Source organism: Gossypium hirsutum, chromosome A11, assembly GCF_007990345.1.
Source record: "Gossypium hirsutum isolate 1008001.06 chromosome A11, Gossypium_hirsutum_v2.1, whole genome shotgun sequence".
Classification (NCBI taxonomy): Eukaryota; Viridiplantae; Streptophyta; class Magnoliopsida; order Malvales; family Malvaceae; genus Gossypium; species Gossypium hirsutum.
In genome coordinates this window covers 55,330,819-55,402,907 of record NC_053434.1, presented here as the reverse complement: position 1 = coordinate 55,402,907, position 72,089 = coordinate 55,330,819, and the positions used below count along the sequence as shown (strand labels likewise).

Sequence of the window (72,089 nt, the reverse complement as noted above, 5' to 3'; positions counted from 1 at the left end):
CATCCATCACTTTCCAATGAATAATTCAATTTTACGCCATACTATCATTTCATATTAGAATACTCATAAGCTTACAATATCACTATTTAGAATTCAAGTATGGGTTTAATCACTAGCTTATGAGCAACTAAAACAAGTTTTATCCATGTTTACAACAAAATCACATATTCACTACGAGCTGTTTTCCTGAGCAATGGTCACTAAATTATTTATAACCGGAGATACAAAACTCCAAATCACTTGCCGTTAATTTTTCCTGAATATAGACTCGTATATCTTCCATCAATAAAATTTCCAGAATTTTAGGTTTGGCGAATCAATACCAGATTTTTCTTAAAGTTTCCCCTGTTTCACTGTTTGACTAATCTGACCACTCTTCACTACGAATCAAATTTATCATTTTACAGAATTAAAAATGTGTTGTATTTGATTTCATTTGAAACTAGACTCATTAAGGAGTCTAAGCATATAAATTTTATCTTATAACCATTTTTGTACAATTTATAATGATTTTCTAAAAACAGAATAGGGGATTTTGGAGTCATTCTGACACAGTCCCGCACAACTTTAAATATATCTTTATAGGAAATTTCTTTGCTTACACGGTCTCTTTTATAAGAAACTAGACTAACTAAGCTTTGATTACATATTTTATTCAGCCTATAATTCCACACCAACAATTTATAGTGATTTTCTAAAATCACGTTACTGCTGCTGTCCAAAGCAAATTATTACAATTTGCTCTTAAATTTCCAAGTCCAAACACTTATGAACTTACCATTTGAGTTTAAGACATATCATGGCCACATCATATTTTATTAAATCAACTCATTATGTCCTATTATGATTGAATTTACTCAATGTTTAATCACTTAAAACTTACCTCGGAAGTTGCCGAACGATTACGACGGCTCTTCGATCACTTTTTTCCTTTCCCTTATCCAACTTTGATCCTCTAGGCTCTTGAGTTAAATCAAACAAATTTACTTCTCAATCAAACACATACATACGGCAACCATATACATTTCAAAAACCAATTCATTCGTATCATTTGTCATATATTAGCTTTTAGCATATTTGGTCATTAGAGCGACCTATTTAACTTTCAAGCATTCATTTCTAATTTTAATTAAACAATGCCGAATGCCATTAGCTACTAATGCCACACACACACATGTGCATAAAATTCATCCATACATAACCTCTAGCTCATTCGGTCATTCATCTCTCAAACCTATCAAAGTTTCATGTCAAACTTCCCTGGCCGAATACACATATAAGCACATAATGCACATTTAGAATTTTTTTATTTACTTCATGATACATTCAGCCTTGGCCACAATTTCATTAGAAATCCCTATTAGCCACTTCATCAATCAATTATATCATCTACTTAATATTTCATAACTTATCATGCTAGCTGAATATTATTTATTCAAGTTCATCATCTTCATATTCGGCATTAGCATCAAATATAATAGCCCATTTCTTCCCACTTTGAATCTATGCATCCATTTAATCATAGTTTGTTCAAGCACTCATACAACAAGATTCATCCAATTTAACAAGAAACAAAAACTTTATTCCTCCATAGCTACAATGGCCGAAAGATCTAGACATCTCAATACCGAAATTTCTAACATGGGTTGCCTAAAGAATTTGGTAGGGAGTTCAAATTTATCTAGCATTTCAAGTAACTTAACACATCCATATAGCTAACATGCTAGTAGTATCAAGGCATCAACTAAAATTTTGAAGCCTCTTAGTCGAATCCTAACTCTCCAACAACTCTAATTTCATCCATGAGATAAATAGAAGTAGGCTAACCCTCCAAAGGATGTGTAAACCTCCAAAAGCAACATTGAACATACCTTAATCTCAAGAACCACCTTGGCCGAACTTCCCCTCTTCTTCTTCCTTCCATTCACGGCAATGGAGGAGCAACTTAGCTCATTTTTTTGTTTCTCCCCTACTAACCACTATTATTTTATTACCCATGTTCTTTATTTTATTAATTCTAACATAAAACACTAACATAAAATGTTTATAATACATTTTAACCCATAGCATGGCTGGCCACTAGTCAAATTTTGGGTACTTTGACATGCAAACCCACAACTTTAATAGTTTAACATTTTAATCACTTGGACATTTGCCTATCATATTTTTAAAGTTTCTCAAATATGCCCTTTTTAGCTAAATTTCACATCCAAATGACAAAATTAAAGCATGAAATTTTCACACATACTTATTTACAAATAATAAGCATAGAATATAACAATTAATTATTTTTGTAACTCGGTTTTGTGGTCCCGAAACCACTTTCCGACTAGGGTCAAATTAGGGGTGTCACATATTATATGGCTCTCCAGAGCTTCCTGATATGGCTCACTTGAACTTCCTGTTATATGGCTATCTGGAGCTCCCTGATATTAGCTCTTCGAAGTTACCTGATAAGCTCACATGAGCTTCCTGTTTTAAACTCTTATGGGTTTCCTGTTATAGCCCGAATAAGCTTCCTGATAGGCTCTTTGTGAGCTTCCTGATTAATGGCTCTTTGTGAGTCTCTTGTTCTATGGCTCGAGAGAGTGCTTCCTGATTATGTACTCTAATGAGTACCCCTGAATATGAATTAACGGATTACAGTTTTGTACACTTCAAGTGTTCTATATGTATATCCATCAATATTTCAAATAAATTCAACGGGCAAAATCCTGACATGAGAAAATATGAACACGAAATGAATTATTACATATATCTACCTGAAATACATGAAAATGATGATACATGATATATGGAAGTATAAGATGGTGATATATGAACATGGAACTTGTTTGATGAATATGTTCGTTCATCTATGATTATAGATTTATATACTTTGAGTGTATTTTTCGGGTTTTCATTGATATTTTAATTGACTTAATGAGAAAAATCCTGATATAAAATAATCTGAACTTGAGACGAAATATTATGAAAATATACTTGAAATACACGGTATGATTTGTATATGTATATGTATATGTATAGGTATATGTATATGGGAATTTGAAATACATGGGTATGAATTCATGATGTGGAAAGTATATGTATATAGGAATTTCGTTATTATTGAGCCCATACATGTTTCTTGATGTTTATATGAGATAATGTGACTTAGAAATGAACTATCACCCATATGTACATGAAGTACATGGAAATGATAGTACCTGATATAATGATGCATGAATTTGGTTGTTATTGAAATGTGGAACTTGCTTGATGACTTTGTTCATCCATGATTAAGGACTATTATATGTAATTAATTGGCTAACATGATGAGGATATGTGTTTAGGGCTTGTGATCAAAATTAATAGATATTGCCTAGCACGTTTATTTTGAACATAAATATATGGTAAGTTATTTACCATGTTATACGAAATTACTAAGCATTTCATGCTTACTCTATTTTATTTTCTCTTGTTATATAGTAATTCAAAACTTGTTAGATTGGAAGCATCGGTGGAGATCACTCACACTATCCATCGGTCCATCCTGATATATATGTTAAATTAATTATGGTTATAATGGCATGTATAGGTTAATTAGCCAATGTTGGCATGTAAATGTTTGGGTTATAACTAGCCATTGGAATGGCTTGTGATGAACATGTTTTGATATGTATAAATGAGGCTATAACATGTTTGGTGTGTGCCTAAATGATTGAATGATAGAAATCATGTTGGCATATTGAAAATTTATTTTAGCATATTTGGTAAAATATGCATATAAGTGAACTTGATAAGTTAAGTAAGTTTGTATATTTAATTACATGATGGTAAAGTGTCATTTGAGGTGTTTAAGAGCACATTAGTTGTATGTGATGTTATGTCATGCCTGAGACTTGGTTTTCACTTGAATTAATTATTTTAAAAATGGCTTGTGAATATGTTAAAGTGTTGGTTTAAAAGGAAGACAAATTGGGTGAGAAATGTGGCTTGGAAAATAGTCTATTTTGTCTACACGGGCAGAGAAACAGGAGTGTGTCTCAGCCATGCGTGACACACGGCCTAGCACATAGGCATGCGATCTGGCCGTGTGTCCCCTACATCTTAAAAATGTCAAAATAGAATGCTCAAAATTGATCACACGGCTTGGCACACGGGCGCGTGGCTCAGCCGTGTGACCCCTGCACCTACACACGGTCTAGCACACGGGTGTTGACCTAACCGTGTAACCTAAGTCAGAGAGTTACACGGCCTGAGACATGGGTGTTCACACGGCCTAACCACAGAGGCTTGTGTCCCCTGTACCTTGGAAAAATTTTGAGATTTCGCGAAAAATTCTCTAAGTACCCGGTTTAGTCCCGACTTGTTTCTAATGCATGTTTTGGACCTTGAGGGTTTATATAAGGGACTTTATGTTTAATTTCTGACTTGATTACTGTATATCTGTTTACTTGATCTATATATTCTAGTAATACTTTGTAATCCTGTTTCGGCAATGGATAAAGGATAGGGGTGTTACATCAAGGGCAAGAGGTTGGTGGCAGTGGTCGTATAAGGCAACGAATGGAGGAGAAATCTGTAAGCACAGAAGATAGTAGCAATACGAATCTAGTTCGCCGCAAGAATGGGAAGGAACCTGTAGTGCCTACAGGAGATGTTGTTGTATGCTCTACTCCTACGACCCCATGACCTCAATGGCCTCGATATGTAGCTCACACCTCGTAGGGTCTAACTTTGGAACAATTCGTAATGTGTCACGTGCTTCCCCTCTAGGTTCGTTCCCATTGACCTCCCCAGATGGTGAGGTAAATGTTTTCTTCCCCTAGAGGGATCATCTTAGTATAGAGAGGTACCCCTTTTGTCCCTATACGATTAGGAAAAGATAGGGGAAACATCTACCCTACGAGGTGAAAGAATGCATATATCCCTTCTCTTCCTCAACTCGTGCTAGAAATCCCTCAATGATGGAATTGTTGGGTTCATTTCAGATGATGATAGCTGAACGTGAACTTATTGGTTGGGGCCTCAAGGAAGCTTGCAATGAAGAAGAGGCCAAGCAGGTATAGTTTAATAAAGCGATAAACCTAAGCGAGCAAGCCATTAGTAGACTCCACAAACTGTACAAAGAGACTAAGTACCAAAAGAAAGAGCTCGCAAAGATTATTGCCCCTTGGGAGGCTAGAGGGAAAAAAATGGAGGCTAGAGAAAAAGAAATGAATAAGAATGTTAATCGATTGGAGACTGAGAAGGCAGTGTGGGAGAAACAAATGAAGGAAAAAGAAGAAAGGCATCATGTTGAAATAGAGAATTTAAGGAAAGAGAGCCATGAAGCTTTGGGGAGGTATCAAGTGCAAACCAAGAAAAATCTTGAGAACTATCTGCCCAAGCTAAAAGCAAACATTTTGTTGCATTTTCAAGTTGTTGTCGGTCCTCTTGATGTTCGGTGTGTAGACTTTGACTCTTGGTGCAAGCTCACCAACGTTGACCTTAGGTTTGATGTGTTTTCTCCATCCGACAAGAAATAGGAAAAGATTCTAAAAGAATGAAAATAATCTGGGAAACTCTTCTTTTTCAACGAGATTGTTGTAACACCCCTAACCCGTATCCGTCGCCGGACTAGGGTCGCAAGGCATTACTGAACATGCACATAGTTCCGAACATTCACATATTATCACAGGCCTTATCTTATATATATAAGAAGATAAAACTAGTTAAATATAAACATGTTACATTTACAAATCACAGATTAATCACCTTAATGATAATCGAATGCTATAATAAAAATTATAGCTTTTATTTAATAATTCTATACAGGTGCATGTTTAACCACTTAAGTCATATTACAAGATATTATGCCTCTTAAGCATAATTAATTTCACAAATAATCAATAATAACACACTAAACATTTAAATAATAACAATTCTATTATTTTAACTTAAGTTAAAAACTTAGTAAATGCATATCTGCATACAAATATTATATATATAGGTTATTTATAAAATAACCATTTTAATATCAATACATACTGCACATGTACTCCCTATTTATTTTAATCAACTAAACCGATTTTACAAATTATATATGCATGACACATGCGTATGTACTCTCAAAACAAACTGAAAAATAATAATACATATTATTATACTTTATTCATATAACAACCACAACGTAAGTGCATTCATACTTTTACATATAAAAGCTCAACTAACAAGGCATATCTAATTAAATTAACACTTGTCTTTTACTATGACAAACAAATTATAATAAGTACATATCATTGTTCCAAGCCGTAAGGAATTACCGAATACACCTTATACATATATCTTACTTGTCATTTAACTAGTAGGTTATGAACTTGGTTCATTTTACGACCTTTATACTTTGTATAGTCGAGACACATAACAACTTATTAAACATTCTATAACATGAATATAATCTTAACATGAGTTTAATCCAAGACCACATAACAACTCGTCCTTTTACATCATGAGCTGCCACACTTAACATGAAAATATATATATATGTCGAAATAATATTCATTCATAAACAACATTTCTAGTTACCATTTAACTGAATAAACTTGCCAACCAAAGAAGTTATTACTTCCAGTACAAGTTAATACCGTAGTATTTCAACCAAGGTAGCATATCAAATATATTTTATACTTACCAATTTGTCAAGGCCAAATCATTCAAAATACATCCTGCCCACAAATGGGTGCATTACCATTTTACCTCGACATTTATAATTTTTACAATTTAGTCCCTATTGCACAAAACACAAAATATACAAAATTTCACAATACCCAAGTTAGGCCGAATAGCACCCATGCTCATACAAGTCCACATATTTTATCAATTTCAAATTTTAGTCCCTCAAATTATTATTTTTGCAATTAAGTCCTATTTACTCAAAATCATCAAAAACTCCAATACAAAATATGTTAATCTAAAACATATCTTTCATTTTTCATCATCAAACAACAAAAATCACAAGCTATCAACAATGGCACAACTCAAAATATTCATCAAAATAAAAAATTAAAGCTTGGGTTATGTAGTACTCGAAACAACGATCTCAAAAACGTAGAAATTATCAAAAACCAACAAGAAAACGAACCTTGATTGAGCTCCAAATAGGCCGAACCCTAATTTACTTTCTTTTATTTTTGTTTTAGTTTATACTCGGCTATGAAGAACAATAAAAACAAGTATGTAAACTTTATTTTATGTTTTATATTATATATGTTATAATATATTAGTTGACAAAAATAACCTTAGTTAATGAATTATAAAATCATTTATATCACACCCATTACCGTCCCGCACCATATAAATTGGGCTAATTTCATCATAACCGCTCCCATTTAGAAAGCCACCAACAATTAAGCCCTTTACAAAATAAACTACCCACTTTTCAATTTACGCGATTAAGTCCTTTTATTTAATCGGACACCTAAACGACAAAATTAAATTACGAAAATTTCACAGATATAAATTCACACAAAATAAACACAGAAAATAAATTTTAAATATTTTTCTGACTTAGATTCGTGGTCCAGAAACCACCGTTTCGATTAGGGTCTAAATTGGGCTGTTACACTTGTGGAGCTCCTACTGAAGGGACTGGCAAAGAGGGAACACTGCCACTACCATTGAACCTGTAAAGGGGGGAGTAGTTGCATTGAACCTGTAAAGGGGGGAGTAGTTGTATTGTTGTTTATGCTTAATTTGTTTTGTTTTATTGGTTGGGTTGTATTGGAGCTTTAGTTTCAATGAATTTTGGTTGTTTTTGTTTTGAAATGAATTGTAGATTACTATTCAGCTATTAGTTGCCAGATTTCTAAAAATGTTGAATTATGTTCAAGTTTATTATGTTGAAGGCATACTATGCCAAAGATATACGTGAATCATACCTTTGGCGAACTATATTTTAAAGATGTAGTTAAATATGTTATTAAGAAATATAAGCTAGTATGTCAAAGATATACATGAACCATGAGGCTGTGGCCTTAAATTGACGTGCTAGGTAGATCAATTGTGATCTTAAATTAGCAAGATGCAAAATAGGGACACGATCTTAAATCTACATGTTATGTAGATCTGTCGTGATATTAAATCAGCGGACTGTAAAATAAAGGCACGATCTTTAAATCAACTTGCTATGTAGATTAGTCGTGACCTAAAATCAGCGTACTATAAAAAAGAGACGTTATCTTAAATCTGCGTGCTATGTAGATTAGCTGTGATCTTAAATCAGCGGGCTGCAAAATAAGGAAACGATCTTAAATCGATAACTCTAATATTTTGAAAATCTTTGAAGTTTGAAAGTTAGCAATGATATTTTTTGACAACACAAAATTATTATGTTCAATGAAAAAAAGCTCAATAAGATCAAATAGTGCTTACACGTAATATTTCTTTAAGTGGCATACGTTCCAAATGCGAGGAAGGACGGGGCTATCCATTCTTGAAATCCTATAAGCACCAAAACCTATCCTTTTTTACAATCTTATATGGTCCCTCCCAATTGGGAGTCATTTTTCCTTGTTAGGATGTTGCTAGACTAGCTTTCTAGTTTCGTAGTGTTAGAAAATCATATTTGGAAAATATAGCAGAAAATAAATTTAGGGAAAAACTAGAGTTTTAATTTTTTTTCTAAACAATAACTTGGTTGTGATATCTAAAGTAATAACCACGTAATCAAAATTGTACTTTTTTGATTCGTTTAGGATGAACGCTTCGACCGAGTAGTCTTTTCCGCTATCCTCAAGCTCACATCTACCGAGTGTGAGCTTGCGTTGAATCAAAAACATTTTCACAAAAAATACCAGTGGGGTCATTTCACAATTTCTCTAAAATTTTGGGCCAATTTGTAAATAATAAAAATACCTTTAGAAATTTTCTGATATAATTTTTTTAGAGAATTTTCTCTCTACAACTTTCTCTTGAATTCAAATGTATGTAAATAATGAGCCAAGACTCTCTTTGTATAGGGAGAGTTTAGAGAGTTCAACTATAAACACTAAACCCTAAACCCTTCCTCTATACCCACAATCATCGAAGAACCACTGTCGCCAACCATTTTTTGACCACCAAAATACTGCCGTCGCAACGACCGGTAGCCCCAGCTAATTTAGTTTCTGTCGGTTCGCTCCGAGCCAGTGACAGTCCAATCGGTCTGGTCCAACTGGCGATCGACCTGGTTTCATATACCAGACCTTGTTCATCCAATTTTTGGGTCTTAGTCTAGGCTTTGGGCTCTCAGGTCCACCTTATGATCTCAGGTCTAATTTTCAAGCTTAATTACCTATTGGGTTAATTGTCTGACATGAAAATTAATTTCCAAAAATATCATATTAACTTTAATTAATTTGATTAATTTAATTTTACTTGATCAAAATTAATTTTTCACAAAAATCACTTAGATTTTCCAAATTAATTTTTCAAGAAAATTCTTTAACCAAATTCTCTAGTTGAACAATTCTTACAACCACCTAATTTTATTCCACATCAAATAAATCGACACAATTAAATTTTTCCAAAGTCGTAAAATTTCTTCTAATTCAAAAGCAGTCTGATCAAACTTTTGTTGAGCTAGCAGAGGAACCAATCGAACATATACAATTAGACTACAATTATGTCTAGAAGTATCATTCTGATAATTCACAATTACTTAATTATGGAATTAGTCCACAAGATGTACCATGACTGAAAACTTCTTATTGTATACTTTTTACGAAAGCAATTCATCCAACTTCTTTGTCCAATAACCTCGTCATGAGTGTGTTACCCTCATATGATATCCTTGTTTCCTTTAAGTTAAATCCGTTCACTCAATACAATCTTATTTTATCTCATTGTCACCATTGTGTCTTCTTAATGCTTAATTTGATCACTTTCAACAAATGATTGTGATAAATTGCTCGTTCGAGAATAAGCAACCCTTGACAACATTTTATATTTATCAATCCATACAATGCCAATGAGATGATATCATTAACTCTTTAATTGAGCTATGAATTCCACTGTTGCTAGTAAAGTCATGTCATACACAAGTCATGTACCCAACATAGTAGCTATCAGCTCAATCATCTTTAGAGCATAAGCCTCCACTTATATCAAACCACATAAGTTACATACGCATGGCTAGTGACTAACTCAAGATTTAGGTAAATCATACCATGAATGTCACAAGTGAATTAATTCACAAACAGATTTAGAATTAATTCATCTTGGGTCCAGTCAAATGTATGATACTACAATGAATACATCTATGTCTCTACCTGTACAGTCAACTGCTTCGGTAGCCAAGACTAGTCATATCCTCAATTGGAATTGTAGACAACATAACAATCTTTCTCAGTATTTGAATCAAATGCTCAATTTGATTCTTTTACGGGCTTACAGACTCTTTTAGATTATCTACTGAAATAAGTTATCTTTCTCACAATGTAAACGTTCTTATAATGCCACTTATCATCAATTTGAACTTAGACAATCAATGAGCTAATATTTATTTGTCACAATTTCGCTATGCATGCAAAATATGAAAGTCATAAATACAAAAGACATAAAAGTGAAATGTGAAATTTATTTATTCGTTGTTCAAATACATAGAAAACAATTACATGTTTACTACAATATAGGCAAATACATAGAAAACAATCACATGTTTACTACAATATAGGCACATCTCCCAACACATAGGACTAGGTCGTCGACTTGGAATTGCTTGCTCTTTACCTTAGTGTTGTAGTACCCAAGTGACCCGTTAAGTCCGAGCAACATTCTTTACTTCATTTGTTTCCTTAGCATCCTCAATAAGGTCCAAACTAAAATTCAAAGCTTCTTGGTTGGTTTCATCATTGAAATGAGATGTTTTATGGGAGCACAGCTCTATCTCAGCAGGTATTACTATGTTCGTGTCATATACCAATGAAAATGAAGTTTCTCATACTGCTGTGTAAGGGGTGGTTCTAAGGGCTCACAAAATTTCGAGCAACTCCTTAAGCCAAGCACCCTTGGCCTCGTTTACCTTTCTTTTCAAAGCTAGCGAGAATTTCTTATTTATTACTTTGAATTGACCGTTTGTTTGAGGGGTTTTCACCGAGCTTTGAGTAAGGAAATTTGTAAGGTGGCACAAAAATATTTGAATTTCCTTGGAATTGAGTTTCGTTGTCTGTTATAAATGGAACATGGAACCTACAAATAATAGATTTCCATGCAAAAGATTCCATTTTCCTTTTATTTATTGTTGCCAAGGCTTCTGTCTCTACTCACTTGGTGAAGTAATCAACAAAGAAAACTATAAATTTCTTTTGTGACGTTGCCATTAGAAATGGTCCTAGGATGTCGATTCCCCACGTCGTAAATTGCCAAGGTCCAAACATCATTTGGAAAATCTCGATTGGAGATCATTGTATAGGTGCAAGCCTTTGGCAGGCATCACAAGTGTGCACTAATTGATATGCGTCCTTTTGTACAGTTAGCCAATAATAACCATTCTTGAAGAATCTTCTAAGAGTGATCTTCCTTCTAGGTGATCACCACATATCCTCTCATGGATTTCTCTCATGACTTATTTTGCTTCACTAGGGACCAAGCATCTCAACAGTGTCTACGAATAACCCTTTTTATACAGTACACCATTAAACATGATGTATCTAAAATAAAGGGATTTAGGAAATTTTACTGAGCAAGACCAAGGTATATTACAGACAAGAGTATACTAGGTGTCAAGAATAACAACGTACATTGCTGCCTTGTGTTGTACCTTGGCTAACTCTTTCTTTCGCGTTTCTTGATTCTCCTCCTTTAAAGCATGGATGATAGGTATCATCTGTGTTTGCTCCTACTGTATGTTAAGTACCTGTAGGTTATTACAGCTAGGAGTGACCTTATACTCTATCAAGATCTTCTCTCTTTATTCGATCACAATGGAATAAGCTAACTTGGATAGGGCATTAGCTTTGGTGTTTTCTGCTCTGAATAGTTATCAGACCTCTGAGTTCTCAAATCGAGAGAGTAGTTCACTGGCCATAGCATGATACTTTATTAAGTTATGCTCTTTTTCTTCATATTCTTTTGTCATCTATTTTGCGACCAACTAAGAGTCAATAAAAAGCACTAGCTCAACTACTCTTAACTGTCGAGTAATTTGTGAACCAAAAATGAGTGCTTCATATTCTGCCATGTTTTTGGACGCTTGGAAACCAAAGAAATGCCCGTACTACCACTCATTTTCCTTAAGATCACTAAAGAGAACCCCTACTCCTACTCCTTTCCTTGTTGTTGATCCATCCACAAAGATTGTCAAACATTTTAATTCTGCAATTTGATTACTATGTTCCTGTGGTTGGGTGACAACTTTTGGAAGCGTCAATGATTTGTCAAAGGAGCACTCTACCATGAAGTCAGCAAGGATTTAAGCTTTAATGGCTTTCCTTAGTGAGTACTCTATTCCAAACTCCACTAGCTTAATTCCTCACTTTGTCATCCTTCCTGAGGTGTGTGATCACCTATAAACGTGCTATCGTTTAAAGTAAAAATCGTGCAAATAAAATATAAATATTTAATTGTGGTATTTACAAGTGTACATGTCAAATTGTAACACGGTAGTGTTACAACAGAACACTGGTAAGTATTTCGAGGATCATAACCAATGGATTGCAAATTAGAGAAATTATTATTAAATTAATTACAAAAAATAATTACTAATCTAATAGAGTCATGAATTAGTAGTGTTAGTCCGAATAAAAATATTAATTAAACTAATTAAATTAATAAACCTAAATTAACCTAATGGACTTTCTTATTCCTAGTGTCGACAACGCGAGCCTTTAGCCTATGATCGGTTAAATCCCTATATAGTAAATAGAAGATTAACTAATTTCAAAAACTGAGTTTTAATATGAATTAGCTATTAATTAACTAGTATACCTCTCAACCTCTACTAATTAATTAATAGACTGATTGATACACGCTTATCTTCTGACCTCACTTTCTCAACCAAGATAAACTACGATTTACTCGACTAAACTTATCTCCCAATCTCGTTTAACCTATGATTACTTTCTAGGATTGTCAAGCCTAGGTTTTAGGAACGCGTAATCTATACTGACTAATCCTATTATGAACCATTGTTCTTTTGACAATTAATCGACTTAATTAATTAATTAGTTCAATAAACGAATCATGCAATATATAGATAAAGCACAAGAATTATTCTAATATTGATAAAAATATTAGTTGACCAGGCTAACGTAATATAAATAAAAGAATAAAATAGAAGGGTAAAGAGAATGCTCATTGATAAATATATTGAAGTGTAGATCCAGAGCAATCTCTACTTTCAATTGTCTTCACATCGGAATAGAAATGATTTCGTCTAAGCAAATATAAAAGAAAAGAAAACTAAAAACTGAATAAAACTATCTTTGATGGATTGATGGATGGATGCCCTAATTTGTGTACACAAGCCTCTTATCTATATGCTAAAATATGTACACTTTATGCCTAATTTGCACCAGATACTTGGGGTACAAGTAAGAAATAAAATCTAAAAGAATCTACCAAAATACGATTGTCAACAACATCATTGCTTGTGATCCACGTTCAGGCTATTGCTCAACATAAGCTACTATGGCTCAACATAGGGATCGTGTCACACCATAGACATTGCATCTTGTGCCATAGCAGTCATTTTGTGGCTTTAGACATTCCTATCGTGCTTTCATGGCTCGGGAAACTTATGCAACACTCATCATAAATTCCTACACTAATTAGGCCTAAAATTAAGCATCCTACACAATTAAATAAAAAATTTAAACCTACCTAAGGCCCATGTCGGCCTAATAGGTTACTAAAACTTAAAAAGGTGTCAAAAACACTTAATTTATTAACTTTTACTACTTGCTACTAACTACTAAAAATGCAATAATTAATATTAAAATGCCTAGAAAACAAGTTCTTTAAGTGCGAGAATATAGCAAAACGACTACTACATTTGACGTCAGGTCAGTGTCTACCCTAGACAAGATATCCTTTATTGGTTAATCTGTCATGACCCTCACGGGATAGGCTTGGAAATAAGGATGCAACTTGCGAGCTGCTACTACCAGGGAAAAAATGACATTTTCAATTTTTGAGTACCTATGTTCACCGCTTTGTAAGACTTTGCTGACATAGTACACCAAAAACTATCAAGCCCCTCTCGTTCTCACTAACATTGCTGCTACTGTCTTATTGAAAATGGCCAGGTACAAGAGAAAGGGTTTCTCCTAGTTGAGGTGAAATCAAAGCAAGGCGAGTCAGATACAACTTAAGCTACTCAAAAGCATATTGACACTCTTCCATCCATTTAAAAGGGGCCCTCAATGCTTTGAAAAAAAGTTGACACTTATCTACCATCTTTGACACAAACCTATTTAGAGCCAGAATTCTTTCTGTCATACACTAAATGTCCTTGGTCGTTTTCAGTGAAGACATGTCCAGAATAGTATGAATCTTTTTAGGGTTTGCCTCTACACCTCTCTTGGAAATCATGAACCCTAGAAACTTCTCCACCTTCACCCTGAAAGTGCTTTTCTCTATATTCAACCTTATTTTATAAGTACGCAATATGGAAAACACTTATATCATATCCTCGATATGCTAATTCAAAATATTACTCTTTATTAATATGTCGTTAACGTAAACCTTTATGTTGCAACCTATTTGCTCTTTGAAAATTCCATTCACTAATTGCTGATAGGTCGATCTTGCATTTTTCGGGCCAAAGGGCATGACCCGATAACAGAAACGGCCTTCATCCGTCACAATAGCAATTTTATCCTAGTCTTGCATCACCATGGAGATCCAGTTGTAGCCTGAGAACACATCCATGAAGCTTATAAATTTATGTCCCACTGAGGCGTCTACTAATCTGTTAATAGACGTAATAGGAAAACTATCCTCCAGTCACGATTTATTTAAAGTTGTGAAGTCAATGCACATTCTCCAATTGTTATTGGCATTTTTCACCATTACCATATTCGACAACCATTCTGGGTTTACCACTTCTCTGATGAATCCTGTTGACTGCAATTTCTCAACATCTTGCTTTATGGTTTTCATAACCTATGCGGTGAATTTCCTTCTTTTCTTCTTAATTGACTTGGCATCAGGATCCATATTTAAACGATGAACAATCACTCTTGGATCCACATCAGGTATATCTGTTGCTGACCAAGCAAAAACATCTGAATTTTTTCTTAAACATTGTGCTAACTCTCATTTCTCCTCCTCTGTCAATGTTGACAAAATCTTCACCAACTTTCTGCTGTTATCATAAAACAACTGCAGGGTTTTCGTTACTTCCACCACTTTTGTCTTACGGATTCTTTATTCCACTCTCAAGTCTAAACTCTCTAACATCACCATTCGATTGTCTACACTTGGTGGTTGTAAGCTTCCACTTTGTGAACACTACTCGCGAGTCTGTTTCACGGATAACATATGGCACTACCTAACGAGATACTGATAAGATACCATAAATCGTCACTCCTTTTCGCATGAGAAACTTTATCTTCATGCAGAATGTAACGATCATCATTTTATCCATTCGCATAAAAAGGGTAAAAAAATGGCATTGTAGGCCACTGGGTGGTCCACTATAAAAAAACTACACGAATTTCGTGGTAGTGTGTTCTCCGTCCCCTAGAGAAACCAAAAAAGTTATACGTCATTTCCCCTCCATCAGCTAATTTGTGAAGCCATACAACAGGCTTGCTACTCCTTCAATCCCACCTTGCAATATGCCTCCCATATCAGCACTTCTACAGTACTTCTGTTATCCACCAGAATTCTTTTGACTTGGAACCCCGCAACCAACACTGCAACAACCATTAGGTCATTTCCCTTATCATTATATATGTCATCTTCATCCTCTATGCCAAACTCAACTTTCTACTTCTCCTGTTGGTGCAACCTTTTAGGATTATAAACTGATATCACTTTTCTAAGGTAAGCCTTCCTCTTCAAGCTGAAAGTTCCCTAGTCCTTATCAGTGCCTACAATAACATGTATGGTGCCCTTGTTATGTTGTTTTCCTCTGTCCTCACCCTATGATCCCAAGTGTGCCCTTAAACCCTTCTTAGCCAAAGTCATACATGTTTCTACATGTCTCATTTTATCCTATAATAATATTACCCTCTTTGTGTTAGGGTTACCATTTCAACAATCACATATTTTTGTACTTGGCACATTTTATAACTCATGTCCATTATGACCTAAACCATTTCCAAGTGATATGACCACTTTTCACATATCTATTCATGGTATAACACAATATGCATTCACATGAAACATTCAAGCATAACCATGCGCATTTAGTAGGTTTACAACCTACGTTAAAATGAGCCATATCTCATGACCATATACAAAATGAGTAAGGATATCATATAGCCCTTACATTGGCTAGCCAAATGACACATATAACAAAATAACCAAAAATCCTATACATGTCATTATAACAAAATAAAAGTTTCTATATACCAAAGCAAGACAAGTAGATAGTATGATGATTTCTCCAATCATCTTCCAACCTTCACGAGTCCTCGAGCTCTATAAGACAAAGAAAAGAGAGGAGGTAAACATTAACATGCTTAGTAAGTTCGGATAATGGGAAAGTAAACTTACCGGTTATTTAGCATACAACCATAATACATATTCATGCCAACATGTATAGTATAATTTCCCTATCACATTTATTCAATCATCAAGTTAGTCTCATATCGATACAATAAAAAATTAGTCATAGATGAGCTCATCAATTCAAGCATTTCTATTCTCATTATCATTCTAATCCCGTTGAATTTCTCAGAATCTTGATGGATATCCCATTTACCATCAAATTGCTCAAGTGATATTTTAAGTATGCACTCCCATGAACCTCGCTCTTACGATGGGATTACCAGTCCAGGCTAAATCTCTAGTAATGTAAACTCATAGAGCAATGTCGGGATTACCAGTCTAGGCTAAATCCCTTATATCGACATGTGCTCTAATGAGCTCGGATCTGAATTACCAGTCTAGGCTAAATTCAGATCCTAATCGGATTACCCATCCAGGCTAAATCCATTTCAGCACACTTGTTCTTCGGGAGGCTCGATCACTAAAAGGACACTCATCCGGGCTAGATCCTTTTTTTGACTGTCAATTCATTTAGAGAATCCATCGAATACCTTTTATTCAGCGGGGACATTTATCAACGCAATATTTATCATGCATTGTTTCACAACAATTATCAATACTATAATGCATACATGAATATACATTTTTAATGTAATTTAAATAGTTTACATTCGAGTTATGCGAACTTACCTATTAATTGCTTCGGGTTCATATTTCGGTTATTCCAAAACCTTTTGTTTTCCACGGTCAACCTCCAAAATTGGTTCCTTGGGGTTTATATCAGTAAAAATAAATTATTAATACCTCACATTATTCATTTTCATCTTAAAACTCATCCTAGGGCAAATTGACCATTTTGCCCCTAACCTTTCACTTTTACAAATTAGTCTCTAGGCTCGTATAATGAAATGCATGAAATTTCTTAAATACCTAGGCCTAGCCGAATATTTTTCATGCTTATGCTAGCCCATATTTTCTTCTATTTCACATTTTTGCCCAACATTTTATGCCTTTTACAATTAGGTCCCTTTTAGGTGTTTTCATGAAAATCACTTAGCAAAAGATGTTTATCTAACATCTAACTTTCATAACCCTCTATAGATCATCAAAGAACAACCATCTCATGCATGGGTCAGATTTCTAACATGATCCCTAGCTTGAAATAGAGGTAGAAATGGATAGAGCATGTTACGAGGATTTCAAAAATACGAAGAACATTAAAAATGGGGCTAGGAAAACTTACTATTGAGCTTGAAAATGTTGAAAACCCTAGCTATGAAGAACATGCGACTTTCGGCAGCATGAAGAAGAAGAATGGCTGATTTTTTCTTTCATTTTCCCTTTTTATTTCTTTTATTACCAAATGACCAAAATGCCCTTCCTTACTAACCTTTCAAATTTTTCCATGCATGCCCATTTTTATCCAAAAACTTAGAAATTAGGCAAATTAATCTTTGGGACCTCCTAATTAACAATCCAAATCAATTTCATACAAATTTCTTTTAGAACCCAAGTTTTGCAATTTATTCAATTTGGTCCCTAATTTCCAATTGGACACCTTATACTTAGAATTTCTTCATGAAACTTTAGCACATGCTTATTTTCATACTCTAGGCCTCAAAATAAACATAAAATAAATATTTTAAAGTCAGATTTGGGGTCCCAAAACCACTATTCCGACTAGGCCTAATTTTGGGATATTACATGCAATGCTGGACATTTCAACGCAAGGCATCCACTTCCTGTTATATTGGCCTTGTATGTACACCATAGCCCTCTTCCTGTAAGGGCACAATATTGTAATGGTGGTCAGAATGGTCCAATCACATTCTCTAAATCGTTTCTTCATTTTTCCTAAGCTGCTCCTAATGAAAAAGTTGATGTTGCTCATACCTTACACTCTATTACAACATTTATTCCTTTAACATGTGTACCTAGTCCTGCAAATTTGCAAGCTACTATTGAGAGGTCCCTTAGTCGAAAGTGTTAGGAGTTTCTTGATATGAGGGAAAATTTAGTTTGAAAGCCCAGTGGGTGTCCTGTTGGCTCTAGTTGCAAAGGTTTTCTAGTCGATTGGCAAACAAGCCAATAAAAAAATCAAACTCTTGTATATGGTCACTGGTCTCATCTTTTTTGTTTTGGCGTGAAGATGGTTGGGTCGAGAATCTCTCATTCGGGTGAGCCATATCAAATTTTTTCTTACTCTGATGGTCGAAAATATGTCCACACTCATTACACCAATTCTTGAAGGCTTTCTCTCTGGTTCTCTTCTCATGGAAGCTATCTTCATATTTATAAGGCACAGTTCCCTAATGAGACATGCTAGGGGATAACTAGGCGTCATACATAATGACACATTACCCCTTTAGGTTTGACATGTAACCTCAGACGTACCTCTAAAGAGGCTTCATCGCGAGTAAGCGAGTTAAGGAACAGCAAGTTGGGAGGTAAAGCTAGAGAGTGGCAAACTGACCAACTAGTGAACAGGGAAATGGCGAATTGTAGATCAGCTACTTGGTGGACTGGCGAGTTGTGAGGGAGTGGCAAACTGTGGCCATTAGGTGAATAGGGGATGGCGAGCTATTCAGGTTTTCAAGTTGGGTTACCATGTTCGGGTAGTCAGGTCACTAGTTAGACTGGGTCGCAAGACACGTAATGGTAACACTTTTAAAATAGTAATGTGTTTAAAATAATTTGTTTGCAGATTAACTTGCAAGCTAATTTAATATTTATAAGATTCTAAACAATTATCATAAGTTTAATCTTAATAAGTAATAGAATATAAATATATTGATTTTAATGTTAATGATATATAACTTAAATAATATTGAAAGAAATTATAAATTTAAGTTATAAATCCCCGGACATAGGTGAGGGACTTAGCACTAGTTTAATGGTAAAAGCAATACCTAAGATCTGATTGATTTTAAGAAGGATGGACCCATTCCTCTTTAGTGAGATAGCCCAAAAATCAAAGATTGATTGGAGACATGTGGAATGAGGATTGAAAGATTGGAAGTGGTCCAATTACATGAGATCTAAAATGACCAAGGTCTTTAAACTATCCTAATTTTGTTGGAAAGTGGGTTTAGTGGCTTCGGGCTTAAAGACACATTATTTACAGTATGCTCTTAGTCTTAGGTCGAGAAAACATATCAAAATCATCCACATCTATACTACTATATAAAAGATAGGCCTAAAGCCTTCCTTAAAAGATAATTTTCCATTCTTTTATTTTGCATCAAAAAAATCTATACTTACTGTATAAAAGTTAAGCCCTAAGGCCTTCGTAAAAAGATACATGTCCATTCTTTTCTTTCGCATTAGAAAATAATGGTTAATTTTCTGATTTAATTCCTTTATTTCTTTTAAAATTATATAAGAATGATTAAATTTCATTTTGATACCTATATTTCGCTCAAATTTGATATCTAATTTCTATATTACTATATATAAAAAGAAGGCCAAAAGATATTTGTTCGTTGTTGTTTTTATACAAGAAAATAATAGTTAAATTTCAGTTTTAATTCCTATACTTTTTTAAGATTATATAAGACATCTCCCAATTCTTTTTTTTTCTTTTCTTTTGGCATGAGAAAATAACGGCTAAATTTCAATTCTAATCCCTCTATTTTTAAAGATTATATAAAGAATGGTTAAATTTTAGTTTTGATATTATATTTTCTCAATTTTGAGATTTAATGTCTATACTTCAATTTTGACATAATTTAGGTACTTGTCCATTCTTTTTTTTTCTCTTTTGACACAAGAAAATAATGACTAAATTTCAATTCTAATCCATCTAATTGTTTAAGTTTATATGAGAATGGTCAAATTTTAGTTTCTATCCCTATATTTTGCTTAAATTTGAGACTTAATCTCTATACTTTAATTTTGACATAACTTGAGTGCCTCAACTTTTATAATGTCATTAGTTAGTCTAAATATTTTATTCTGATATGCTGAGGTTTTAAGAATTGTTAACACCGTTATAATTCTCTATTAAATTCAAGCCCATTACAATGTCATTTTTTGTTACACAGATACTAAGGGAGTACTTTTTTTTAATTTTAAAATGTCACACCATCAAATTTAACATAAGGATTTTAACGATGTTAACAAATAAATCTAAATTTTAAAATTTTAGAAGTAAAGAGATTAAATTCCTAAAAATAAAACTACGGAGATTAGGAAAGAAAACAAATATTAGATTAATGATTATCTAGTGTTTAACTAATATTAAGTTGCATTAAGTGGTTGGATCACAATGCAAAAAGACAACTTATATTAGTAGATAATCTAAATGGTCCTTAATCTAATCAAAATTGAGCAAATTGATTAAAAGACTATTATGTCATCTATCAAGTTCAATTAAGGAGTACCATATCATAAGTATTAGAGCTGATGACTCACCAAAGACAAAGACATAAATGTGATTTTTTGGACTAATAGTACATCGGACAAGATCCAAGTAAAGTAAATACTAGATTAATTTATGTTTTTATTCACTTGTGACATTCATAGTGTGGCTTACCTCAATACCGAGTAAGTGACGGACTTTGTGTGCGTGACTCGTATACTTTGACATATTGAAAGTCTGAGTTTAATTGGTAATAGAGCTGAAAGTCGGTACGTTGCGTATTCAACTTCTACATAACTTAGCTTTACTTACAATAGCAAAATTCATAGCCCAATAAAGGGTAATGATATCTTTTTATTGACATTACATGATAGATGAAAAAGTAACGTGACCATGGGTCATTTGTATAGGATGAATGATTTAATTACTATATGTTAGTAATTGACTTTTTCATGAAGGAAGAATAATGGTTACCATGAGATAAAATAGAATCATATTGGGTGAATAAATTTTAACGCAAAAAAATTAAGGATATCCTATGAGGGTAACACACTCATGATAAGATTATTGGACAAGCACTAGATTAGTTGCTTTCGTAATGGCATATAACAAGGGAGAACTCAATCATGGTAATATAGCGGAATGACTTTAAGACTAAATAATAGTGTAATTAATAGACGAAGAGTCGGAACCTAATTACAAATTATTTGAGCCCTAATTATATATGTCTAATTGATCCCTCCGCTAGCTTAGTATAACTCTAGATAATTTGCAAATGAATCGTTGTGATGAACAAATGAAAATAATGAATTAGAGAAATAGACCGCATGTATCACTATTCGCAATGAATGCACTTTCTCGTAATACACAAGAGATGAATTAGAGATTAAATTAATTTCTTCAATCCATTATTTAATTGATTGTAATTAAATAATTGAAATTCAAAGTGATCAGTAAATTAATTAGTCACCACAATTTTAGTCAAGGTTGTTTGAACCAGGCGGAATCGGCCAGGGTACCAATCTAAAAAGGGTATTTGAGCCGGTTGACTTGGGAACTAATACGAACTGAATGAACCAAACAAAAAACTAGTTGAACTAGGTGGTTGAATCAATTTTTTTATTTTTTATTTTTAATAATTTTTTAATTGAACTAGACAAAACAGTCGAATCAGTTAGGCTTGTTCAACTACCAGTCTGATTCTAGAAACCTTGGTCTTAGTGAACAAGTTAATTAAATTTATTTACTCATAGATTCTAATACGATGAAGTCATCATGATTTTAATGGAATTAGAATTAAGTTGAGAAAATAATGGAATTCTAAAAATAATTAAATTTAATTAATAAATTAATTATTATTTTGGGGAAATAGAAAAATAGTTATTAGGTTAGTAAAATTATATGAGTTGGTTTAAAGATCAGATAACACATATAATTACATCTAAAATAAGAGACAGGTTTGAAGGCCTATCTGGCAAGAAGTGGACAGCAACCCTAATCCTAGAGGCTAGGTGCACCCTAGGTATTCCAGTAAGCGAGTATTTGTATTTTTCTATTAAAATAATATTATTTAGTTAACCCTTGTTTAACTATAACTCTTGTTTTTTTTTCTATATAAACGGACAAAGCTTAATCCATAAAAAAAGAATATTGAGCACCGCTACTCTGCCAGAAAATAGTTGAAATTTATTCTAATTTCAAATATATATTCTTGATGGATCAGTTTATATATATTTTTTTTCTTTGAAGAGATAATTAATTTTTTTCACAGGAAAATTAATAAAGTTTCCATTCTATGCAATCGTTTTGTGAATTTAGAGCCCACACTCTAGGCAAACTAGAGTTCGATAATATCAGAGAAGATCATTTTGGTCGATAGTCGAAAATGAACTAAATCATCCAACTCAAAGTATAGGTACTAATTTGGTTAGAATTTGTTGCTACAAATAATACAACCACTCGATTTTGTAAAATTCTTTAATTTTATACTATACAAAAAAGTTGATTTCTAAACAAAAAATTTTGAACAATTAGAACCAGAGTCAGGTAGTGCTATGTTTATAACATAAATCAAATATCAAATTTATCTCTCACCTTATGTTTGGTTAAAATTAATGAGAAGTGGCATTCTTTAATTATATGCATGTTATGGATATTGTGTATGTGAATGAATGTATATATATTATTTTACATTCTGTTATAAAGTAATTTGTCAAAAGTTGTTGTTCCTAGGATATATCGGTTTTATTTAGGTTTTTATTTTTTGGGGGTTTGTAATTAGATCATGGACTATCATCTCTACGCAAGTTTTTTAAATTTTATTTACATAAAATTAGAAAATTTTTGTGAGCCGGAAATAAACTAGGCTCTTTGTAACATTAAAAGTTTTTGGTGAAGCCCTAAAAAGCGTAGTGGGCTAATAACCCAAATGAAATGGAAAATCAAGAAAAAACAAATGGATAACATGAGAGGCCGGGGCATCGCGCCCCAACCGAACGTGTGTCCGAATGACCCGAACGTCATTCAGGGCAATGCTTCTCAGCAGGTGCCACAAGGCACGAGGGGTCATGGCTTCTGATCTATTATATTTCTATACGTCAAATTAAGTTATTTTGAAACTTAAAAGGCTTTGCTCTCAAGTGTTTTATGAATTTTTTTTGTTTTTTGTTGCTTATTATATTTTATGTTCGAAGTTAGTTTTAATGCATTTCTGCAACACCCCTCACCCGGCCTAGTTGTCGAACCTGAGTTACGAGGTGCTACAGTAAACACCAAAATATTCATACACAAATTGTAACATTGAATTCAATTAAAATAATCAAATTAATCCAAATTCGTGAATAGTAGAAGTTATTAGTAAAGTAGGGACTAAATCGAGCATACAAACATAGTTTAACAGATTCGAGTATGATTAAAGACCAATCTTAAAATTTTAAAACTTTGGAACTAGGTATCGATACCAAAGTAAAAAATACTGATACTTTTATGGTAGATATCAATATTATAATTGGTATCGATATAGTTTTGGCATTCAGCCATTTTCAAAACATTATTCATTTAGTCAAGTATCGATACCTTGGTCCCTAGTATCGATACTTTTACCAGATGGTCAAAATCACAAATTTAGAAATTCATTTCATTCCCAAATCTATATCTTAGTTCATAGATACATATAGATACACAAATAACCTACAAAGAACTCATTCAATCTATTACAAACATACAACTAATATATCACAATTGGCACCTCAATCCAACAATTCGAATTCAAACAATCCAATATGCCTTTCAAGGCACCTCAAAACAATTAACATAGCATACCTCATTTAACTATTTATAACACCTTATAATAATGATTCGATATCAACCATTCAAGCATGCCCAATACCTTACCAAATTCATTCAAACCTATCATATACATACCATTCATTTACTAAGCATATTTCAAACATGTTACCTTATCACCACATACAGATTATAACATACATACCTAAATAATCAACAAAGATTACCAAATACCAAGATCATTACCAAGCTTATAGTTATATGCATATTCACATAACATTTAAAATGCTAAATTCATTCGAAGTATAACATATACAACCACATAACTCTTTTAGGTACATGCCAAATATTATATGCCTCTCTTTCAAACCAACTAATTTATATCATGACATTATATTGCCTATATAATTGCATACTCAAAATATCATCTCAAATACCAAATACACAATTCAAGCCATTTACTAATGCATATGTTTTCAACAAGCATATTCTTTGCCATAATCACACCAACAAGGATTTCAAGCCAAACCACTATATTAGTAAACCAAAAAAACTCCTAAATACATGCCACATATAACCAAGACTTAATATATTCAAAAGACTACATAATTAATACCGGGATAGTGTGAGCTTCTCGACGATTCGCCAGACATGTTTCGCAAGTTGACACTACAGGGAAAAAAGAAACAAGGGAGAAAGCATTACAAATGTTTAGTAAGTTCACATGTATTTAAAACCAAATAACTTACCTTATGATATAATTATACATTACATGTTACTAAGCTTGGTAAAGTTTGCCTATCATGGCAAATCAAATATAAAAAAGGTAAGTTCAACATTTATCATGTTATATCGTAACTCAATCATATAACATTTCAATTCATTTAATTCAACATTTCATCATCATTCATAAAGCAATAATCATTTAATCAATTCATTATCTTAATCATATCATATAACCTATTTACCCGTAACACATCCCTTTTCAAATAAATGCCAAACATTATTTTCATTTCATAATTTAAATTCTCAAACAAAATCATATTAAACCATATGAACTTCATTCTCATTTCATATCAATTCATCTTTATACCAAATATATATCAATTTTCAATTTATTGTCAGTTAGTACTTCGTTTCATTATAAGAATTCCAATTCACATTCAAAAACTTCAAATGATATTAATGAAAACTTTTTAAAGCTTTGACCGTTTTGAAAACGGAGATACGGGTTAGTTGGACCTAGTTGCAATGATTTCAAAAATATAAAAATTATAAGAAACAAGCTCGATTTTGACTTACATGCATAAGAAGAAAGCTTGCGGAAGGTTCAACTATGGCTTTTCAATTGTCTATCCTGTTTTGGATGGTGGGAGGTTGAAGAAAACATAAAAAAAGGTTTTTAACTTGTTTTAGTAACTTTAACTCTAAAATTATAATTATAATTTAATTATAAAATTTAACATATAAATAACATAATTAACTCACCTAACCGTCCATTAGAGATTAATAAGGCTAAATTGCTATTTTGACCTTTGCACAATCATTAATTAAGCCATTCAACTAATACAAATCAATATCGATTAACTTTTATAGCTTTTATGATTTAGTCCTTTTTTATTAATTACTTATTCAAACTCTAAAATTTTCCAAAACCTCATTTTCCTTAATTAGTTATCCAAACTCTAAAAGTCAATACCGATTAACTTTTACAGTTTTTACGGGCTTGGTTTACAGAAATGAGGTCCCGAAACCTCATTTTCCAAAATCACTTGACTTTCGATACACACCACCTGTACCTTGACTAACTGACCAATTAATAAAATCGAGCAAATCATGTAACAGCCCGTTTTCATGTCAAATCAGAACAGTGGTTTTGGGACCACAAATTTGAAGTTAAAATATTTATTTTATTAATTTAATAATGTCTACAACATGATAGATTAATTATGTGAAAGTTTTGTAAAGAAATTTTACCGTTTAAATGCTTAATTTGGTAAAAGGGACTTAATCGCGTAAAGTCTAAAACTTGTGTGCAATTAGTTAAATGTGTCTAATGGCTATGGATTATTAAATTAAAAGTACTTATCATGAAATTAGACCATGTATAATGAATATGGACATGTATGGACATATTTAAGCATGTTTTTAATGTATTAATAAAGGTTAAATTAGTAAAATGCAAAATAAGTAAAGATTAAATAAGACAAAAGCCATATTATCATCATTTTTTCTTCTTCATAACCGATTAAAAAATAAAAAGAAGCCAAAAAAGAGATATTAGGGTTTGGCACACATTTGGCTTGATTAAGGTACGATTTGAGCTAAGTTTTTTATGATTTTTACATTTTTGAGATCGTTGTTTTGTATTCTAGCTAGCCCATGCCTTAATTTTTTAATTTGTTCATGATTTTGTGAAGTTTTATTGTTGAATATTTGAGTTATTTGATGTTTGATGATGAATTTTTAATATTTTTTAATAGTTAAACTAGTTTTGTAAAGTGATTTTTGACAAAAATATAAAAAAGGGATTAATTTGTAAAAATGTAAAATGTGGTGGTTAAAAGTATGAAATAATGAAATATATGGGCTACTAGGAGTCCCTATGAAATTCGGCTAGGCATGGGTAGGTACTAAATTGCATGAATTTGCAATTTTATGTGATAAGGACTAAATTGTAAAAACTAAAAAGTATAGGGGCAAATGTGTAAATTTTCCAAAATATGAATTATGGACTAAATTGAATATATTGAATGCTGAATGTACTGAATTTGATAATATACAGATTAAGATAAGCCGAGATCGAGTTTAGATCTGGGAAAAGGAAAGATCGACGAATAGTCGATAGTTTTTATCCGAGCAATACGAGGTAAGTTCATATAATTAGAATTGAACTTTTATATATTTGAAAATATTTGAAATGAATGTTTGTGATTGAGTAATTGATATACTTGAAATACAAATGCCTTATTGATATAGTTTAAAGGTTACCGAGTCCCGTTTGAACTGTATGAATTTATAGGATACAAGTGACAAGTCACTAGGGTTACTGTTTTGGTCGAGCTCCTGCATTTGTTGCGAACTCACCACAACTCGTATGAGCTTACTAATATATCAGCTCGTAAAAACTTACTATTTTCAACTCATTGGAGCTTATTGTTTCAGCTCGTATGAGCTTATTGTCCAGCTCGATAGAGCTTACCGTTTCAGCTCAATAGAGCTTATTGTTCATCAACTCAGGAGGAGCTTACCTATCATGGCTTGAAAGAGCATAAATGATAATGAATTGACGGTTACTGATGTTTATCACCCGAGCATCCTTTGGAGTTCTAATTGTAACACCCCTAACTCATATCCGTCGCCGGACTAGGGTTATGAGGCAATACCGATTAAAAGCACAAATCCAAACATTAATAAATTTTCACGCAAGTCAAACTCATTTATAAATAAAACGTAGGTAACTTACATTTCAGAACATATACCGTTTTGCACATTGTAAACACAGGTCATATCAAATATCAAATTTCAACTTAATACTTACTGCGTATAATGCAAATATATATATAGCATTAATCACTAACAGCATGGTTAAACATATTATTAGGTCACTTATGAAATTATGCATAAATCACCAAATATCACATGCATATTCTTATAATTTAATAAGCCATAATACACATAAATAAAAATTTGCTTACATATGCAACTAGGGTCAAGGTAAATTTTGAATTTACATGCTTTGCATTTATATATAAATTTTAAACATCCATACGGCACTAACCATATATTACCATATACTTCTTTTAAAAATATTAATCATAAAATACTATGCATATTTATTCTAGGTCATTAAATCATGCACATTTGACCTTAGTAAATTTAATCATTTTATGAACACACATACACACCACCCGAAAGTACACTAATCACCTATGCCAATCAATATGTCTAATATTACATACTCAATAACCAATGTTAACATTCGGTCAACTTAAGCTTTGGTTTACTATATGACATTTAAAACTCAACTTTAATAGCATATCCATGATAACCAAGTTTAAGCATGCAACCATGATCTAATAAGTTTGACCAAAAATACTTATCAACTAAAGGGGATTGTTTCTATCATTGCAAAACGCAACCCACACATAATCATACTCAAAACTTAAATCTTTCATATCATGTACAAAACAAATCAAGTCACATTATCATATGCATAAATATTTATAATACATTATCATAAAATTTCCAAACCAACTCATATTACAATTTATACTTCTTAAGATTAAGGCTTTAATTACAAATAGACATATAATCAAAACACGAATCTTACCTGCCATGTAATAACCATATTAAAACAATTTAAGTTATGTTCGGTCTTAGCCAAGTCTATGATGCCGAATCACATATATTACATTGACCAAATACACCCACCACAATCACATATATTTTACTCTATGTATACCTTTGTCGAATCAACCATATATTCAACCAAAATCATTAATTAATACTAAAACATAAAACACCTATCATGAACATCATTCATTCACAGCACTTAACAATATTACTAAAACGAATTCAAGCCACAACCAAGCATAATCGAATTTATACATGGGAATTAAGCCATTTTCGAATGGCCTTTATACATGCACTTTCCAAAATAACTAACTCCAAAGATAGCCTATACATGCCATAATTCGAGTTTAGCTTATAAGGTACCAAAATAGTAGATAGTGTGATTATCTTGTTGACGATCCACAAGCTTGTAACTTGATCCAAAAATCTATAAAACAAAACACACATAAACACAGAGTAAGCTTTTTATAGCTTAGTAAGTCATAAGCAAATGTATAACCCAATAATAATATCAACTTAACTAAACCAAGCCAAATTATATTATCATAACACAATTAGATCCAAACATATAAAGTTCATATTATATATATATACACACACACATTCATTCATAAATGCTAGCTTGGTCGAATGCTATTATAATCCAATTAATTAATTATCATTCAACCTTCAAGCCAAAATGTCAACATATGTATATACCGAATATACATACACTTATATACTTGAACTCAAATCATAATATAACATCATGTATATATACATATCTATATGGCCGAATATACATGGTCTTGTATACACCTATTCAAAAACCAATTCCATAATATTCATATCATTCGTTCATAAGACTAAACACATATATCATGATCACATAAATCCTTTATTTGCATCACACATGATTTACAACAAATAACCAAATTACTTACTTACTTTATTTTAGTTAGGTAGTCAACTATTCCATACCTGGTCGTTTCCACTCATTTAACACTTTCGATCACAACTTATCGATGCCCGATGAACCATTCAGAATTGGATAGGACACTCGGATAATCATACATATCGTACAATGCCAACGTCCCAAACGTTGTCTTACATGTAATCACATATCGATGTCATTGTCCCAGATAGGGTCTTACTCACATACATATATCGGAAACACATATTGATGCCATGGTCTTACTTGCACACATATATCGGAATCCTATGTCATGACATATGTATCCTAACTATTCCTAAGGTTCATACGGGGCCTTCCGACGTTGTAACTCGGTCGAAACGAATACAAAAACATAGTAACCAAGCTTATTCACATTCAGCTACAGCATGTATAAAATCATATATTTCATTTCAGAATATATATATTACATTTAATTAAAATTAAGTACGTCTATTTGCTTAAAAACTTACCTCAGACTAAGTAAAATGGAACGGGACAACTAGTCGACAACTTTCGTTTTCCTATGATCCAAATCTGATTTTTTTGGTTCTTGATCTAAACATATTCAAATTAAACTCATTCAAACATATTTTCATTCAATTTAGTCCAAAAATGCATAAATGGGCAAATTACTATTTTACCCCTAACATTTACATTTTTTTACAATTTAGTCTCTATTGTAAAAAACACAAAATATGCAAAATTTCAATATACCCATGTTTGGCCGAATATTCATAGTATTCATACAAGTCCATATTTTCATTTATTTTACATTTTAGTCCCTCAAGTTATTATTTTTGCAATTTAGTCCTAATTACTCAAAATCATCAAAAACTCGAATACAAAATAGGTTAATCTAAAACATCAAAAACTCGAATACAAAATAGGTTAATCTAAAACCTATCTTTCATATTTCATCATCAAACAAAAAAAATCACAAGCTCTCTACAATGGCATAACTCAAAATATTCACCAAAATAAAAAATTCAAGCATGGGTCTTGAAGATAACTTAGCAACGATCTCAAAAACGTAAAAATTATCAAAAACCGAGCTAAACACATACCTTGATTGAGCTTGAAAGTAACCGAACCCTAGTTTATTTTTCTTTTATTTGGTTTCAGCAAGAACACAAATATAAACACTTATATTAGCTTTATTTTATGTTTTATGATATATATTATAACTTATTATAACTTAAAGTTTAATTTACATATATAACCTTAATGAAATAATATAAAAACTATATAACATATGCCTAATACAGTCCAACGAATATGCCAATAGGCTATTTACAACTTAAAGGCTTCCATTAATAAATCCAATAGCAATTCAGCCCCTTAAACATTAAACTACCAAATTTTCAATTTACACGATAAAGTCATTATTTAATCGGGCACCTAAACGACAAAATTAAATCACAAAAATTTCACAGATATAAATTCACACAAAATAAACATAGAAAATAATTTTTAAATATTTTTCTGACTAGGATTTGTAGTCTCAAAACCACCATTCTAATTAGGGTCTAAATCAGGTTGTTACACTAATAGGTTCAATGGGTATAAATTTTGTTTATACAGATGAGTACTATTATTGAATGGATTATCGGTTACAGGATTGAGAATGAAATGTTGAATGCTAGTTATATTGAGTATTGAATTGTGATAATGGATGATTTCATGTATTAACATGTCTAACCTATGGATAAATGCTTGTGATAGGCATTTGGAAATTGTATGGAGTTTACCTTAGTTATTTGTATTGGTTTGGTATAAATGGTAAGTTAAATTCTGAATTATACGGGCTTACTAAGCTATAAAGCTTACTCTATTTCTTTTTCTATTTTTTTATAGAGGTTCATTAGCTCGCTCTTTTCGGACAAGTCAAAGTTGCACATCACATTATCCAATTTCCAATTGGTACTTTTGAACTTGTGGATACATGTAAATATGGCATGTATGGCTAGCTTAAAAGATGTTAGTTATGTTACTTGATATCATGATTTTGGTATGTTTTTGTGTATAAATTAAGCCATGCGATTTGGCTTATTTTGGTACTATGTTTTGGTTGTGCATAAGTGTGCAATTATGATATGTTTTGGACAAGGAATTTATGGAATGAAAATGTGTAAAAGATGTCTTATTATGTAGTTGATATATGAATGGATTATGCATGATATTTTCTAAGTAATTTAATATTCAATTGAATTGGTATATTATGTGTATGAAATGTTATGGAATGATTGCCAATTGGGTTATGAAATGTGGTCATTTATGCTTGTGAATACTTATGTGTATAGGGTCGCAAATGGCTTTGCAAATAGCCTATTTTTGTCCACACGGGCAGGGACACGGGCATGTGTCTTAACCGTGTGTGAAATACGGTCATGTTGCACGGTCGTGTGTCCTCTGGTGTTGAAATGGAATTGAAGTCAGTATGTTCCACATGGCCTCACACACGGACGTGTGACTGGCCGTGTGGTACAAGTCAAGATACTCTCCAGTTTTCACACGGCTTGGCACACGGACGTGTCCTCGGTCGTGTGACACAAGTCAGTATGTATACCATGTTTCCACATGGTCTAAGACATGGGCGTGTCTACTAACCGTGTGAGGCACATGACCTATTCACACGGGCGTATGATACTTGAAATGTTGAAATTTTTCTAAGTTTCCAAAATTTTCATATCTTACTAATTTAGTCCCAAATGCATGATTTAAGCTTTGTATGCTCTATTTAAGTACATATTGAATGTAAATGAATGATATTTATTGAAATGAGATGATATTTGATAAATAATTATTCTAAATTGGGTTACAAGTTCGGTAATGCCTCTTAACCTATTCTAGCGACGGTTTCAGATTAGGGGTGTTACAAATCACAATTTACAATGATACCATGTTTAACTCATAAATATTAATTAATAATATTTACAGACTCACTGGTCGGAATTGTGGTCTTGAAACCACTGTTTCTGATACCACTGAAAAACGGGTTGTTTCAACTTTTCCCCATTAAGAAATTTCGTCCTTAAAAATTTCACTTGCAAAAAGGTTAGGGTACTGCAAATCTCATGGTTATTTTCGGACTTCCACATATCATTTTTCGTATTGTAGCGATATCATACTAATTTATCAATGGTTTGCAATTCGATAAATTTTCTTTTCAATTCAACATATGATTTTTGTCAATCTAGGGCGACTTTCAAACAGTCTTGTATAACCCTAATTTATCGTCTATCTTATGAATAAGATTAGTCCTTATAACATTTCTTTCGCTCATATCTAACTAGTACAATGGAGTTCTACATTTACGTTTGTATAAAACCTCCTATGGTACCATTAATACTCAGTCGATAACTATAATCACATAAAACTTTGCTAATGGTAGAAATTTTCTTTAGCTGTTTCCGAATTCATTTATACATCATTACAGTTTGTCTTCTAATATCTGAATCATCCTTTCTGATTGCTTATCAATCTGAGGATGAAATATTGTATTGAAATTTCATTTCATGATCAGGACTTCATATAATCTACCAAAAAATCCGGAGATACATCTCAGTCTCGATCTGAAATTATAATAGTGCTTTCTCGGAGACAAAGTAAACTCGATATAAATTCCATACTAACTCATTCTCACTTCCATTCCTAAATCATCACAATTTTAATACTCGATTTTAACTTGCTGGTATAACTGACATTTAACCACGCATTCTGAATTTTTTTCTTTTCATTCCCGACCATCAGTGTAAATTTTCTTAGTATGCACAACGGTTTCAAAAACACAGATTCCCATCATTATCAATACTTGGCATTGTTATGGGGGCAACGAGAACATTCTCTTTGAGAACTTTGGCTAGCACTACTAGTGTTATATCTTTAGTTGTGTTGGAATGAAATACACATATAGCACAACATACATTTGGTTATGTTATGATGGAATGCCTAAGTGCTTGAGTCCCATTTTACTAAGGTTACAAAAGGCTAAAATTAAAATAAAAAAAAAACTAAATTTGGAGAATGACTATAAGAATGAAATCGTGGATTTGTTTATAGTTAAAAGAGGTGACCTTATAAGATTTATGAACTTTGTCATAATGCGTTTGATAATTCATGTTTAAGTAAACAAAAGTTCATTTGATTTCACATATGAATATGGACATGTATGTCTAAGTATGCTTATCCATTTGCTATAATTTTATCATGTTATTTATCATTTTGTTCAAGTTGACTTTTGAGTTTATCATCAACTTAGTTAACTATCTTAAAAAAGGGAAAAGTAAGTATGGTAATTTTCATTTACTACGCATTTATGCTTATGCGCCATTATCTTTGTGCATAGATATCGATTTTGGATTTATGAAGCTTAGCTTGACCATTGGATCATCACTCCATCAACAAAGCTTTTAAGAGTATGAAATTTGTGAAAATAAAATAGAATAAAAATAAAAATAAAATAAAATAAAGAACACACAAATTTTACGTGGAAACCCTTTCGGAAAAAAAAACCACAGGCAGAGGAGAAGATAAATTACTATGACGAATTTGAATGATTACAAGAGGAATAGACTATGTCTATTTATAGCCTTGTAAAGCCATATTCAAGTAATATTGAAACACTTTATTCTAATCAATATAAAATAGATGGAGTTTAATAAGGTTTAAAAAACCTTATTCTAAAATAAAATAAAAGAAGTGTAGTTCTATATGGATTTTACTTTTATTTTATTTTACCACTGTATTTTATTTAAATAAAGATTCGGGTCATTTAATTCTAACAATCTCCACCTTGACACGAATTCTCAAAGAACAAGTTCTTCATTGTGAACTCTCAACGAACAAGTTCTCCACCTCTTTCATAAAACCCCTTAAGGGTTTAACTTCAACAATGAACACCAACCAAGTCCAAGCAATGCTTAAACTTGGTTATAGGAAGTGACTTAGTCATCATATCTGCAGGATTTTCATAAGTACTAATTTTGCTTACAACAATATCACCACGAGAAATAATATCACGAACAAAATGATACCGAACATCAATGTGTTTTGTTCTCTCATGAAACATTTGATCTTTTGTAAGGAAGATTGCACTCTGACTGTCACAAAATACTGTACTGATTTGAAGGTCTTCATTGAGTTCACTAAAGAGTCCATTCAACCAAATAGCTTCTTTACAAGCCTCAGTAATCACTATGTACTTAGCTTCAACAGTAGATAAAGCGACTGTAGTTTACAAAGTGGCTTTCCAATTATTGCACAATCTCCGATTGTAAAGACATAACCTGTGAGAGATCTTCTTCTATCAGGGTCTCTAGCAAAATCAGCATCAACATGCCCAATGACTCAATCTCTAGTTCTTCCAAACTGTAAGCAGACATCAGTAGTACCTCTTAAGTATCTTAAAATCCACTAAACTGCTTTCTAGTGTTCTTTACCGAGATTCGCCATGTATCTGCTAACTGCACTGACTACATATGATAAATCTGGACGTGAACAAATCATAGCATACATGAGAGATCCCACTGCACTAGAGTATGGAACATGTGACATGTACTCAATTTCATCACCTGATTATGGAGACAAAGCCGATAAAAGTCTGAATGGGCTGCTAGAGGAGTACTAACAGGCTTAGCACTCTGCATATTGAACCTGTAAAAAACTTTATCAATGTACCCCTTCTGACTTAGGTACAATTTACTTGCTTGTCTATCTCTGAGAATCTCCATACCAAGTATCCTCTTTGGTGGTCCCAAATCTTTCATCTCAAATTCTTCACTTAGTTGGGCTTTTACCTTTCTTATATCTCCTTTATCTTTTGCTACTATCAACATCTCATCAATATAAAGAAGTTGATACATGAAAGAACCATCACTGTTTTTCTTAAAGTAAACACAACTGTCAAAACTACTTCTTTTAAAATCATGAAAAGTTATAAAGGAATCAAACATCTTGTACTACTGTCTTGGTGACTGTTTCAAACCATAAAAGGGACTTTTTCAGCAAGCAAACATAGTTCTATTTTTCTGAAACTGTAAAACCCTCTGGTTGTTGCATGTAAATTTCCTCCTAAAGTTCTCCATGCAAAAATATACTTTTTACATCTAACTACTCAAGCTCCAAATCATGCATGACCACAATACTAAGCAAAGCTCGAATCGAACTATGCTTCACAACTGGGGAGAACACATTTGTAAAGTCCATTCCTGGAATTTGACTGTAACCCTTTGCAACAAGCCTTGCTTTATATCTAGGTTCTTTAACTCCTGAAGTCCCTTCTTTTTTTTTAAACACCTATTTATAATGAACAACCTTTTTACCTTTAGGAAGTTTCACAATATCTCATGTTCTGTTTTTATGGAGTGATTCCATCTCCTCTTGCATAGCAAACATCCACTTTTCTGAGTCTTCACAGCTAACTGGCTTAGAATAATTAGATGGCTCTCGATTTGAATCTATATCTTTAGCTACATTTAAAGTATAAGCAAATAGATCAGCCTCGGCATACTTTTTTGGCAATAGAATATTGTGGTGAATAAACAACTCTATTCTTAATTTTTGTACTAGCTTGATGAGTCGACTCTAAATTAAACTGATGCTCCACCTGCTTTTGATTTTCTTTATTGGAAGAGTCTTTAAGAGATAAGTTAGGTAGCATAGCAGTTTCATCAAAAACGACATCTCTGCTAATTACAACTTTTCTATTTTCAGGACACCATAACTTATACCCGTTTACACCGACTTTATAACCAAGAAAAACACATTTAATAGATCTCGGTTCCAATTTTCCATTATCAACATGAGCATACGCAAGACACCCAAAGATACTTAAGTCAGAATAATTAGCAAGATTACCAGACCATACCTCTTATGGAGTCTTTTTCTCAATGGCAACGGATGGGGATTGGTTGATAAAAAAACATGCAGTAGAGGCTGCTTCTGCCCAAAATGACTTTGGTAAGTTGGCATTTGACAACATACATCGAACCTTCTCCATAATCGTTCTGTTCATTCATTCTGTAATGCTGTTTTGCTGTGGAGTATGACCAACTGTCAAATGTCTCATGATCCTTTCTGACTTACACAGTCTATTAAACTCATCAAAACAGAACTCTAAGCCATTGTCTGTGCGGAGGTATTTTATTTGTTTTTCCGTCTGTTTTTCAATCATAATTTTCCAAGGCTTAAATGCGAAAAACACATTGCTTTTCTGCTTCAGGAAGAATGCCCAAACTTTTCTGAAAAAATCATCAATAAAAGTTAGCATATAATTAGATCCACCTTTCGAAGGCACTCTGGATGGCCCCCACAGATTAGAATGAATATACTCCAACGTTCCCTTCGTGTTATAGATTCCTCTGGTGAATCGAACTCTCTTTTGCTTCCCAAAAACACAGTGCTCACAGAACTTCAGTTTACAAATTCCTTACCCATCAAGAAGTCCTCTTTTGCTCAATTCTGTCATGCCTTTCTCACTCATATGCCCTAGGCGCATATGCCAAAGTTTAGTAATATCATCATTTGACAAGGAAGAGGAAGCGACAACTGCATCACCAGTAACAGTAGAACCCTACAAAACATATAACTTGGTAGTCTTTCTCTGCCCTTTCATCACAACAAGGGAACCTTTGAAAATCTTTAAGACTCCACTTTCAATTGTGTATTTGTACACTTTTGAATTAAGAGTATTCAATGAAATTAAATTTCTCTTCAATTCTGGAACATTCAATGAAATTAAATTTCTCTTCAATTCTGGAACATGTCGTACGTCACTAAGTGTTCTGACAACTCCATCAAACATCTTAACTTTAATTGTTCCAGCACCTGCGATTTTACATGAAGCATTATTTCCTATCAAAATAACACCTTCAAACACTGTTTCGTAAGTTGTAAACCAATCCCGATTGAGACTTATGTGGAAGGTGCAGCCTGAATCAAGTATCCACTTCTCGCTCACTTTAGAATTGTTGACAGAAGCGACTAGAAGTTCACCATCGCTGTAGTCTTCTACAACATCAGCTTCACCAGAATTTTCTAGTTGTTTTCCCTTTTGATTCGTAGCATCCCTTTTAATCTTGTTCTGTAGCTTATAGCACTCAAATTTAATGTGCCTTTTCTCCTTGTAGAAGTTACAAGTTTTACCTCTGTTTGAAGACTTCGATCTACTCTTAGATTTACCGCGAGGATTTCGTTCCTGTGTCCTTCCATGATCATCATCAGCACTCCCACGAACAATGAGACCCTTTCCCTGAGAGTCAGGTTTAACCACAAGATGCTTCATCTTATCATATGAGGTCAAAAAATCATAAACCTCATCAACTGTGAGAGACTCACGGCTATATAAAATCGTGTCTCTAAAGGTTGAATAAGGCAGGGGCAACGAACAAAGTAGAATAACCCTAGATCTTCCTTATCATACTGAACCTCCATGGCCTCCAAGTTTGAGAGAATTTCTTTAAACACTGTTAAGTGTTCGTGTACAGACGCACCTTCTTCCAAACGATGAGCATAAAGACGTTGCTTCATATGCAACTTGCTTGTTAGAGTTTTCGACATACATATTTGTTCCAGCTTCTTCCATAATGCAGCGGCGGTCTTCTCCTTCATCACATCCTGTAAAATTTCGTTGGACAAATCCAGATGTAATTGTGTTAACGCCTTTCGATCCTTATGCTTCTTCTCTTCATCTGTTAATGTCGAAGGCATCTTATCTATCCCTAGCAGGGCATCCTCCAGATTCATCTGTGTAGGAACTGCTTGTATCTTAATTTGCCACAACGCAAATCTGATGTTGCGACCCAACAACAGAATTTCATACTTTAAAGACGCCATTACCATGATCGAGATGAACTACCCGGAAGCTCTAATACCAATTTGTGAAAATAAATAAAATAAAAATAAAATAAGATAAAGAACACATAGATTTTACGTGAAAAACCTTTCGGGAAAAAAACTACAGGCAGAGGAGAAGAAAATTCACTATGTCGAATTCGAATGATTACAAGAGGAATAGACTATGTTTATTTATAAGCTTGTAAAGCCATATTCTAGTAAGATTGAAACACTTTATTCTAATCAATATAAAATAGATGGAGTTTAATAAGGTTTAAAAAAACCTTATTCTAAAATAAAATAAAAAAGTGTAGTTTTATATGGATTTTACTTTTATTTTATTTTACCACTGTATTTTATTTAAATAAGGATTCAGGTCATTTAATTCTAACAAAATTAACATAAATGTAATTTGTGGCATGTACTTAGGGTGTCAATCCTTTGTATATATGCTAGTTTCATATGTCATTACGTAATTGAGTATTCAAATGTTGAGTTATTGAGTTCGAAGTCTCATTTGATCAACTTAAACTTTTGTAATTGTATGAACCTTTTTTTATGCATGCATCTTCTCATTTTTACTTGAGATAGTAAATGAATTATTGTTAAACTTGTTTTGGATGCATTCATGAGGTCCTAATATGTCTTTAATACTTGCCTTGATGATATGTGAAAGTGGTTCAAGTAGAACATGTATTGAGATTGAGTCTTGGATGATTTTAGGTGACCTTTTGAATGTGTTTTAGGGTTACCTTGTTAGGAGGTGTTTTGGTATGTGTTTAAGGTGTTTTGAATTTGAATTTTTAGTCCCTTACTTCCAGGTTTGGATGCCTTGTTTTTAGGTATCATAACATTGAAATTAGTAGCTCAAATTTTGCTTCAAAGGTTCAAAGTATTAGTACTTAGCTTGGATGTATCGGAACATCCAAGTCAATGAGAAAAAATGAATAGTTTCAGGGAGAAGTATCAATCTTCCAGAGGTACCGATACCTTTACCCCAGGTTAGGCTAACTGCACTAGCTCATTTTGACTCTAGGAGACTCATTTGGGTCATGGACATTTCTAAATCTTTTGTAAATGATGTTAGGATGTTTTACGGGTTTCAAAATGATTTTATCCCAATTTTATGATTATATTCAAATTGTTTCAAAGTTTAAATTGTAAATATTTTTGAAATTATCACTATGTATGTGTTTTGGTGGCATCTCCCATTTGTATCGGATGCCGAGATGGGTGAGGGATGTTACAAGTTTTCCATAACTTGAAGCCTTTAGCCGTAAACCCTAAATCCTAAACCTTAAGCCCCACCTTTAATATCATAATCTCGTTTCAGTTGAAATTATCCTCATTAGAATTGAAATCCACTATCGTAACTTTGAAGAATAACTTCCGATCTTCAGTAGTTTTTCCTTAATCCTTTGCTGGATAGGTACGTTGGAAATTCATACCTAGGACTCAAAAGTTGAAAAGTCAATATCTTGTTTGTTGTCTCCCTTTTACCACTATTTAGGAATCAAGTGACAACCATGAAGCACAAAATATTTTTATTATCCCTTTTGTTTTTGAAAATGAATACAAACATGTTTCATTCCAGATCATGAACCTTAAAAAGACCCTCAATGAGCCACACATTCTTTAGAATCATCATTGGTCTCGTTCTAACTTCTTTATTTGAAACTACTTTTCTTACTTGATAGAGTTCCCTACCTCAATCATCGATTTTGGCATTTACCTCCAGATAAATCATGATGAGTTTATTTTTAAGGTTTTTGCTCACTATATCATTCACAACATCCTAGTTATCGTTATATAGAGCTATGCAAACTAGCAAAATAAGAGAAGGGAACGAAAATATGTTGTAAAACTAGAAAGTGACTTATGCTATGTTTGGTTAATGGTTACTAGTGTAATAACATTAAGAAAAAATTTACAATTAACCAATAACTAAAACATGTAAAAATATATTACTTTAATCCAATGTGACATTAGAGTTTAAATGAAAAATCTAAGGAGAGGTGACTATAAATAAGAAAGAGCAGGCAAATAAAAAATCACCGAGAGGATCAAACAACCATAGAAGATTTCACAGAGATGGAAAAGGAGATTTGTAATTCATGTTAAGAAAACTTATGAGAAAACTACTAGTAAAAAAAGCAATACGTCATAAACTAAGAAATCATTTATAGAAAAATAAAATGTCTGCATCTACACTCAAAATATGATGATGTTCATCATCATTTCAAAAGATGGCGCCACCCATCCCTTTTTATTATTTTATCACGACCTTTTTAATTCTTTAATAAGAAACTAATAAATTTTTTGTACCCAAAAAAAAAAGAAAAGAAAAATTAATAAATTCTGATTTCAAATGCATGCTATAAAGAAAAATTAGCCTTTCATTGTGTTTTTTCTTTGGGTGAAAAGCCTTTTTTAATAACAAATAGGATTATTTTTCTAAAGCGTGTTTTATTTTTACTTTTTTTTTTTGGGTAAATAGGAATGTTTGAAAGTGTGAGGCGGGTTTTGCCATATCCAATAGGAACAAAGCCTGCCAACAAATTTAAAAAAGAAAATCATAAAAACATGTTTTTGCCAGCTCATCCTGTAAACACACATAATTTTGCTCTCAATAAACTCACTCCCTCCACCACCACCCATCAAAAAATAATAATAAAAGCATTCAAATTTTGGGGTAAAGAACAAACAATTCACAGGCAGTTTTCTTGTGTTGTCCGTAGATCAAATTTATCCGTCTTTCAAAAGTTTTGGATTAACCAGAAAGTACCACCATACGTAATTCATCATCGTGTGAATTCAAATATTTATAGATTTATTTATTTTTTAAAAGAATATTTAAATTTGATATATGATAATACTATTCACAATTGATTTATATAAAAAAATAATTTATTTTTTTATGTATCTGATTTGAATATTGGAACTCATGTCCCAACTTATTATTGATTTTACTTTTTAAAAAGCTTAATTGTGACTTTAGATTTAATTATTTAACAAATTCAGGTAGTATTTGATGGATAATATTAATTGATCCGTTACGTAAATTCTATTTTAATATTCAAATAAATTCAGAATTTAAAATAAATATATGCATTAGTATACCTGAACAAAGGAAAAAGAAAAATGGAAGGGAAAAATTCAGTTAAATTGATGGCATGGGGGAAGAAATTTGGATTGAACAAAAAATTAAAACAAATACAAAATTGAGTTAAATGTTGATCCAACACATTTATGAACAGATGTTTGGACACGCTGAAGCATAAAAAATCACACGCTCTATTTAAAAGAAAAACAAACAAGTCTGTGGTGCGTGAGAGCGAGTTCCGAACCATTTCCAAACGCACATTTGATTGCGTCTAAAATTGTCCCATATAATTGTTCCCTTCATAAAGTTTGGAAAATGACTACGTTTTACGCCCAGTCCCACCCGTTTCCCCCATCCCCTCGTTTATAATCCCCAAAGAGGGAAAAATTAAAAATAAAATTGAAAAATTAAAATTAAAATGAGCCAGACATAGCTCATCGGGAACGCAGCATTTACATAACTGCAACTGCTACCACTAGATTTTTGAAAAACCCCTACCTTTTTTTAGATTTTATTTTTTTGAGCTTTTTTTAATTTTTTTCCCCAATTTGTTTGGGGCAATGGGGGAGCACAAGAGTAGCAGCAATAACCGGTGGAACTGGGAGGTGAGTGGCTTCGAGCCACGGCGGACGTCGCCGTCGTCTCCGGAGGACCTACCTAGGGCCACTGTTGCGCCGTTGATGCGACGGTACTCGATCTCGGCTGCCTCCTCGTTGGCTTCACCGTTTTCTTCGGAATTTTCTAAGCAGGCTTTGGCTTCTAAGGTGCTCCGATTGAAGGATAAAGTTAAGGTAATGGTGTGAATCGGCTTCGGATTGTGAAAGTTTTCGAGTGATTAGTGTTTTAGCTGGTAACTTGTTCCGATGGAGTTGAAGTAGTCGCTTTAGTCTATCAATGTGATTTTAACTAAGCTCGGTTTTTAGGAATTAACATGCAGTGTTTTTGAGTAGTTTGTTTTAATCTATAAATTTTAACAAATACAACTAGAATATGCTTTTTTTAATGTCATTTTCTGGAAGATTAGGTTTGCTGGGAAATTGATCCAAATTTAATGGAGGAGCTCAAAGCTGTATAAAATTTTATTGGCGAATTAGAATTTGGATTTGATGAACCACAACTTAGTCATCAGTTTGTAGTGTCAGATTCTGATGAACCACAACTTGGTCATCAGTTTCTGGTATGTGAATTGTTGTTCATGCAGAAAACTCAGTTGAGAATGTTTAATACTTTTCGCATTCTTGCTACAGAAGCTTCGGATCCTTCTTGATGATCCAAATTGTGCTGGTTTCAACTGTTGTAAGATTGTGCATTGTGTCAAATGTCGATTGGGATGCCTGTTTTTATGATATTTGAGTGGACTTTGTTGCCCAATGTTTGGATGAAAAGAAAAAGCTTTCCCCACCTATCCTATATGGCAATTTTATGATAGTTCTGTGGAAAACTTGTAATTGTGACAATGAATCTTTGACATAATGCATGTGCTGATCTTGAGGGACAACAACACGAGCCATTACCAAACAGTGGCTTGAGAATAGGAAATGAAATAGCTGGCTGACAATTCAAAAGTCAATTAATCTAATGTTAATATACTCTAAGGTCTGGCTTATTTTTCTTGGGAAGCCATTAAGGGATCTGTGCTCTGGTTTTCCGATGTGATACTTGTCTTTGATTCTATTAATAAATGAGCTTCTTTATTATTACCTAAGTTTTGTCGTATCTCCTTGGTCTGAAAAGATAGCATATGGATTAGGTGATTGCTTGGGTTGAAGTTGATCACAAAATTTTGAGTGAATAATTTTGACTCTTGTCATATGCATTCAAGCTTAATGAAAGAACAGTTCTGGAAATCCTTAATTTCTCTGGTATTTTCTGAAGTCTGAAATAATGATTGGTAACATATGATGTCTTCGATGTTAGAAGCATTTTTGGGGTGGGGCTAAAGCAAAAATTGTTTTGGCTCACTATAGTAATTTACTATGCATTCCGGGTTTTATCATTGTAGTGTCTTGTGTTTGATGCATTTTTTTATTAAATTAATTTGGCAGCTTGCAAAAGAAGACTACTTGGAGTTGCGACAGGAAGTTAATGATCTGCAGGAATATTCAAATGCTAAACTCGATCGAGTTACACGTTACCTAGGTGTTCTTGCAGATAAAACTCGTAAACTAGGTAATATATTAAGGTTTAGTGGCAGTTTGTTTGGGTTACGTTCATGAATTCCTTATGCTTCAGCTATTTTAGTGCTTGGTTTGTATGTCTAATGGTATATTCCAAAGATTCTTCTCCGGGGTTTGGTTTATTTGTAATCACCTTGTAATTTTTAGAAGAAACATTGTGCTATCTTTTCCTGTTGCCTATGATTTTGTGCTCATGAGATGAATTTTGAGATAAAAATTTAAAGAAAAAAGTTGAAAGTGCTTTATGTTGACCCCTTGTCCAAAAAGAACAGAGGGGATCCAAAAATGCTTTTAGGAGAAGCACTAAGAAGAAATAAGGAGAGCAAAAGAAATTAGTGGTTAAAAAGAGTAAAAAGGATAAAGAAAATAAATTCTTTATTTCCTTTATGCATGTTGCAGGAGTTGTGTCACCCTTGTTTTAATGCCCTTTATTGGAAGTTTGCTGCTGAAGCATGGAAATATGACCACTAGGGAAGCTAAAATGTGGTAACGTTATAAATATTTGATAATATGTATATGGCAATCAACCAAAGCATAATGAGGGTCTTCAGTTTATCCACAATTTTATGCATTTAATGGTGAATGGTGTGATTTTGTTTTGTTAGGTTTGTCTTCAATATTTTTAGTTTGATAAGATCATTCAAGAATTTGTATTCTATTTGACAATAAAAGAAAGGGGGGATAGCAAAGTAAAGGGCATCATATCTTAAAAATATAAATTACTGCAAATTGATAAAATACCTGTATACTCCAAATGGTTACACTATTGCCCCTTCATTTCAACATTTTGTTGTTGCTGAGTTCTATTACTTCTATTGATGGTTATAAATTGTCTCTAAATATAAATGGCAGATCAATTTGCCCTTGAAAGTGAGGCTAGAATATCTCCGTTGGTCAATGAGAAGAAAAGGTTGTTTAATGACTTATTGACAGCCAAAGGTACTTTCCAACTTTGTGCTTTCTGAATGATCTCTCCCTCCCTTTATTTTCAGATATTTACTGGCATGTATTATTTCTATCTGTTTTTCATGTCATGATGATAGTACTTTTCTTTGAGAAATGAGATTCTTTTTTCAGGAAACATAAAGTTATTTTGTCGGACAAGACCACTTTTTGAAGATGAAGGTCCTTCAATTGTTGAATTTCCTGATGAGTGTACTATTCGTATAAATACTGGTGATGATACAATTGCCAACCCCAAAAAAGATTTTGAATTTGACAGGGTTTATGGGCCTCATGTTGGACAAGGTTAGTACCGTTTTTTTTAGTAATTTAAGAAATAAGGCATTGACCAGAATTTGTGACTGTCAAAGTATCTAATTTACTTTTTTATTGCTGGTAGTGGTTATACATGTTGGTTAAAACAAGAGTATAATGACATATGTTTCTCTGTAGCTGAGCTGTTCAGTGATGTTCAACCATTTGTGCAATCAGCCTTGGATGGATATAATATTTCCATATTTGCTTACGGACAAACTCGGTCAGGAAAGACACACACCATGGTTGTTTCCCTCTATTACTCTCTCTACCTCTGTGTCGTATGTGCATGTGCTCTTGCGCTATGTCTATGTATCTATCTATAAGATAAAAACTAGAACTGCTATGCATTTACTTGGGATAGATTGGCGAATTACCATCTTATTAGATAATCTCTCTCTCTCATATTATTTTTAATTTTTATTCCTTTAAATATGTTTGATACATTAGTTTGATGGTTAAGATATTCATGTTTGCCACTAGCGGCTCTCACTTCCTCCAATGGAGCATCTTGTATCACTAGTTATGCCTTTTTAGGCCTCTTAAATCTGTCAACTGCTTCTACTTCTTTCAATTTTTCTTGTATTGGGACTTTGCTTCATTTGGCTTGTCTGTCTGTATAATTAGAATGACTAGTGATTACTTTAGACGGTTTGATGATTCATCAGTGATATGATATGTCTTTAATTATTTTAGTCTGTATTATGCCTTTTTAGGCCTCTCAAATATATCAATTGCTTCTACTTTTCAATTTTCTTATATCGAGATTTTGCTGCATTTGGCTTATTTCTTTGTATATAGAATGACTAGTGATTACTTTTGACGGATGGATGATTCACAATTATTTATATTATAACCTTGTATCCTTTTTTTAATCTGTATTGCTATCTTTTTTCTTTCAAACTAAATGATTCCTGACAAGAGTTGTTCACCTTTATTAGAGAAGCACCTTATTAAATGGGAATTTTATGTCTATTCATGGCCTTTCATATGCTAATATTGGCCTTGTTTTGGCTTTACTTATCTCAGGAGGGATCTAACCATGATCGTGGCTTATATGCTCGTTGTTTTGAGGAGCTGTTTGATTTAGCCAACTCAGATTTAACTTCAACATCAAAATTCAATTTCTCAGTCACAGCCTTTGATCTATATAATGAACAGGTTTTTTAACTGTTCTCACTGTATTCTCACATTTCTAGTGGTTGTCTTGATATCTCAGTTTTGGTTTATATTGTTGAATGATCATTTTAACATGGTAATGCGGAAGTGTACTAATGCTGAGCCCTTAAATTTTCTTGTAGATAAGGGATTTGCTCTCAGAATCAGGGAGTACTTTACCAAAGATATGTTTGGAGTTACCGGAATCTTCTGTAGAACTTGTGCAGGACAAAGTTGATAACCCAATGGACTTCTCTAAAGTCCTGAAAGCAGCATTTCAAAGCCGCGAAAGTGACACATCAAAGTTCAATGTTTCTCATTTGTATGACTTCATTCCTGTACTTTCTACCTCTCTTTTGTCATTAAATGCATGAGCATGCTATTAAATAAAGTTAATTCTAAGAAAATTATATTTCTTTGTTTCTCAGCTGCCTAATCCTCTATTAGTGATACTTCAAAATGTATATTTTATGTTCAGTTGACCTGCAGTATCTAATTATTTGCACATATGTCTTTTGAAGCAATAATATTTTATGTTGTATTTGTAATCAGAGTTTTGAGATTGTTTAGTTGTATGTCAATGTTTAGGTTGAGATAGTGAAATTCAATTTGATTCTTCTATTTGTTACTCCATGTACATTGTATTTTATGGTTTTCTTACTGTGTGTCATTCTGTATTTGTTTGGGTGAATTTCTTTTGTTACTTTTCTTCAGGATCATCATGGTGCACATATATTATAGTAATGTGATCAGTGGAGAAAACTCATACAGCAAGCTTTCTCTGATTGACTTGGCTGGAAGTGATGGTCAAATTTTAGAAGAAGATAGCGGCGAGCGTGTGACGGACTTACTTCATGTCATGAAATCACTTTCAGCGTATGTCATCTTTACTGTTATTTTTCCTTTTATTGTTATAATATTTTCTGCTTGCTTACCAAGCTCGGAGAGCTGCATTTATGGAAGTTACCTCAGTGGACTGCCATCTTTTTTTTTTGAGAAGCTACTGGACTTAGTATATGTATATTCAATGCATTCACGCTAATTGTTACTAAGACCTTTACCCTGACAAAAATTGACCAGCTTTTTTCCCTTTATGTCCTCAGTTGACAATATCATTACTATAACAAAGGGTGTTGTTATAGGCTTAGAAATTACTGCCCTTTTACTTTGGTTTATGGAAAATTTTCTGGACATTCTGAAATAGAAAAAGAAGATAGAATAGCTACTTAGGATGTAAAAGGTGCTTGTATACATTGTGGGTATCTTTTTTGCACTACAACCATTGCCTGTCATAACAAGAACTTCCGACCTTTTCTCTTTTGTGCAAATGAAACTGCTTGTATTTGAAAATAAAAATATTAGTATTTATTAGTAAGGCTTGCTTTCTCTTTTATGTGGACTTGTGGCATATTTCTGATTTCACTCTCACCATTTAGCCCTGTTGTTACCTTTTGTGTTGCATGTGTAGGTTGGGAGATGTTTTGTCTTCTCTGACTTCAAAGAAGGATAATATTCCTTATGAAAATTCAATGCTTACCAATATTCTTGCAGACTCGCTAGGTATCCTCCTGCTTCTTATATATTTAAAATTTACTGACATTTCAGGGTGCTTGGAATAGAACTGAAAAACTGGATTGCTTGTAATGCTTTTGTCTTTGTCTTTTTTTTGCATACATATTTGTTACATCAAATTAATTTGATGGGAAAATTGGCCTGCCTATGGTGGTAGGTATGCTGAAATGGGAATTTGTTGGTTTCATTGTGTTTTTTCTTAGTTGAGGTCTCTTTCTGCTGTAATAGTTAACTGTCTCTTGCACCTTGACTGCAAAAAGGTGAAATTTAGAAGATAAGAACTAAGGGAAGGTTACTGATGATAGATCTTCTCAAGGGAACAAAAATATATAGTAATCTTCTCTACCTGTCAAATATAAAGGTTTGCACTTATTTTCAAGAGCTGCTTGTTTTGCCTTAATACCATTTGGTTGTTATTGATTAAGTTCATCGGTATGCTTTCAGAATCCTTGGCTTTCTTCTTTTCGAACCTACTGCAAAATTTGGTGCATAGCTTTTTAAAAAGATTTATGTTTCATATCTTTATCATGGAAAGTTTTTTTCCCTCATTTTCGTACCATCTGCATACTTAATTCAAGCATCCTTGATGCTATAATATTTATTTTTTAAATGAAGAAGCATCCTTAATATAATTGATCTAGTAACATTCAGGAAAATCTAGTGAGTGGTCTAAGAATAGCTTAGTGGTCTTATTGATGCAACTATCTTGCATCATACATCATATGTCCTGCCTTTTGTTCTCCTTTTCTCCTAAAAGTGTTGATACCTTACTATAACTTATTTAACATTCTGAACCAAGTTGTTATTGTAAATCCAATATTCTTGTTTCTGCAGGGGGAAACTCAAAAAGTTTGATGATTGTTAACATCTGTCCAAATGCTGCAAATCTATCTGAGACATTATCATCTCTCAATTTCGCTGCACGAGCTCGAAATTCTGTGCTAAGCCTTGGAAATAGGGATACTATTAAGAAATGGAGAGATGTTGTAAGTCACTGATATTAACTTCTGAATTCAGAGTTAGATTTTAACTCCTTTTGTTGTTTTGTTATTTAATAAACAAGTATCCTGCATAATCATGTCAGTAAATTTATTTGAAGGAAGAAGTTTTAGCTACTTAGCAGTTAATATGCATGTTTGAAGGTCCACAAAGGGAGAGCTGATTCTAAAGCCAGAAGCAATATTAGGGTGAGATAAAAGACTTATAAACCTAGTAGTAGTGAAACGCAGTTGAATTGAAGCCTAGAATCGACTTGGTGTCACATTGGCATTTTTTCCTCAGAAATAAACATAATTGCTTGCTGTAGTCCATAAAAAATGTGCTGGTATGTGCATTTTGCATTTTTCAGTTCTTTTGCTTGTAATACATTGAATTGTTGATCATGGCTTAATTATTGGAATCTGCATCTTTATATCTTGCTATTCTTTTTTTAGGCCAATGATGCACGCAAGGAGCTCTATGAGAAGGAAAAGGAAATTCAAGATCTGAAACAAGAGGTTTTGGGACTAAAACAAGAACTTAAAGGGGCAAATGATCAGTGTGTCCTACTATTCAATGAAGTTCAGAAGGCGTGGAAAGTTTCTTTTACTCTGCATTCAGACCTAAAGGTTTTGTAATTTTTTATTTTGGTTCTCTGTTTTTGCTGGGAGTTAAATCTTACATAACTGGCTTACGGGAATTTGACATTTACCAGTTAGATCTTGATTTTTGCTACACAATACACATAATTTACAATTTTACATCCTTGGTGCAGTGTTTGTTTTTGTTTGTGGTGATGCCAGCCACCCTCTCTCCTTTCCACCTGTCTTTGGATTTTCAGCTATCTGATGTTTCTTTTACTGTTTAGATCACCATGCGACTGTCTTATGAGCATTTCATACTATCACTATGGTAGAATGCTTTACTTTTTATGATAATTACTGAATGGTTTAGATGGTATGGAGTCTTGGTTCTTCAATATCTAGCCACATTCAAATGAGAATTGCTTTTGTCTTTAGGGGTATTTTGTTAGGTTCAAGGAATAAAGTAGTTGATGCTTTTGTCTTTAAGGGTATTTGCCTTATAGGTTCGGCATTTGGATTTTGTTTTATGCACGTCAAGTTTATGCTATCAAATTTCTTTTATCTTTGGCATGCATCTTCTGAGCTATCACTTAATAATCCAAAATGCAGTCTGAAAATGTTATGCTTGAGGACAAGCATAAGATAGAGAAGGAACAGAATGCACAGCTCAGAAATCAAGTTGCTCAATTGCTACAGTCGGAACAAGAGCAAAAACTGCAAATGAAACAATATGATTCGACGATTCAAACATTGCAGGTTGGTTTTAGATCAAAATTCATCATTTCGCATGCCTTTTTATGTTCATATGCATGCATGCATACATATACTTCTATTGAAAGGAAAATAAGAGAGGAAAACTGAGAATGATAAAGGTGGTTTGAATTTATCATTAAGGAATCTGTACATCCATAATTCTGTTCTCAAGATCAAGAGGTTTCGTGTCTATATGGTTGGTTGCTTGGTAAGATGACCTTTTATGGTGTAGGCAAAAGTAAAAAGTCTTGAATCGCAACTAAATGAAGCCATTCGTTCTGGTGAAGCTAAGTCCGTTAGCTCAGAAAAGGGGTCTGGAGTTTCAACAATATCAAAAACAGCAGCGGATGGTATGGATTCTTCAGCTGTGACTAAGAAACTTGAGGAGGAACTCAAGAAACGTGATGCTTTGATTGAGGTCTGCTGAACTTGCAACTACAATCTATTCTTTTTATTCTTTTTGTTGTTAATTAATGATAGTAGTACTACTGCTAAAGGATGTGTTACTTCATAATTTACAATCATAATCTGTTGAAGTTTTGGTGTCAATAATATCTTTGTGCTGCATGTATAGTTACGATATAAGAGGTTGTTGCTTGTTTTTTAATTCTAGAGACGGAAAATCCTGTGTAAAATAACTGTACTCCTTCTGCCTACTTGATCATTCTACCATATAAATCCATCTATTAATTAAGAAAACTTATCACATTTTATTACTTATCATCATTTTCTAATTTAATGCACCTTATCTTTTGTAATTCTGCTGTAATATTGTAATATTATTGGGGTGTAGACTAGGAATGTTGTGAAGTGTCAATTGACTTTTTAAAAAAAGGTCAATTTAGTGGGACCTATTAGAATGTAAATGTGGAAAAATGGAGTGGGAGAAGACTACTTTATTTGAGATAACTTGTAGTTGTTCTGAAAAGAGTACTGATCCTTTAGCTGACAAGTCCATAGTGCAATAATTTTCACAGTTGGGAGCATCTATGCAAAAAAGTGGTTGGGTTAGGTTAATATGGTTTTGAGTATCTGTTATTCCTTTATAACTTTGACTGGTAAAAAAATGTTTCGAGTTTATGTAGAATATGCTGAATTAGTTACTCCACTAAGGGGAGATAATGGAGTTTCTGATTGCGTAAAAATTAGTAATGGTAGAAAGATCAATTGGTCTTCAATCCAAACAACCCAGTCAAATATGATGGCCGCTTGGATTATTGATAGGGAACTATATCATTCCTTGAAGAGCTGTCAGATGGTGGCTCTGGAAAATATCTCTGAACTCCGGCAGCTAGCTTTTCAAAGTTTCTCTTATTTGCTCTTGAAATGCTTTTTCCAGTCACTTAAATGATAGGCTAGACTTTCTCCCTATTGTTTAGTTTTGTTCTTACATGAATTTTATTGCAAATACAGAGGTTGCATGAAGAAAATGAGAAATTATTTGATAGATTGACCGAGAAAGCATCTACGGGTGGATCACCACAGGTAATCTTTTTATTTTAATTTCCTATGTATCAAATCAGCATGATTGTATTACTTTTCTGTATGTCTCAAATTAGCATCAATAATTAGCCTTGTTGTAACTTGTGTGGACTTTTTTGCCATCATTCTTTTGTTATAAGCTTAGATGCTACTTTAGGTTTTTCTGTTTGTAAAATCTTTAATGATTTTGGGCTAAAATGCTGTTAATGCAGGTGCCAAGCCCATTTTCAAAAGGAACAGCAAATACTCAGCCTCAAGACCCTGGGAGGTGCTACTTCATTTTTGCAGTAGCTTCAATTGCATATTTTTTCAGACTACCTTCATTGCTGGTTGTTGAACCTCTTTTGTAATTGTCTTTAAACAGGAATGATCGACGGTCCATGGATGTCCCTTTGCAATTGGCCATGGATAAGACTGATGGTGCAGGTGCTTTGGTTAAAGCTGGTTCTGATAAGGTTAAAACCACACCTGCTGGAGAATATCTTACTGCTGCACTGAATGACTTTGATCCTGACCAATATGACAGTATTGCTGCGATTTCAGATGGAGCAAACAAGCTTTTGATGCTGGTAAGCTTTTAGAACTTGTTTAATTGTTTGGTCTAAACTCTGAAGTCCAAACTATGATTTGGTGCCAAAAAGTCTTAAAACTCACTCAAAAAGGAAAAAAGCTGTCCTGCAGTGTGTCATCCCTAATGATGGGGTTCCATAGAAACCAACTTTATGATTGTTTTTCTTTTGCAATGTTTTGTATATTCATGCCTCTTTTTTTCTGGATTGTTGAAAAAAAGCGATGTTACGTTCTTTTTGTTTAGATTTCTGGCAGAAAACAGGCATATTTGTGGTTCTATATCTATTAAATGATCTCCTATCATTGGAAAATGCTGGGAAGTCTTTTAATTATTTTGAAGTTCTATATCTATATCGGTTTATGTCCTAAAGTCTTGTATTCTTTTTGTCTTCTAATCATTTTTGAAATGCTAGATTAATCCAATCTATATTTTCCTATGGTTCAATGTTAGGACAACTTACTTGAACAGCCATTAAATTATGCAGATTGATTGTATTACTTGTTAACATTCTGAGATATGTTTGGTAAAATGGTGGAGATCTACAAAATTTGACAGCCATCTACAATGTTGCAGGTCCTGGCAGCTGTCATTAAAGCAGGTGCTTCCAGAGAGCATGAAATACTTGCCGAAATTAGAGATGCTGTTTTTGCTTTTATCCGAAAAATGGAACCAAAGAGGGTTATGGATACCATGCTTGTTTCCCGTGTTAGAATTTTATATATAAGATCTTTGCTTGCTAGATCACCGGAGCTTCAGTCCATCAAGGTAACTATATACTAGATGCTGGTTTCTACTCAACGTCTATATATACTTTTACTGTTATGGAGATGAATGTGAATTTCATCTTTCAATTTGTAGGTTTCCCCTGTTGAGTGCTTTCTAGAAAAGCCTAATTCAGGACGCAGTAGAAGTTCCAGCCGAAGCAACAGTCCTGGAAGATCTCCTGTGCGCTATGTTGATGAGCAGATCCAGGGATTTAAAGTAAATATAAAGCCAGAAAAAAAATCCAAGTTGTCTTCTGTTGTTTCAAGAATACGTGGATTTGATCAGGTATGTGCTACCATAAGTGTTTGGTTCGTTTCCTTTGCATCGGCTGGTAGAGAACCGTAGCCTGCTCCTTGATGGAAGCTTCTTATTGTTAATGGTTCTCATAAAAAAAATTACAGTAGTCATTATATGTTTCAAATTCTTTAAAGCGTACATTTATCAGGTTTAGATGTATCTTCATGTGGCATGAGAACCATCAAAGTTAGAAGTTTCTTAAATAAGTACAATTAAACGTACAGGATACCCTGAAGCAGCAGCAGGTTACTGGTGGAAAGCTAAGAGAAATACAAGAGGAGGCCAAAAGTTTTGCAGTTGGAAACAAGGCTCTTGCCGCTCTTTTTGTCCATACTCCTGCTGGTGAATTGCAGCGGCAAATTAGGTCGTGGCTTGCAGAAAACTTTGAGTTTCTTTCTGTTACAGGGGATGAAGCATCTGGGGGGACCACTGGCCAGCTAGAGCTTCTTTCAACTGCTATTATGGATGGTTGGATGGCTGGGCTAGGTGCTGCACTCCCTCCTAATACGGATGCTCTTGGTCAGCTTTTATCAGAGTATGCAAAGCGGGTTTTTACTTCTCAGTTGCAGCACTTGAAGGTATGTAATATACCGTAAAGATAACTCTTTAGCCATCTTTCTGTAACTTGTCTTTTTTTACTATTTAGTTTAGACATGAGTATGCCAAATATTGGACTAAGATTTGCTATAGATATGCATTAATTTTATATGGTGGTAGTTTCTATCTTCCCTCTGAATAATTGTTTTCTCAAACACCATGACATAACCCCATGGTTTTTTTACTCAAGTAAATGCTTACCTTTTTGGTAGGAAAGTTGGATTGATAGTTTATTGGGTTATATCCAAAATCTGGATTATCATTGCGACCAGGTCAAATCTTCAATACTTCTTACATTTAGAGAACCGTATAAGTTATTTTTCATTTTAGGTTCCTAAGGGATTAATTTTAGGATTTTTTTTTTCTTTACTTCTGCTGATTTTAGAAATCCCTTACCCTATATTTTGATTGAACTAAAACAAGGGAAGGGAAAACAACTTTTCCTTGTTTGGATTTTTTTTATTCAAGCAAGAGAAATTAAAGGGGGTTCAATATCCTAGCTTTCCCTTGAAACCCTCCATATTTATTTACCCCCAATTTGGGGGGAAATTGGGAAAAGGAAAGTAAATTTTTTAAAGATGTGAAATACCATTTTTTATCTTGTCAATCTTTTACATAATTTATTTTATGAAAAGGATATAATTGGAAAAAAAAACCATTATAATCAATCATTCCCTTTTCTTTCCATTGTTTAACCAAACAAAGGTTGTAAAAATTCCTTTACTTTCATTTCCTTAACTAATTTTAATTATTCAAACAAAATACTCACATCATTTCCTTCCTTTAACCTTTCTTTTCCTTCATATTTACCTAAACATGGTGTTAACTTTACTTGTGGCATGTGTTCTGTTGATAGGGAGGTACATCTTAATAGAGTACGGATGGTTCTGTGAGTGGAAGGATACCAATTGTTATTCTTGTTAGTTTCTTAAAAATTTTGGGTGCAATGTTTAGCATGTGAGAATTCTTGGCGTTGTTCCAAGCAGGGTAAGGTAGTGAGACATATCTCTTTTTACTTTCGGGCTTAAGATAGTTGTAAGTCAAAGGATAACCTCTTTTTTTGGTGTAATCATTCAACCTTTGCAGTTCATGGGGAAAAGAAGTTGTTTTATAGAAAGTGGGAAGATTACAAGAATAACCTGAGCATGAAAATCAATATATATTCATTATGTTTATTTACTAATATCTTAGATCTAGCATAATGAACAATTAAGAACAAGTCAGTATGCTGGACCTCTGATAATAAGTGCCTAAATCTCTGGAGATCTACCAATTACTTTTTTACTCGAAAAATAATGTTAACCAGTCAAGAGGGAAGGCCTGGTATGTTCATTCTTTAATAACAAATAAAATAAGTTTCATTGTCTTGATTGATCAAAACGATTGCCTTGAAGGTTTTTGGGCCAGTTTCTCTGGAATTAATAAAAGGTGAAAGATGTTGAATTCTAGATTTCCTCGAAATTTGTTTCTTCCTCTGTCTATAGTGTGATATCGTATTTGAAACTCTGTTTGTCATCATTTTTATTCTTATCTGAGCTTTGTGTTTCTTGGGATTTCATATTGTAGTCTTCCTAGTTGCCCCAACTCTCTTGTCTTTTCTTTTAGGGGATGGAGGCAGGGCACTACAAACTTTCTCTAGGCACTATAGAAAATTAATAGATAATTTTATTGATAATATTTAGTGTGCCTATGGGCATCAAATTGCAATTGAAAAAGCTCCTGCTGTTCAATTAGTTGCCTATATATGCCTTGCAAGTGTTTCTTGTATATTGCTTATGGAAAGCGCTCAATTTTATTACACCCCTCCCCGCTTAAAAAAAAATGAACTATAAAAAACCAATTGTGCAGTTCAGTGTAGACATTGCAAGCTTGTATATGCTTATGGAAAACGCTGCAATATCCCCCTCCCCCTCCCCCCCCCCCACCCCCCCAAAAAAAAAAAAAAAAAAAGGATAGAAGTCCAATTGTGTGATTCAGTGTAGACATTGCTAATAACCTTTTTCTTCCCTCTGCTAGGATATTGCTGGAACCCTAGCAACAGAAGAGGCTGATGATGCTTCCCAAGTGGCAAAGTTGCGTTCAGCTCTTGAATCTGTTGATCACAAACGAAGAAAGGTGAACCATCATTTTTTTTTTCTGCCACATAAATATCTTATAATTAGTTTCCATGCACAGATTAGCTGTTGTTTTGACTAAAGTTAATGTTTTTAATGTAATCATAGTGTGTACCAGTTTTTCGGGGTAGCTTAATTTTAATGTCATAAATCTGATTTAGCGAAATTCATCATTATTAGAAAGAGATCTTGAGAGTTGTGAATGCTTGACGTATCTGTTGTGACTTCTTGGCCAAGGCCCTGACTCTTTAGATGATCTTTGTGGTTGACCTTGATTACTCCAGTCAGCATGTTCAGTGTGGTTAGTTTGCTTCATAGATCAGGACAATTTATGATCAATAAAATACTTGCATCTGGATGGTAGAATAATTTGTTACTTATTCTTTATCTTCAAATGTTCTTTTCCAGGTCTTAGGGTGTATGACATTGACCCTTTTATGGAAAGCTGAGAAATTCCTTTCATGTTCAATAAGAATTCAGGATTGATTTGATCTCTTTTTCTGTAGCATTTAAATTTCAAATCTCTGGTTGCCATTGTATTATGTACTATTGTCTGCTTGCTTTTATCCCTTTGTTATCTCCTTTATATACTCAAAAGCATTATTGATCTTTTAGCTGAATTTTGCATGAAGATATTATTAGCTGGAACACGCTAATATTTTGTATGTCAGAAGTTATATATACTGACAGATGAGAATGATACTTGTTTGTGATTAGATTTTGCAACAAATGAGAAATGATGCTGCGTTGCTAACATTGGAGAATGGTAGTTCACCCATTCAGAACCCTTCTACTGCAGCTGAAGATGCCCGTTTAGCTTCTCTGATTTCTCTCGATGGCATCTTGAAGCAAGTCAAGGTGTTTAGCTCTTCTCCAAGTTGCTGTTTACTTCTACTCAATGATTCTCAGTAGAGTAATAAAAAAATTTACATTGTTCTTATGTGTTGAGCAGGATATAACAAGGCAATCTTCTGTTAGTAGCATGGGTAGAAGTAAGAAGAAAGCAATGCTAGCATCACTAGATGAGCTGGGGGAACGGATGCCCTCCCTTCTTGATATCGATCATCCATGCGCTCAGAGGCAAATTGCCAATGCTCGGCGCGTGGTTGAGGTATGGGATTGTCTTTTTAGTATCTTTACTGCTGCAAAATTTCTTTTACATGTGCTTCCAACTTGGTCATTAAATGAATTATCCAAACTAGTTTGTAACTATGTTTCTGTAGCTTTTCTATATATTTACGTGGATGGTCAGGGCCAGGTATGGAGATGCCTGTGCCATAGTTTATTATCCCTGAAATGTCTGAATCCTATGTTTTCCAAAAGCTTAAACTGTTCCATACCAACACCAATTCTTCTGAATGAGACATGTGGTTTGTGTATTTGGTGCATAATGAGAACTCTTCGAACCTGTACTTTATGGCTATAGGGTTGTTGGTAACAAAATTGCCCAAACAACATGAACAAAGTAGACTACCAAGTGCTCCAGAAGGAACAATGATTTCATTGTTGCATCACTTTATCTGCCCTTTTGGCAATTGAATGAAAAAGTGCTGCACTACATCTTATATTTTATTGAGGTTAGCATTTATAGTGCTTCATTTGTTTTTCTCACCCCTCTTTAATCTGCTATGTACTTCTGAAGTCTGTTCGTGAAGAGGATGATCCGGCACCAGAGATACACCATGCTCAAAGGCCATCTGGGGAATTGGGATCTGGTACTGATACAGATGTTGCACAATGGAATGTATTACAATTCAACACAGGCTCAACAACCCCATTTATCATCAAGTGTGGAGCAAATTCCAATTCCGAACTGGTTATCAAAGCAGATGCAAAGGTTCAGGAACCCAAGGGTGGTGAAATTGTAAGGGTTGTTCCTAGACCCTCTGTTTTAGAAAATATGAGCTTGGATGAAATGAAACAAATATTCTCCGAACTTCCAGAGGCTCTGAGCTTACTTGCCCTAGCCAGGACTGCGGATGGCACCCGAGCTCGGTATTCCAGATTGTATAGGACATTGGCGATGAAGGTTCCATCGCTGAGGGATCTAGTCGGGGAGCTCGAAAAGGGGGGAGTGTTAAAAGATGTAAAGTCGTGAATGCAAAGGGTGTTAGTTTTATTTTTCTGATGTTGAAGAGTGTGTGTGTGTGTGTGGATGGATTTTACATTAGGAGGGGGTTGCGATTTGCAGGGACAAAGTGGGTGTTGTTGTAAACCTGTGATTTGACGTGCTCTGTAGGGATTTGCGGAGTCAAATGTATTGGAAGGTGGTGCAACTGTTGATGCCCCTTGTATCACATCACACGTTGATAATAGTGGCAATTTTATGCAGGCATCCATAATTTTTGAGTACCAAATTTTACATTCAAATATAATTTCCAACAGCAACAGAATCATACAAGTTTAAGTAGAGCTCTAGGTATTTAGCTTAGTTTAAAGAAGTTTTATGTGGTAAATAAAGCTTAATTATAATTGGTTAGGATAGTTTACTAGAATTTTAGTCTATAAATTCAAAATGGCATGTTTCTAGAGAATTTTTAGGGATTTTTTGTATTTTTTTTTGCCAAGGATAATCTATTTTTATTTATAATTCGTAATTCAAATTTTATCTTAAATTTTAATTAAATCAATTAAGACTTGTTTCTCATCTTTGATTTCCAGCTTCCGAAAATTCAATGACATTTCTCTTTAGTTTCGATTTTTCTTCCAAAAACAATATTTCTGTTCAATTCCGATTTCCTTTTAATCTTGCACCTTTTTAGCCAGGCTTCAAACTTTATTTGCATCCTAAAAGTTCAATTCATGATATAATTCTTCTCTCGATTTTGATCCAATTAAATAAATTCAACAATGGGGTCATCAAAAGGAGATTTTATTTTATAATAATATGAACTGAATTGTAATTTTAATCGAGATGCATCTTTTCAAAGGACAACCATATCCCAACCCCCCCCCTTTCTTTCTAAACGGCTCATTGTTTACTGGTTACGCCATTTATTCCTTTATCAACCTCATAGTTGTATGGGCCAAGTCTCAGTCCACTCCCAGTCCGCTGATTATCCTCTCGCATTTGCTACTAATCATCGCCTCGGCCTACAGGTATTAGCAGCCGTTTGCTGCTATTATTCCCCTCCAAAGGGCAGATTCGTACCCGTTACCCCTGCGCCATTGGAAGCATCCAACTTGCATGTGTTAAGCATGATATCTATTTCACTAATCTGAAGTTGTAGTTAGAACAAGATATACAGATCTATTTTGGTCCCAAAAAGTTATTTCTTTCACCCTGCCTCCCTTCACATAAAACTTTATGCTTCCTCTACTCAATTTCATAGTTGCATTTCCACGAAAAATGAATAGCTCACTATGTAAACTAAAACTTAGTAATCAAGTCTATAAAACAAAGGTTCCCATGATATTATTGTCACCATCAATAACTTAAAAACTATGTATGATATGTGAGGCAACGAACAAATGTATTTTCCGAAAGGAGATTTGCAGCACATACCAATCTTAAATCTGTTGAACCAAAGCTGGGAAATTTTGTAGACAGGATCTATCTTTACGGTGAAGTGTGAAGTCAGTTTCAATGCTTATAAAATTCGAGTTCTCTACTACAGTTGGCTTTGATAGCCTCTTTTAGTTTCTCAGCTCGATCGAATTCAACCTTGAAGGAAACCATGGTGGTCCCATCTTTGCCTGTATCATAATCCTGTTTGATGTCCTCAGCTTTGAAAGATTGTAACTGCAGCAAAGAAGAACAAGATTACCATGTGATACATTTTGAAGGTCCCCTTTCTAGGGCAAAGACAACGAGAGTAACAAAATGTTAGAAGAATTTCAATAATGCAACTTACATACACCAAATTAATTAGTTATCACCTCTACATTCCTAAAAACCAAATATAAATATAAAGTCGAGAGCAAATAAAAAGAAAGCATAAAATGGGAGAGGAAATTATATAGCTTGTTTTGATCCCCAAAAGTTAAATAAATTTGTTAAATAAATAGTTTAAAATCATCTTATCCCTAATTAAGAGAAACCCTTCTTTTGAACCCACAGTTTAACTCGGTTTGTTCATGCAATTACCCTTAAGAGGTGGTATTCACATAATCTGGGATCCAAATCACAGCATCTGTAATCCTTAGTTTACAACCTACTTTGTAACATGCTGGTTCCAGAAAATGATTCATTCCAGGTCACAATATGACTCAGATGAACTGAAACTACCACTTACAAATAGACATGAATAAATTGACTTGTTACTAAAGGGACATGTCGCTAGAGAAACAAGCAAGCGGTATCCAAGGATGTTACAATCATTATTCATAAACATCCTAATGGTGATTATCAGATGAGAAACTACAACCACACACATTCCGATGGTGGAAAACGGATGAGAAACTAAATTATACAATCACACACATTCCAATCATGCTAATCGGATCAGAAACTAAATTACATAACCAACACATTCTGACGGCTATAAGCCAATAATCGGATGAGAAACCACATTAAGAGAAATTTATATAAAAGAAGCATAAAATTTTTCTACTTTTTATTTATAAACATTATATGCAAACAACAAACAGAACTAAACACTAACCATAAAATATCAAATTTTTTTTTTAACAAAACAAAACAGACCATAAGGCCTAACTTTCATTTATAGCTATCTGAATTACAAGTTCGTGAATCTCTCTAGAAGGACTAATTTGAACAGGGAAAAAATTGCTCACTTGATGGTATAGAACTCCCAAAAGATCAAAAGGAACTTCCACTCCCATTGGAACCTTCAAAATTCCAATTAAATATCAACATTTCCAAATATTAAAATCATAAAATTTAAAAATTAAAATTGTCATACATAGATTATTTCCATTCTTACTTTAGATTTTACAAGACAAGTTGGAGCATTTCTCAAGCATTCCGAGGCCACTCCACCATAAGCCCTAACAAGTCCTCCCGTTCCCAATTTAATTCCTCCAAAATACCTGAAATTTATTTGAAGATTCATGTTATTTGTCCCTTCAATTTTGATCATGGCAATATATGTCAAAAGTAAATAAATATACCTAATAACGACCACCATGATTCTGTCAAAACCTGAAGAAACAATTGCAGAATGAATCGGCTTCCCCGCCGTTCCAGAAGGTTCGCCGTCATCATTCGACCGATACTGATCCCCAACCTATTAAACTTTTGATAGGTCAATTATGAGGCAAGATGAATGAGATGATAGAAAAGCGTGGCGTCATATTAGATTACCTTGTAAGCCCAACAATTGTGAGTGGCACGCGGATCCTTGAATTGGTTGAGGAAAGAGTGAGCGGACTGCTCGTTAGAGATGGGACCAGCAATGGCGATGAATTTGCTCTTTTTTATTTCTTTTTCGAATGTTACTGTTTCTTTAATGGTGGTGAAGGCGCCTGCGTTGCTGGTGGTGCCGGAGCTGCTGGCTGTAGTGACCATTGGTTTTTTGGCGGTGGAGAGGGCGGAAATTGAGGCGGAGAGGCGGTGGTTGAGCTTGTGGCAGTAGCGATAGCCAGGTGTTATTGCAACTGGCATTTGCTTGTTTTGGGTTCCTTTCGTTTCAATAAAATCAGTGACAAACAAGCCTTTTTCCTACTCCGGCCGCCGTTTCAAACGGTAGTCCACTCGTATTAAACGACGACGTTATGCAACCATTTTACTATTTTTTATTAAAATTTAATCTTTATATTTTTATTTGTAAGATTTTAGTTTTCTATTTTCCAAATTTTAAAACTTAGATCTTACTCTTAACATTGTTAATATTATTTTTTAAATTCGAATTTATTACAACTTAATTTTTTTAAATTACATTACTATTAAGTTTTTTATTTTAAAATATTATACTAAAAAGTTTAATAAACAATTAATAACAATTAAATTTGAATATAATAAAAAATTAAAACAATTTTATCTAATTATTCTAGTGTTTATTTGTTGGGTTATTCACTCTTTAATATTTAACATACGTTTTTTATTATCATTTGTTGGTCATTGATCAAGTTAATCATTATCTAAATTTTAATCGGCATCATTAATATTATCAAGATATTATTTTTTCATGTACTTTTCGAAGTACATGGATCATCTCAATTCCATTAATGATTGAAGTTATGAAATAAGCAACATGTTAGTATCATACAACCTTTTTTTTAATGTTATATTAAGGTGATGTTAATATGAGAAATGTTTTTTTAGATCAACAAATTTCTTCTCAATCACATTTTCAAAGCCTTGAATATTTCAAATTAAAGAATTTGTAAGCTGTTCATGGTGCTACCACCAAGACACTAGAGAACACTCCATTGTTGTTGCATTGTGAACGACATGTCTTTTATCTAATCCTAATAAGGAGGCGACCATTATAACATTTATAAGGATTTTCAATTACATAGGATAGTATAGAATATACATATTTATATAAGATGAATTTTTAGATTTCTATGCAAATAAACAAGTGGGATGAGATATCTATAAATTTTACAGTTAGGGTTACGTTAGAATTTTCAAAAAGATCTTGACATCTATAAGTGACAAGATCACTTTAAATTTTCGAGATTTTCACCTCTTAGTTAAAAACATTGTTTAAAGATTAAATTAGGTAATAGTTTCTAAATACGCCTAGAAGACTTATATAGATGTAGATAATTATTTAAATTTTTGAGATTTTTCGTCTAAGATTTGGTTTTGTAGGGTTTTAAAAAAACTATGACACATATGAGTGTCAAAGTTGGTTTAAATGTTAAAATGCTACAAAAGCACATAAACAACAAAGGATAGGGTTTTAAAATTTTTACTGACTTCAACACCTAAGAATGTTAAGGTACCTGTAATCGTTCCTTAATCATTACCCTGTTTCCAATGTGGATGTAAGACATATAAGGGGCCTTAACACCTATAAGTATTGAATTACTTGTTAAGAAAAGAAAACCTATTCCAAAAAATAATTTGTTTGATATGCTTATTTTTTACATTATTTAAATATTTATTAATTTGATATTTAATAGTCATTAATACTTTTATTACGTTTTGTTTTTAAATTTTAACTTGTTTTGATATCTTGATGGGATATATAAAATTATCTGTTAAAAGATGTTGAAAATATTTGTTTGGTATACGAAAAGTTAACTTTATTAAATTTATAATCTATAATATATATATATATATATATAGTTAGAAACAATCCCAAATGGATCTCTTTAAACACCTGTCCAAACTTTATGTAGTGACATTGGGTTTGTTTTCAAGCAGATGAAAAATTACAAAATAAATTGAAGCAAATATTTTATAATTTTAGTTATGATAATAAATAATTAGAAATATGAGATTTTTAACTTTTGTTCAAAAAATTGGAAGAATAATAAATTACGAATAAGTACTTATAACAATTATTCAAACTATAAAAACTATTCATCTAAAAATAATGTAATTTTAAAAAAAACTAAAACAATTAATTAAAGTTTTAATTTTTTATAAGGAATAATATAATTTTTTTCCCATGAACTTGATAACTAGGTCCATTTTGGTACTTGTACTTTTTTTTATCCACTTTGGTACTTGAACTTGATAACTAAATTCATTTTAGTTCTTGAGCTTAAAAAATACAACAGTTTAAAGATGTGACACTTATTAAAGCCATAAAACTCTTATATAAACCTAGAACGTAAACCAAAATCTGTCATGTCAGATCATCAAGAACAAAACTAGATTGAAAGTGTACCTGAATCCATTGATATCATGAAATATTCAAGTCTTGTGGTTTTGATCTTTCAAACTAACACACAAGTATTTTAGAGAAGGTGACTCTTTTCTGAATATAGGATGCCAGAAAAGTTACATATGTGTAATTTGGATACCATAACCCTAATATATAACTTTTGCACATTAAATTTAATTTCTAATCAGCTCATCATCAATTAGAAATTAGTTACTAGAGTATCAACACATATTTGACTTATAATTTATTTAATAACAGAAGCCCAATAAATTTTAACCAAATTAGAACATCTTTAATTCGGGTTAACCTTTTATGATAGTAAATAATAATATGTAATTATCCTTATTATATACGTGATGTCCATATTTTTCCAACAATCTCCCACTTGGACCACATATATATATACTAATTACTCTACAATTATATGTCATTATAAAACTTTATAAGCTCAAAACTTTACTATTATATCCAAAAGGTGTTTCAAACAATCTCATCATTTAATTATGTCAACATAGAACTAATGCGACTTTCGTTACATACATCATAACTAAATCCATCATTGATCACATATATTAACACAACCAAATTATATAGATCAAGTATGGATGTGTAGCATGGAAATTAAATGCAATGTGATCTAAACATGCCTATTTCCAACTAGTCCTTATTAACCTTAGTGAGATCAAAATTTACCAAAAACAGAGTGTGAATAAACTAAATAAACCTAATTTCTACAAAAAAAAAAATATCCTCAGTATCTGTAAACTAAAATAACAAAAAATGTGTCTATAACAGAAAAATATTTAAAATTACAAACTCCCACTAAAATCAAGTATCTTAAAATGACATTACACTTGTATGACCAATGTGCTCATAAAACCTTGAGTGGTAGTCCCTTAGTAAACAAATTCGCAATTATGGAGTTTGTCCCAATATGTTTATAAACATCTGAGCACTCTGAACTCTTACTTTAACAATCAAGAATTTAAAGTTTATGTGCTTTGACTTTGACTTGCTCTTGTTGTAATTGGAATAAAGAACTACAATTTGTTGCCACAATTTGCACCTTAGTGACGAAATTTTTCATCCACATTCCATTAAAAGCGGACTCTATATAACTGACAATCTAAATTATCAGACCTTCAATATGTGAGCATATAATGTTTTGTTTTCTAAAGATAATGTATGAATCATATTGTTTCTTTCCAGTGATCCATATTACAGATTATAAAGTTATGGACAAACATTATACTTCAATAACTTGATAAAGAATTGGAATTAATCAAATTTGGATTATGAAAAAAGACTAAAATTTTCATTTCTAAATGAACAAGAAAAACCAAATTTGTCCAATATTGAAATGGAAATAAAATTCAGTGTAAAATACAGTATAACAAAAGTCTTATTCAAATTCAAATAAAATATTGTTCTTAAAAAAAAATCTAAAGGAATAATATTTGGTATAGTATTAGTGGAGTTTTTAGACTCCACAAGTAGGGTCAGGGGGTTGACAAGTGTCCTATAGGGGTATAGTAAAATATTAAGATATAAATATTTTAAAAAATAGATACATGTCAAATTTTTAAAGCTTCTTGTGGAATAAAAAAAAATTACACTACTATTGTACTAAACACTAACCATAATCTAAAAGCCCTTATTGCTTCAACTTCTACTGAATTACTATCACATTCATAAATGTATCTTTCACCATCATTAGGCTTTCGGTAAGTCTGACAACCTTGCATAAACACACTAATGTAAGTTGTTACACCAAAATCTATCCATCATGTCTAGGTACCTAAATCAAATTAACTTCATAACAAATAAAATTAAGAAGTGCACCTGTTGCACCATAAGAGAAACAACCATACTTAGTTAATTCCTTTTGTTGTTTCTTTTGCAATGTTGTATTTGATTTCTTATTTTTCTTTATATACCTCATTGAAGTTAGATTTGTTAAGGACATATCAATTTCAACCTTTTCTTTCTTGACAAACCTCTTTTCAATGTCGACAATAAATTCCTTACCCCTAGTAATCTTATCAGACATAATGCCCTTAAATGTTCCAATGCGTGTAGTGATGTTGGTAGGTATAATAGTAGTTTTATCAATTCAAAACAAGCTCACATAATATTTTAAATTTAAACCAAAATAACTGAATAAAGGTAAATCCTATCTTAAGATACAAGTCAGTCCATTAATATTTCATCTTTGGATAAAATATGAACTTGTATGTGATATCTTGGCATAGTAATTAAATATTGACAACAAGAACATGTAGAACAATAAGTCTTCCTTTGGGCTAATTTATTATTCACATGTAAAACCAAATAATCGTCACATGTTTATTACCATAGTTGCACATGTAATTTTATTAAATATTAACCTTCCTTTGAGTTGATTAATATTAATATAACTTAAGTTACATGCACAAAACCTTTTATATTTTAAAATAAAATAATTTTCACAATAGAAGTTACTTTGGCAATTCATTGTTTCAATTAAGTTATTTTAAATACATATATATATATATATATATACATACCAATATTCAAATATAAAATATCCATAATAGTCAAAGGTCAAAAGTAAGATTTATGATTGCACTACAAATTCTGAAATAACCCAACATAAGGTTGTCTAAATGGTCTAATCAGAAATTGAAAATCCTAATATTTGATTAATTTTATTTTTAATACTTAAATAAACAACCATCAACATTTTACAATTAAAATTCAAAACCAAATTTTATAAAACCAAACTTAAAACCAAATTATTTAAACTTGTATCATGGTCAACATGAGTTTGCATCAAAGTACCAAAAAATTAAATATATATATCCATATCAAAAAAATAACAACTGTAACAAATGTCCATATCAAACTAGTTTGAAAAATAAATATAATTGAATCCAAAAAAATTATTAATAAGCTTAAAAATAAATAACAACAACAAAATTAAGAGAGTTTATGGGAATTTCAGGAAAAATTTATATTTCGGGTTCGAGGTTTGTTTGTTTCTCTATCTTGTACTCCATTTTCAATTTTTTCTATTTTATTGAAGTTTTCTTTATCTGTGGTTTTTCACCCTCTTATGAGAGATTTTTCAACGTAAATATTTGTGTCTAATTCTCTCGATTTTCGTTCGTGTTTGTTTCATAATTCATGTTTGATCCTATAAACTGATACCAGAGCGCGGTTTGTTTCCACATTCAACCCGTTCAGAGATGACAATGAGGTACAATGTAAAGAAATTTAAAGGGATTACAAATTTCAGCTTGTGGCAAGTTTGGATGACGACATTTCTCGTTTAGAATGATCTAAAACAGATCGTTCCAGGTTAAAGGCTGACAAATGCAAATAAGATAGAATGAGAGGAACTTGATGAAAAGACAGTGTCAATGATTCAGTTGTGCCTCACTAATAATGTAACATCCCAAAATAGGGCCTAGTTGAAATAGTAGTTTCGAGACCACAAATTTGACATCAAAATATTTATTTTATGATTATTACAAGGCTTAGAATATGAGAATATGCATGTGTTAAAATTTCATGAAGGAATTCTTTGAGTAAGTGCCCAATTGGAAAATTAGGAACTAAATTGAATAAATTGCAAAACTTGGATTCTAGAAGCAATTTGTATGAAATTTCTTTAGATTATAAAATAGAAGGTCTTGGGAAGAAAATTTTCCAATTTCTAAATTTTTGGACAAAAATGGGCTTGCATGGATGAAATTTTAAAGAAAGGGCTTAAGGGCATTTTGGTCATTTGGCATATTAATGAAATAAAATGGAAAAAAGAAGGAAAAATCAGCCATTCTTCTCCCTTTTCCAGCCGAAATTCCTAAGCCACCATAGCTATGGTTTCCAAGCTTTTCAAGCTTATTAGTAAGTGCTCCCAAGCCTCGTTTTTAATGTTCTTTATAATTTTGAGATCTCGGTAGCTTACTCTCTCCATTTCTACCCATATTTCATGCTAGGGTTCATGTTTAAAAATTTATCCATGCATGATTTACTTGCATTTTGATTTTTTATGGAGGAATTTTAAAGTTTGATGTGTGTTAAACAACTTTTCCTAGGTGATTTTCATGAAAAACCCCTAAAGGGACCTTTTTGCAAAAGTTGTAAAATGTGTGGTAGAAATATGAAAATAATAGAAAATGTAGGAAAAGTGTTCGGCTAGGCTTGAGTAAGGTAGAAATTGCATGCGTTTCATTATACGAGCCTAGGGACTAAATCGTAAAAATGTGAAAGGTTAGGGGCAAAACGGTCATTTAGACTGAGGGTGGAATTTAGACTTGAAATGTATAATATGGAGTGTTATTGATCTATTTTTATTTTTATAGACCCGATGAACAAATTTCGAAGGTCGATCGAGGAAAACGAAAGGTTTCGGAATAACCGAAACATGACACCAAAACGAATACCAGGTAAGATTGGATAACTAAAAGTAAACACTCAATGTGCCTAATTATATGATTTATGAATGCATGATGATTGTATTTATTAATAACATGAAATTTTATGAAATGCATGTTTAAGTATGAATTGTGATAAATGTCTCGGTTGAGGTTAAAAAGGGAATTCGATGGATAAACCATGATTGACATGTGTAATGAGGTCCTACATGTGTTGCAGTAAAGGATTTAGCCCGGTCGGGTAATCCATTGATCTCATTTATAAAAGGATCTAGCCTGGACAAGTGTTCCTTTGAATGGTCGAGCCTCCCGAAGAATATGTGTGCATTATGGATTTAGCCCGGACGAGTAATCCGATTAGGATCTGAATTTATCCTGGACTAGTAATTCAGATCTGAGCTCAATAAAGGTGTTTGTCGTTATAAGGGATTTTGCCTGGACTAGTAATCCCGACATCACCTTATGAGTTCATAAAATGGAGGATTTAGCCTGGACTGGTAATCTCGCCATGAGATTTGAGGTTCGCGGGAGTGCATACTTGAAATGATCATTATATGAATTGACGGTTAATGGGTATTCCATCGAGACTTCCTAGAAACTCAACGAGATTAACATGACTTATAGGTACAAAATAAGATGTTGAATGATGAGCTCATCTAAGATAACTTTCATAGTGCATTATTATGTGACTAATTCATTGATTGAGCGTATGTGATAGGGAAGCCATCCTATGCTCATTGAATTTATTACCCAATTTGATTGCATGCTAATCACTTGGCAAGTTTACTTTTCGGTTATTCAAGCTTACTAAGCATGAAAATGCTTACCCTTTTCTTTTTTCTATCTCCCACAGAGCTCAAGGACTCATAAATATTGGAAGACAGTTGGAGAGTCAGCATATTATCAAATAGATCAGCTTTGGTATAAAGACATTTTTGATTTGTTCAATGGCAAGTATAGGTATTTTGAGGTTTTTTTTATATGTGTCATTTGATTTGCTAAATGAAGGCATGTAAAGATAAATCTATCTTTTTGTATATGGTCATAGAGATTGGCTTGTTTTGAAGTAGGCTATGACCTACAAAATTTCCATGCATGTTTATAATCATATGCGATGGTTGAATTCTAATTGGCAATGAGTCACAAGAACGAGCCAATCTTAAATGTATTAAGGTGGCATAAAAACCCATAAATACAAGATGGGAAATAACCTAGCATGTATGAAACCAATGATATGAGGTTTCCATGCAATAAGTTTTTGCAAAAACCGTTTATAAAAGTATAATCATGTTTTACTTTGTATTTAATAATCATTATGTATAAGTGATAAAAATGGGTGACCAAAAGCTCGAAAAATAGCCTATTAAGGTCCACACGGTTGGGCACATGGGCGCGTGTCTAGGCCGTGTATAATACACGGGCCACACCCATGGGCGTGTGGCATGACCGTGCTTTCCCTGCATCTAAAATTGTAAGTTTGTTAAATGAACACGGGCTAGACACATGGGCGTGTGTCTTGGCTGTGTGAATTTAATAGAATGCTCAAGTCTTGGACACGGGGTGACTACACGGGCATGTTCCAAGCCACACGGGCGTGTGAAACTTCAAAGTAAGGGAAATTTTCCAAGGTGCCCAAAGTTTATCAAATGTTCTCGGTTTTGTCCCGCACTGCCTTTGGGTATGTTTTAGGTCTCGAAGACCTGTTTAAGGGACAAGATGTACATATTTGAAAAGTTTTTAATTTAACAGCAACTTGGTGACTCGATTTAATATGTTTATGAACGTAAAACCCCGATAAAGCCTCGAACCCTATCTCGACATCGGATACGGGTGAGGGGTGTTATATTTAGTGGTATCAGAGCTACGGTTTAGTCGGTTCTAGGACTACTGTAGAGAGTATTGAGGATTGCTATACATGCTATTATTTGAATATTGATAGTGTGACATCTCCTAATCGTTTAAATTGTTTTGAATATAGAAATTTCTTCCAATCAAGCACAAGATAAGTCCGAGGGAGCCGAAAGCCGGGCTCCAGCTTCCATACAACGAGCTGTATCTAGTAGTAGTAGAAGGCTTATGTCTGAAGGCCGAAAAAAGGCCGGAGCTACCTTCTTTGATATGATGGACGAATGGTTCCGGGATTACTTGAGGAATCGTCCCAACATACCAAGACCTCCCCCGCCCCCTAACCAACCTGATGAGGATGTGCCACGAGGTATGGCACCGGTAAGAATTGGTAAGGCTCCTGTTGATAAGCTTAGAAAGTATGGGGCTGAAGAATCCAGAGCTAAGTTGATGATGATACTGAAAGAGCCGAGTTTTGGCTCAAGAATACTACAAGGATGTTAGATGATTTGTCGTGTACACCTAAGGAGTGTTTGAAGTGTGTCGTGTCCCTTCCGAAAGATACTGCATATCATTGGTGGAAGACTGTATCCTCAGTAGTGCCAAAGAAAAATATCACTTGGGATTTCTTCCAAGCAGAGTTTAGGAAGAAATACATTAGCCAACGGTTTCTAGACTCGAAACGAAAAGAGTTTCTGAAACTGAAACAAGGGAATAAAACTGTAGCAGAATACGAACGAGAGTTCGTGAGGCTAAGTCAGTACGCAACTGAATGGGTCCAAACTGAGTCGAAAATGTGTAAATGCTTCGAGGAAGGTCTGAATGAGGAAATTAAGTTATTGTTTGGGATCCTAGAAATACGGGAGTTTGCCGCATTGGCTGATCGGGCCAAGAAGGCCGAGGAGCTTAACAATGAAAGAAAGCAAGCAAAGAGAGAGGCCCGAGTCGCGAGCAAGAGATCTAATGGTAAAACATTCTTGTTCCCTATGAAGAAATCAAAGAGCCAGTGTGAACGCTCCATTTCATCAGTAGGATATTCGGGTAGAGTGAGAAGCTCTAAACGATGAAGCCAAAAGTCTTCCTCCCGATGGTAACTAGTGTAGGGAGTATAGATGATCAAAAGCCAAAGTGTAAGAGTTGCAACAAATTTCACTTCGGAGAGTGTCGAGTGAAGAGCGGCGCATGTTTCAGATGTGAATCTCTTGACCACTTTCTTAGGGACTTCCCAGAGTGAGTCGAGAAAGAAGTGGAAGTAGCCCCGAAGTCGAGTACTCCTATTTCACGAGGTAGACTTTCGAGATATCCTGGAAGTGCTAGTGGTAGTAGAGTTGCGGCTAAAGATGCTGCGAAACTAGTGGCTCGAGCTCTGGCAAGAACGTATGCGATACGCTCCCGGGAGGAAGCCTCTGCTCCTGATGTTATCACGGGTACTTTTTTCTCTTTTCGATACATGTGTTATTACCTTAATTAACCTAGGGTCGACGCATTCATACATTTGCATGAGCTTGGTATCTAGAATGAACATACTCATTGAGCCTACGGAATTTATTATTAAAGTGTCGAACCCACTAGGCAGATCAGTCATGGTTGATAAAGTCTGTAAGAATTATCCTTTGACGATTCAGGGTCATTGTTTTCCGACTAATCTTATGTTGTTACCATTTGATGAATTTGATGTAATACTTGGTATGGATTGGTTAGCCCTGCATGATGTAATTGTAAATTGTGGTAGTAAGTATATTAAATTGAGATGCTCGGATGGTGAGATCCAACGGGTTGATTCAAGAGAGTTGGGTACTCCTCCGGTTGTGATCACGGCAATGGTTGCTCAGAGATATATGAGAAAAGGGTATGAAGCCTACCTTGCAATTGTATTGAACACTAAGGAAACAGAGATGAAGAATGAACCTTTGCCTATAGTATGTGAGTACCCAGATGTATTTCCAAAAGAATTACCCGGATTACCTCCTGAAAGGGAAATAAAATTTGGTATTGAGCTGGTGCCAGCGATAGCTCCTATTTCAATTGCTCCGTATAGGATGGTACCAACTGACCTGAGAAAATTGAAAAAACAGTTGCAAGAGCTGACGGATAAAGGTTTTCTAAGGCCGAGCTTTTCATCTTGGGGTGCTCCTGTTCTATTTGTAAGGAAGAAAGATAGTTCGATGAGGTTATGTATAGATTACCGCCAACTGAACAAGGTAACTATCAAGAATAAGTATCCTTTGCCAAGGATTGATGATTTGT

The 72,089-nt window shown here is 33.3% G+C and overlaps 2 protein-coding genes across 4 annotated transcripts; one reads left to right on the top strand and one right to left on the bottom strand.

The window, feature by feature from the left end:
• Positions 1-41,753: 41,753 nt before the first annotated feature.
• LOC107898636 (kinesin-like protein KIN-14B) lies at positions 41,754-58,176 on the top strand. 2 transcript variants are annotated; one of them, XM_041081986.1, is made up of 24 exons: positions 41,754-42,320; positions 43,575-43,698; positions 44,559-44,645; positions 44,784-44,954; positions 45,102-45,208; positions 45,993-46,124; positions 46,265-46,443; positions 46,836-46,997; positions 47,590-47,681; positions 48,528-48,679; positions 48,836-48,880; positions 49,127-49,300; positions 49,865-50,011; positions 50,241-50,426; positions 51,422-51,493; positions 51,703-51,758; positions 51,855-52,059; positions 52,635-52,826; positions 52,920-53,111; positions 53,348-53,701; positions 55,737-55,835; positions 56,552-56,692; positions 56,787-56,945; positions 57,477-58,176. In XM_041081986.1, the coding sequence occupies exons 1-24, from the start codon at positions 42,090-42,092 to the stop codon at positions 57,930-57,932; spliced, it is 3,915 nt and encodes a 1,304-aa protein (XP_040937920.1). In that variant the 5' UTR covers positions 41,754-42,089; the 3' UTR covers positions 57,933-58,176. The 2 variants fall into 2 exon arrangements, with proteins under 2 accessions (XP_040937920.1, XP_016679639.2); XM_016824150.2 differs by lacking the exon at positions 48,836-48,880.
• Positions 58,177-58,690: 514 nt separating this feature from the next.
• LOC107959188 (IMPACT family member in pol 5'region) lies at positions 58,691-61,463 on the bottom strand. Of its 2 annotated transcripts, XR_005905207.1 has the most exons (6): positions 61,101-61,463; positions 60,908-61,023; positions 60,721-60,826; positions 60,572-60,625; positions 59,340-59,576; positions 58,691-58,994 (listed from the first exon to the last, which is right to left on the bottom strand). XR_005905207.1 is itself a non-coding variant. In XM_016895183.2 (5 exons), exons 1-5 carry the CDS (start codon positions 61,398-61,400, stop codon positions 59,418-59,420), a joined length of 735 nt encoding a protein of 244 aa, XP_016750672.2. In that variant the 5' UTR covers positions 61,401-61,463; the 3' UTR covers positions 58,691-59,417. The 2 variants fall into 2 exon arrangements, 1 of the variants encoding a protein (XP_016750672.2); XM_016895183.2 differs by having other exon boundaries at positions 58,691-59,576.
• Positions 61,464-72,089: the final 10,626 nt, after the last annotated feature.

Excerpts from the sequence above, each read along its gene's own strand:
- LOC107898636 (XM_041081986.1), top strand. The coding sequence starts at position 42,090 with ATGGGGGAGCACAAGAGTAGCAGCAATAACCGGTGGAACTGGGAGGTG. Across the intron at positions 44,955-45,101 it reads TGGGCCTCATGTTGGACAAG|CTGAGCTGTTCAGTGATGTT; the intron begins GTTAGTACCGTT and ends GTTTCTCTGTAG. Across the intron at positions 51,494-51,702 it reads CTACGGGTGGATCACCACAG|GTGCCAAGCCCATTTTCAAA; the intron begins GTAATCTTTTTA and ends CTGTTAATGCAG.
- LOC107959188 (XM_016895183.2), bottom strand. The coding sequence starts at position 61,400 with ATGCCAGTTGCAATAACACCTGGCTATCGCTACTGCCACAAGCTCAAC. Across the intron at positions 60,626-60,720 it reads CTTGTCTTGTAAAATCTAAA|GTTCCAATGGGAGTGGAAGT; the intron begins GTAAGAATGGAA and ends GGAATTTTGAAG. Across the intron at positions 59,577-60,571 it reads TGGGAGTTCTATACCATCAA|TTACAATCTTTCAAAGCTGA; the intron begins GTGAGCAATTTT and ends TCTTTGCTGCAG.